The sequence below is a fragment of the Beta vulgaris genome, chromosome 5, assembly GCF_026745355.1.
Source record: "Beta vulgaris subsp. vulgaris cultivar EL10 chromosome 5, EL10.2, whole genome shotgun sequence".
Classification (NCBI taxonomy): Eukaryota; Viridiplantae; Streptophyta; class Magnoliopsida; order Caryophyllales; family Amaranthaceae; genus Beta; species Beta vulgaris.
The window spans coordinates 22,954,934-23,027,022 of NC_079206.1; the positions used below are offsets into that span (position 1 = coordinate 22,954,934).

Sequence of the window (72,089 nt, forward strand, 5' to 3'; positions counted from 1 at the left end):
AGGTAGTATTTATATTAAGGGTCCATGTAAGGAGAACCTCTAACCTAAGATTGAGCAAGTACAATCCAGTGGGAGAAGCTGGATAAACAAAGGTGAAAATAAGTGTAAGATGTACTCCCAAGCCTTTGTGTGGAGCTAAATGGGCATGAAAACCGGAGTGCACAGTTCCTCCCTGGGTAAACAGTAATTATACTTTTGTGGAGTGTTCTTTTTTTTTTTTTTAAATAGGGGGGAGGAAACAGGTCTCAGCAACTGAACAAGATTTGGTAGCTTAGTGCTAATTGTTCTAACATAATTTGCAGAACCTAATAACAGCATTTGCAAGAGCCCAACGATATGCACTTATTAGTCAATTTCCATTTGGATTTGCATAATCCTAATACTAAAACCGAAAAACCAAAAACAAAGTAAACGATTGATAGGACATGGAGGCTAATTAATCAAATTATGTGGTGATTTGAATTGAAAATAACACTCACTCATTGATCAAGATCTTAACGTGCACCATATCCACTGGGCTTTAGTGAATTTCTGGCAAAGGAGCTCACCTGCAGCAAGGCACCTTGAAAAAAAAAGAAAAGTAATGACGGTGAGGATAGAATCTGGATCGAAAACAGTTGAGTTGAAATTCCTTCAAGTTTTATTGGGGAAATATCTTCAATGGCGGTGAGGAAAAGCGAGAGAACTTAGTGAGAGAGACGAAGGCGGGGGAAAATGACAGTGTGTCAAAGCAAGAACGTTTTTTTTTGTTTACCAGCATGAGCATGCGCGGCGCACGTGCTGCCCTTATGAACAGTGAATTTCACTCATTTGTGACTCATAACACTATTGATTTGAATAGTTTTCAACTTTGCCACTTTTAAAAGGTTATGGATAAGAAAGGATACGAGAAGAGAGAAGAAAAGTAGACTCGAGTAAGCGAATTGTCTTGGAATGATGATCTTTTTAATGGAGTACTCTAACTATGATGATTTTCATTGTTGTTGTTGTTAAATGTGGGATTATGATGTTGGTTCATTTCAATGTGGAATGATTTTGAGTTATGGAGCAAGTTTGGGGAGTTGCGGAAGTGAGATAATAATGGCGGTTTTTGTGAAGTGAGTGGGTATGATTTTGATTTTTGAAGGATAGAGAGATATGGTTTTTTTTTCTGAAGAAGTTATATTTATTGTTTTCAGTTAAATTTCTTTTTTATTTTTTTTCTTTTTTCTATTTTTTGGTGTACTACCCCTCTTGACATCTTTTCTTATTTTGCTAAAAATAAATAACCTTAACTATTATTAAAACTTTTCTATAAATAATATTATTGTCGTCTTGATTTTTGTACTAGAGTTAGAGGTGACCAACATGGGATCGACCCGTGTGTGCAAACTGGCCTGGCTAGGAAATGGGCGGATTTAGGGCACGATTTTTCAACCCGTAGTTCGGGTTTGGCCCGACGCGATTTTTGGGAAAAAATTGGGCGACAGACAACTTAAATATGGAAAAGTAATTAAATTTTGGGCGGCCTGAATAGATTGTTTTGGCGCGTGAATTTCGGCCCAAGGATTTTTTTTGGCTAAAACTCATCCCATGATCACCTAAACTCAACTAAATTCCTACCAATAGTTTATAAATAATATATTACGCGCATCCTTTCAAGAACAAAAATACAACTACATCCTCATTTGTTTTTATGATATGGCAACCATAGATGACACACTTTATAATTATGAATACTATCTCTTTTATCTATACGTGACATGTCATAACCAATCTATTTTTCAAACTTCATCTTTATCACACATCTGTATGAAACCTTCCATATGGAGGAGAGCATGGAAAGCCAAAAAAAACTCCTAATGAAAAACCAACAATCAATTGAAAAACATGATCAATTGGTAAGATCCAACAAACAACATAAACATAAAATCACTCATTTAGTTTTTTGGCAAACCTCTCCAAGACGAGCATCAGAACATGGTCTCAGATGAGGTTGCAGATAACGATGTAATTATGAGCCCCAACAAATGATTTTCCTTTGGGATTTGAAGCCACCCAACCCATTGGAGGTTCATCAATCAAGTAAACAACAGACTCCTCCTTTCTTTAGAGACATGGTTAGGGTGTGATGTTAACTTTTCACTCATCCACACTTTCAACCAAGTGGAGGATGATGACAATGATTTTGATGATGCATGACTTAATACCGGATGATTATGTTAAGGATGAACGATGTCCAACAATCTTACTCACCAAGGAAGAGAAAAAGAAAATGCGCAAACCTTGAAGAAACTCCTTAATTATCAACATGTTTGATGGGAAGTTAGGCTACATGGGGCTTATGAGAAGATTAAAAAGGAAATGGAGCATCAAAGGAGAGATGGCACTAACTGATAGTTACCTTATGATAAGAAAGTGGGCTCCTAATTTTATACCCAATGAAATCCAAAAAGGTTCTTACTGCCTCGGTAAGGAAACCTACCCTATTGATTGATACTTCGACATGAAATTTCTTAGCAAAATTGGACCAAAGATTGGTAAAGTTCTTCACATCGATAAGACGGCAGCGCAAGAAGAGATGATGGGTCAATTACTCGCATTAGTATTTAAATTTTAAATTGATATGAGAAAACCACTACTCCAAAAGTTATGGCTCAAAGGGAAAATATGGAAAGTCCAATATGAAGGTATCAAAATGATTTTCTTTAAGTGTGGTAAAATAGGACATAGTGAGTCGAGTTGTAAGACGAAAGATTTTATGGCAAATGGCTCATTGTGTAATCTAGATGATCATGACCAGAGCAAGTTAGTGGAGAATAGGAACAAGGTGAATAATAAACCCGGGGAATGAGAAGACTTTGAATTATGGATGCTAGTGAAAACCAATCTAGTTGAACATACGATAACCCCAACACGGTGGTGTGAAGGTGGTTGAGAAGGTTATTGAAATATCTCATCAAGATGGAATTAGCATTGTAACACAAAATCGTGTCTCCCCCATCGAGTACACAATGATAAAACATGTTGTCGTCCTAATTGTTCCAATCCAAAGGAACAACAATGGAACAAGCTAAGTCCAAAAGCGTTTCGAAAATATGAAGTCTATTTATTAAATCCAAACTGGGCCCAATTAATTATTCCTTATAATTAATTGTATTTTTAATATTTTAGTATTAATTATTCTTGATAATTAGTTTTTAAAAGGATATTTCGAAAATAAGATTTTTATTCCTAACGATAGCTGATTTCAGATTTCAAAGGATAGATTTTATCAAAGGATAAAAAAATCTTAAAACAATAAAAAAAAAAAATCGGCAAGAAAGTAAGTTTGCATGGAGCAAAGCTGTGCGCCGGGAGTAAAGTGGTGCGTCTGGCGCACAGGATGATAATGTGTACAAATGATGATCATATGGAGGAACAATGCGGGGGCATGGTTGTAGGATTCTAGTGTTGCGTGTGTGAATTAGGAGTATAAAGGTAAGTGAGGGATTTTGTAATTTGGTCGTGGGGTGATCTAGTTAAGGTTGTGGAGGATTTTTGTGAGGTTGGTGAGTATAAAGAAAACTGGTGAGATGAAGATTTGTCGTGGGGTTAGTTATAGGATGTGGATGGAGAAGTATGGCATGAAGATTGGTTAGGAGTGAGCCGTACGTAGGTAGCAGCAGTAGAGATTGAGGCACGGGAGATGAAAGGGTGATTATGTGATGTAGTATTATATAGTGTTAGTGTTTAGGGAGCAATAGGTAACCGAAAACTAGTAGGTCTCTAAATGATTTTTTATTAAAAAGATTTTGAAAAAGATTTTAGTAAGAGATATTTGAAAACACTTTGTAGAAAAATGCTTTTTTATAAAAGATATTTCTATCAATAAAGTTAATCAATATAATCAATTAATTCTATTAATTAAATTGAGATTTCACAAAAAAACTATTTTTGAAAGGTTTTTGCAAACATGGGCTTATAAAAAGTTATTTTAAAATATTTTAGAAAGTGGGCTTAGTAAAACTATTTATAAAAAGAAGTTTTGAAGGCGGATTACTAAAATGAGTTAAAATATGGTTTTGAGCTTAAAATATTTTATTTTAGACGCGTTTTTTTATTCTTCCCTCAATTCAGACTAATTGGAGCGGGTTATTAATCATCATAGGGTGCTAAATGGAGAGTCACGAGTATGTGTCTACAACTAGTAGTACCCTAAAAGTGGGGTACACCACTAGGGTCAGTGGGTTGGCATCATGGGCAGCAAGCCCCTGCTGAAAGTAATCATGGTATATGGGTACATAGCACAATGCATGTCAGACACCATGATTGTTAATTGTGTATCCAATGAGGTCATATGAACTAAGCTCAAGGCGTCCCATCTGAGAGGTAAGGTGTGCTACCCCTGCTCGAGGCAGTTAAGAACCGCTATCATAGGGTCCATCTAAGGGTGAAAGTTATTCGGATAAAATCCAAAATCCAATCCGAATTAGTAATTTGGATCGGATTCGAACTTTTTCGGATTGAGATTTTTTTAAAAAATTGGATTTTCGGATCGGATTGGATTGAGGGTAATTAGATCCAAAAATCCAATATAACCAAATAGTAATATGCCTTGTATTATGTATCTGGATTGAGGTTAAGTGCTTAACTGATTTTTTTTTAAAAAAAACCTACTCCATAGCCAATACATATAACACTTCAACCATTCCATTAAAACACTCACTACACTTGATTCCTCATTTCCAAAATCTACTAGGCAGTTGTTGTGCTTAATTTCTTTCATCGAAAAAACTAGAGTTTTAAAAAAATTGGATTTTCGGATCGGATCCAATCTAGAGTATGAAAATTCGGATTGGATTGGATCAGATTCAAACCCTAGTTGGTTTGGATTCAGATTGAAAAATTGAAATCCAAATTTTGTTCGGATCGGATTGGATTAAGTCCTAATCCAAACCGCACACCGAGCTTTCACCACTAGGTCCATGGGTGTAGAAGAAGACGAGGCCTCCCTAACTGGCTGCCTATGATAGGTCCATAAAGGCTATTGAGCAATGAGCTCTTTTATATCACTTGCTTCCTTTTCCGCTGAATTTTATGGCTACACTTGGTTTTGACCTGATTATAAACAACCAGTGTATCCGCTTGCATTGTTTCTGCCGCGTCCAAACTTTTATTTTCTGGCATTACCATATGTTATAATGTTTCTTTGGTATCTACAACCTTCTATTACTTTTATTGAATGCTTTTCTCCTCTGCCTTTTTATGTTGCTTGTTTGACTCCTACCCTCTTGGTTTAGGTGTACAAAATTATGTTTCAAGTTCATTCATTTGAACATAGTTGCTTTTGTCCCTTCTTCATTATATTTGATTCCCTCAGTATTTCATCTTAGTTTCTCTTGATCAAATGTGGTTTTATGACTGTTGGTTGATCTGTATGTGTCTTCATGTGGGCCTATTATATGTCGCCAATATTGTAGTTTTGATGCTTGAACTGGTGTATTTGTTTGCTTGGATTTTGGTATATTTAGCAAGCTTTCTTTAAGTTGACACTTTTTGAACCTTATTTGTGTTGTATGAATTTAGATCATTTATATGGGATTTTTACTAGCTAGGATCTTGGACTTTCAGTGGCAACTTTTGGCTTTATGTTATGTGAAACTTCCTCTAGCCCCATTACTTTGTAATAACATTTGAAAGCCTGGCTACATTGTCTCTTGTATTTGAGGATTTTATTAGTTGAGATATTTCACATTCTGGACCACAACTAGCAGCACGCCAATGAGGAGTACTTGAGGATGCCATAGACTCATGAATATGTGTTACTTAGGCTTAGATGTTGATTCCTTTAGGTTTGGAACAGTTGTAGGTTTTGTGGCAAAAAATTTTGTGCACTTGCTTTAGTGTTCTTCGAAGGTTTGTCCAATGAGAAAATTAGTCTCTCCATTGCTCCTTTTGGAATCTCTTTCCCAATTTATATGGAGCCTTTGCCATTTTTAATCTCCCTAGTACGAGGCTCAAAGCCCTTTGGTTGAATTCTTGGGCTCCCTTTGATATTTCATCAACATAGAGATGCGTATGGGTTGGAAACTGATTTATTGATTGCCAGTGGATGTCGTCGCACCTATTGCATTGATTCCTATTTGCTGTGACAATTCTTCATTGTCCTATGCTTTTAATGTCTAATCTTTTTAGTTTTCCTCTGTTGTCAAAGGCATAAAATAGAGCCATATATGGTTGGCTACTTGGCTTGAATGATGGTCTCCACTATAAGAGACTATTTAATTGGTAGCTTGTACAGTAAAAGGGAAAATCTGATCTGGCTGGTATTGAAGTTCAAATTCGAGACCAATAACCTGTAGTAATTAATTATTTTTAAGTTGTTATACGACACCTTTAACTATTCTTAGTCGTTTTTTTAGTGTTTTTCTTGGTGTATAGAGAAACTTATTGCCTTGTTTCCCCTGGATCCTTTAAAGTTTTGTCTCAAATTCTTTTACATGTCTCCAATCTCCGCTGACAAGAACTAAACCACTTCCTGCCATTTTCTATGTCCAATCAAAAGTTGCTCCGGTGACAAATTAGAGAAGAGGCTTAGGTACTGACCAAAACAGAATGGAGTTGGTTCAAGCAAGTATACTTGGGAATTAATCTATATTCTCCAATCAAACCTTAGTTTTCAATAGGGTAGCAAAATTTGGGTACAAGTACCCAATTGAAGGCAAAATTTTAAGTACGCGATTCAATACTAAGGGTAGACACAGTTAACTAGGGTGACATGTGTAGATTGCATCGTGGAGTCTTGGTAGTGATTGAAAACAACCTGGCTGTCTAAACGGCCAATCTTATAAGTTCTTCCCCTTCCATTCCTTTCTCATTTCTTGTTTGATAACCCTTCATTCGAATTTTGTATTTTAGATTGAGTTGAATTTTGGTATATTTTAGATGTTTGATTCGTCGTTCTTGCTTCGAGCAGTTTTAAGATTTGTAATGTTAAAAGTATTATTTGTTATTGTTATTCCAGATTCAGTATATATTTTTTTATCTTATAATTACATGTTCAAGATGTTCGAGTCCTAATTGCTTTGAGCATTTTCGAGATGATTTTTGATACCTAAGTATTATTAGTTAGTTATTCACCGATTAAGTCGAAATCTTTGCTAGCTCTTTAGTTTAATATAAAGAAGCAACTGATATATTTTAGAAAAAATTCACATGAATAATCCCAACTTTCACTCGTCTTCTCAAAATAATCCCAACTTTTGAGAGAACCTTTTCAAAATAAGCCAAACTACCTTTTTCCTTGCCCGCACTAATCCATTTTAGGTCTATAATATGTTGAAAACTAATAGTTCGGATTATTTTGAGAATGTACACCCTAAATTTGGAATTATTCTAAAATAATTCAAAGTTGGGATTATCTTGAAAAGACCGATGAAAGTTGAAACTATTTTAACTTGGACTGTTTTATGTGTTTCTATTGGTTTGGGGTTTAAATTTTGTAATGTAGTATCTAGTTTATTTATTTTAAGTTGCAACAAAGTAATAGACTTGTGGTGGTTAGATTAGTTAAGAATTAGTATCACCCTTGTTCATTGCTGATTAAAATTGATCAAAAGGTAATTTGATTGGTTGAATTCCTACCATCAATCTTCTTAAATTAATTTTGGAATTGTTGAAGCAAATATAAAATTATGGTTAGAAAATTTTAAAATCTCTAAAAATCTATGATATCGAAATGGGTGTGCTTGTATCACATGTACTCTTGTAGCTATTAAAGGAAGTTATAATTTGCATTTCAGGCATTGATGTAGTTGAATCATCTAAGACTTTTTTGAATGGGTGAATCATCTAAGACCTTTTATGAGATTAAAATGAGAATTTCGTAGAATGCCCACTGTTTATATTCTATTTCTTTTGTTTTTTTTTTTTTTGCTCTACATTAATTTTAGACATTGTTCATCAATTTCACTTTGACCTTGTTATGTTAGATTCTTCTTGCTATATAATTTTATAATTTTTTATAATTTATTACTCCTACACAACTAGTGATATCGATCGTCAAAATTTTGTGTTGTTAAATATGACAAAGTCTTCAGATTGAGTTGCTAAGATGGGTGAGAGAGACCAGACGATTTAGGTTGGTTTTAGACAAGGAAAATTTAATATGTTAAATGTTTTTATATTATTATCTAGATATTTATATTATATAAGCTAAATTTTGAAGAGTTTGACATTCATATAAAATACTTGAAACTTTTTTTTTTACTGATTTAAAATTTCAACATTAATATTAATATACTAATATTATGGTACCTGTTATTGTAAATTGAAGCATGTATGGCATGTATGTTGATTTAGTTTTACTTGCATTGAACTCAAGGCTTTTAAGAGTGCGGTTGGAACCGCACTAAATCACAACTCAATCGTTTTTTTTTTTGCGATTTGGGTTGGTTTGTAGTTTCAAAACTATGAGTTAGCTTGCAATTTCAAGCAAACTATGATGGGATCGAATTTTTGTAAATCAAAACCGCACCGCAAACTGCATATTTATAACATCAATTTTGGTTTAGAGTGTGGTGAGGCTTGCATGCCTTTTTTTTTTTTTTTGCTCTCCTTTATTATTTTTTTTACAGAATATTTATTGTTGTTATTCTTCTAACTTCGCCGGTTAATGACAGTTTGCAAATTCTTTTTTGGTTTTATTTGGACTCTTCGTATTAATTATTTTGTTTTTAAAGAATTATGTTTTGGTTTATCAACATCATCTTTGTACCAATTTTTTTTAGATTATAAAACTCATATCGCGGATGAAAATATAGTTAAACCTCTATACCAAACTATTTGAATTTTTTCCTTCAATAATGTAAAAAAGGGTATTAATTCCCAAAATGTGCCCCCAAAAAAATAAATTCCCTGCGTACCGTCCACGTAGGATGGCACGCGAGGTTTTTTTTTCTAGCTAAACCGCTACTCGAAGTAGCGGTTAATGCATAAAAACCGCTACTCCAAGTAGCGGTTAAGTTTGAAATTAACCGCTAGTTGGAGTAGCGGTTCATATATATTGACCGCTACTCCGAGTAGCGGTTTACTAGGATTTGGACCCGCTCCTATAAACTGCTACTCCGAGTAGCGGTTCATTAAAGAAAACCGCTATTCAGAGTAGCGGTTTACTGAAATCCCCAAATCAAACCCTAACCCCTCCAATTTCGCACATTCGAAAATCTTTCTCTCAAACTCTCTTTTCCCTCTCTCTCTTAACCCGACGGTCCACACCTCACACCGGCGCACACCGCACCTCACCGGAGTTCACCGCACTGACCGGCAACCGGAGCTCGCCACCGACAACGCAACTGACACCCTCTCACCACCACCGGCGCGCAACTGACGCCAGGAGCACCACCACCAACTGATTTTTTGTGAGTTTTCAATTTTTGTTTTTTTTTTAATTTAATTTTCTTAGCATGCTATATTTGTTATGTATTTTAGGTTTGTAACTGTTGTTAGATGGAAATTGTTTAGTTTGATTAGTATAATCTAGTTGTTGATATTGGTTGGTTAAAAATTTAGCATATTGTGATGGTTGATTTTGCATGAATTGGAAGGTGATATATTGTTTATGTTGGTTGGTTAAAAATGGTGTTGAGCGTTTTGTGATGGTTGATTTTGCATAAATTGTAGTGTTTAGGTTGCAAATGCTACTAGTATAGGTGAAGAATGGTGTTCATATTGTTTGAATGTGTAGAATAAGAATAACTTAACCATTATGTTTTTTGTATGTAGAATATGGAACAACCTAAATATCCTCTATACCTTTATTGGAATGGTGAATTATCTCAAAATGATGTTGATATTGTGTATAGAGGTGGAAGAAAAAAGTTTTTGTTCATCAATTCCGGTATGATGTTTCAAGAGATTTTGAATAGGGTATATGACTTTGTTGGATGTGATCGTATGTATGTGGAACTGAAATTGTTTATGAGATATCCGATGCCGGGAAAATATGTGCCAATTGCACTAGAGGATGACGAGTCATTGAGTGCTATATGGCTTTCAGTGACACAATCGTCAGCCATGGCAATGGAGGTGTACATTGAACAAGTTCCCAAGGAGATAAATGTGCAAAGTAATGTGGGTTATGTACCTTTAATGGAATTTAGGGATAACATGGATGTACCGACATCAGCTCCTAATATGCAATTTGAATCATTTACTAGCATGTTGTTAGACCCACATTATGTCAATCAGCACATGAATGAGTTTATTTCTCTTGGTTCGTCTCCCCACATACCATCCACATTCCATCTCGACACTCTACATCAAAATGATGTTGATTTTTTGGGAAACGAGGAGGAGCATGTGGATTCTGATAGGGATGAGGATGATGATGCAAGAGAATTAGCTGACAAGGCAATAAAGGCTGGTGTTCCTTCACAAGATTGGCTTAGAGTTGACGAAGTTGATAAAAGGTTAATAGATTCATGGATGACTTGGAATTGCACTGGTTCATTGACTGTGGCTTCTGAATTTGAGATAGGACAAGAGTTTGCCTCATTGCAGCAATTAAAGAATTTTGTGAAAGCATGGTCGATCTCTAGAAACCAGATGTTTTGGGTGTTAGAGTCAGAGCCCACAAAGTATGTCATTGAATGTGCCAGAAAGGAAGTGTGTCACTGTCCATGGAGGTTGCGTGCAATCATGACTAAGTCGTTTGCATTCAAAATTGTACGATATGTTGGTCCACATGCAAGCAATTATTTAAGAGACATAACATGTGGAGACCATCCTCTCATTTCATCAGATTTCGTTGCTGATCTTATCGAGGATTTCATTAGGACTGATCCTTCATTCAAAGTTCAGTCCATCCTTACTTTTGTGAAGAACCAATATCAATTTTCAATAGCATATAAGAGAGCTTGGTTAGCAAAACAAAAGGCAATAAGCAATATTTTTGGTGATTGGGATAAGTCGTATCAAGAGTTACCGAGGTACTTGCAAGCCTTGAAAAAGTCCAATCGAGGCACTGTCGTTTATTGGTGTACGCTCCCAACACAAGATCCTACTACGCACATCTTTAAGAGGGTCTTCTGGGCCTTTAAACCCTCCATTTCCGGATTCCGTCATTGTCGGCCTCTTATCACTATAGATGCTACTCACTTGTACGGGAAATACAAAGGCAAATTATTGATTGCTATGGGAACAGATGCTAATTTCCAGCTATTCCCACTTGCCTTTGCTGTTGTGGAGGAAGAAAGCACGGAGGACTGGTCTTGGTTTTTAGCTTGCATTAGACGTTCTGTCACAGATAGAAAGGATTTGTGTGTCATCTCTGATCGTCATAGGGTTATCCTTGCAGCTATGAACGAGCCTCAAAGTGGATGGGAAGAACCATATGCACATCACCGCTTTTGTGTCCGTCATCTTGCTTCGAACTTGAATTCAAAGTATAAGAATGCTGCCATCAAGAATCTATTCGGAAAAGCTGCATATGTTAGGCACAAAACCACTATGGTCTCTGCATCATGATGGTGAGTGTAAATATGGTGTGCAAACCACCAACATATCTGAAGTGTTTAATGGTGCCCTAAAAGGGGCAAGATGTCTTCCGATCACTGCTTTGGTAAGAATGACATTTTATCGTGTCAATTCTTATTTTGCTACAAGGAGAGAATTGGGTAGAAAAAGACTTGAGGAAGGCCATGATTATAGCCCGAAGGCGACTACCATCATTGAAAAGAACATGGAGAAGGCAGGTGCTCATGAGGTGATTGTGTTTGACTATGAACGAGGGCTATTTGAGGTCACTACTGGTCGTGGAGACCGTATTGCAGGGAAAGGTGGAAAGAAACACACGGTGAACTTAATGCAGAAGACATGTACATGTGAGAAAGTCATAATATATAAGTTGTCGTGTTCTCATGTCCTTGCAATATGTCGTCACCGGAGCTTGTCATATAGTGGTTTTGTGGACGCTTCTTTTCTGACTAGCTCGTATCGATATACTTATATGTCCTTTTCAAGCCTGTGCCTAATATGCATAATTGTTCTCCATATGATGGTCCGAGAATTATAGTTGATGAGAGGCTAAAACGTGGAGCTGGACGTCCAAGGTCCACTCGAATACAAAATGAAATGGATGCAGCTGATAGGCCTGGCAAATATAGATGTAGCATTTGTAAGGTTTCAGGACACAATAAGCAAAGATGTCCTAATAAGAACGGTGAAGGACCATCTGGGTAAATGTTTTCATATTTTTTAAATTTCATAAATTTATATTATTTTCATAATCGTCATTGTGTTACTAACCGGTATATGTTTTTTTTCTTATTATAGGTCTGATGGCGCAATCCATCTTTCCCTGCCCCACTGATCGCAGCGTTCTCACCCTCCAGGACCAGCATCGGAGTGAGGATGTCTGGAGGGGAGTAGCGGACACGGTATTATCGTGTCAGTTGCATCATCATAGTCTCTATCTTGACTGGGAGATTCACGAGAGGGTTCTTCGGTATGTCGAGCGTGCTGGTTTTCTCGGCATATATCGTTTGGTAGGGGGAGGTTTGGAGATTGATAGACCACTTCTGACGGCATTAGTGGAGCGATGGAGGCAGGAGACCCATACCTTTCATTTGACTGTTGGGGAGGCGACGATTACTTTGGAGGATGTCGCTGTTATCCTTGGACTTAGAGTGCACGTGGCACCTGTTACTGGTTGAGGCGAGGGTAACTGGGCTGCATTAGTTTTCGAGTTGTTAGGGATTTGGCCCAACACACCGGAGAACGAGCCCAAAGTTCTCCAGGGTTCGTCTTTGAGATTGACATGGCTTCGGCAACATTTTTTTCTTGTTGCCGAATGATGCTGATGAGGTGACAGTATAGCGATTTGCACGGGCTTACATTCTTGCGTTGATGGGGTCCATTCTATTTACTGGCAAGAGTGGAGATGCAATCCAGGTTCTTTATCTCCCACTTTTAGCAGATCTCGACGTAGCAGGGACATATAGTTGGGGTAGTGCGACCCTTGCATACCTGTATCGGCAACTATGTCGGGCATCACAGAGGGGTGCGAGGGAGTTAGGTGGCCCTGTGTTGTTGTTACAGATTTGGGCATGGGAGCACATACACATCGGCAGACCTCAGATTTCGAGGGTGCGGGACCCACCTTCACAGTTTGACGAGGCCGTTCCTATTTTAGGCTCCCAACACATTCCGGGGCTTGACCCCTTAGCTGTCAGGTAATATTCAATGTCTCACATTTGTTGACATTATTTAGTGTCATTTTTCTCATGGATATTAATGTGTATTTCTTTTCAGTTGGCTTCGAGTACACATCACTAGGTCCCACTTAGCAGGTGAGCTTCCTTACTACAGGGATGCACTTGACCATCAGACGGATGAGCAAGTACATAGGGTCGTACTTGCCTAACTTATATACATTGATAGACATTTCTCACATGCCTAATATTTGTAAGATTCTTTTTTTGTAGATGACTTGGCAGCCATATACTGATGTGAGACTGGCGTTGTTACCTGCTATATGTCAAGCTGATCGACATGTATGGCGCACAGTGGCCCCACTTATCTGTTTCGACATTGTAGTGTTCCATTTCCCTGGTCGAGTTATGCGCCAGTTTGGATTCGAGACGACGATTCCAGCACCTTGTGAGACGAGCACAGCCCTTCATGGCATAGATCGGAGGTCGAAGAATAAGAACTATCTGCTCAGACATCGACCTTACATTACATAGTGGGATGAGCGCGAGGGACACATAGTTCAGGGCAATCCTTTTAGTGGTCATACTCATGCCATTGAGGAGTATATGATATGGTATCGTCGCATCACGAGGCTACGCATGACGAATCCATTGAGGCGACCACCTTCTACACATTATCAGCCTGCGTCTGCAGATATAGTACTGGTAAGTCCAATGATTTGTATTTGTACTTTTATTTATACGACTATATAATATGTATTCTTCTTTCTATGCAGGCACATACTTTATCTGATATTGCTCATAGGTGCGGTACTGTACTAGAGGCTTCTGAGTCATTGCCTCCAGATATGGTGCGTCAGTTGTATGGACAGACATTGCAGACCATGAGGGGACTGTGTATTGATGTTGTTGGTCGAGCTGGACATGGCCACATCGTACATGGCGTGCCTACTTCTGCTGGATATACATCGACTTCTACATCTTCTACGTCTGCTGCCCATATATCTACCACGACAGCTTTGCTTTCACCTCCAGTCAGTCAGAGGACCTATCGACGACGTCCTGACACTACTCCCTCTTCTCTTGATGCCATTGCAGAGTCTCATGAGACCACACCTAGTTCATCTACACCTTCACAAAAGAAGAAGAGAGGGTCTTAGCATTTTCATTTATTGTTTGTATAGTTAGTTAACATTATGTTACATTTTAAACTTTGTTTGTGATTGACATATTTTCTCAATCTAACTCGTAATTAAAAAAATTCTGCATAAATTTGAATGTGGATGAACTTGGTGATTGGTGATTCATGTGTGGATGAAGTTGGTGTTGTTGAATGGAATTGGGTGCTGGAATTGCAGGTTGGATAATTGTTGGAATTGGAGGTTGGATAATTGTTTGGAATTGCTGGAATTGCAGGTTGGATACTTGTTTGGGATTGCTGGATTTTTTTGTGTTTCTGGCACTTGGCCACTTATGGGAAAACAGTGCAGTCTGCTGTGTTATTGCAACAAAACCGCTACTCCGAATAGCGGTTTACATGTGCGGTGGAACTGCGGGATAAAACCGCTACTCCGAGTAGCGGTTCAGTCAACAAAACCGCTACTCGGAGTAGCGGTTTATGTGAATGAACCGCTACTCCGAGTAGCGGTTTTGTTAAAAGTAAACCGCTACTTGGAGTAGCGGTTTACCTGCGCTAAAACAAAAAAAAAACATTTTTTCGCGTGCCGTCCTACGTGGACGGTACGCAGGGAATTTTTTTTTTTTTGGGGAACATTTTGGGAATTAATACCTTTTTTTACATTATTGAAGGAAAAAATTCCAAATTATTTAGTGTGGTTCAATTTGAGTGTGGACAAAAGTAAGATAACTTTTGGATTAAAAAAATATCAAACTGTATATTTGGAGTTTGATTTGAGTTACACCCCCACACCAATTCATAGAGAGTTTTTTTTTTTTTTTTTTTGAGGGGATTTTCATAGAGAGTCCTAATTAAACTATTGTATGGTGTTTTTTCAGGAGTAACTAGGGATGGGCAAGGGTCGGGTCTGGATCGGGTCCAGCTGGACCCTAGACCCGGACCCTAAAATTTTTGGCAGACCCAGACCCGGACCCGGACCCTAAGGGTCTGAAAAAATTGGACCCTGACCCAGAGCCTTAGGGTCTGGCGGGTCTAGAGGGTCTGGAGGGTCTAGGCCTAAATTCTTTTTCTTGCCAAATTTTCAGCATTATTAATATCAATAATCATCTGAAATTCGCATGAAGCAAATATAAAAAATCGCATGAAACAAACATAAGAATTCGCATGAAACAAACACAAACATATAAATGGAAAAAAATGAAATAAACACAAACTTATAAACTGAAAAAAAAAAACCGAAACAAACACAATTCACAAAGATATAAACTGAAAAAAAAAGAAACAAAAACACAAACATACAAACTGAAAAAAAGAAACAAACTCAACTTACATAAGAGTTCAGAATGGGTGTTTTGGTGTTTTAGTTTAGATTTTAGAAAATCAGTTTATTTTATTTTAAAAAAGTTGAAATGTATATATTAAATAAGTTTAGGGTCTAAGGGTCGGGTCTGGGTCCAAAATTTTAAGACCCGGACCCGGATCCTAAAATTTTCACTTGGACCCAGACCCTTAGGGTCTGAAAAAGTTGGACCCAAACCCTTAAATTAGGGTCGGGTCCAACAGAGTCCGGGTAGGGTCCTGGACCCATGCCCATCCCTAGGAGTAACACATGTGTTACAATTTTTCAACATTGAAAATTTTGTGATATCTCAATCAAAAAGGTGAAATTAGAGACATTGTGGTTACGTACTGCGCGCCACCTACCCCTTTCTCGGGCCTTCATGACGTGTCCTATCACAATCTTCTGTTGAGATAATCTTTCCAACCGCCTAACCTTTTCTTATCTTAATTTTTCTTTTCCCCTTTTACCGCCAAATTAAGCCACAAACCCTTCTACACAACTAAATGCACGCACATCCGTCTGATCATCTATCACCCATGCAATCTCAGCCGTTTATTACTTATCCTTTGTCCCCTATATATAATAATTCCTCCTTTAATAAATATTATCATTCATTCATTGAATACATCCAACAATTAAATCTCCCCCTTCTCGAATTCTCCTTTCTCTCTCTTATCATGGCTTCTTCGCGGTTTATTTTTTTTTTTTTTGACGGGAAACACACTTAAGCATTCATATTACTCAAATCATCAATTACAACCCCGGAAACCTCGGGAGGAACCTCTTCTATCCATACCCTCATATCGCTATACTCCTTACTTAGGTGAGCAAGCTTATGAGCTACTCTATTTCCACCCCTGCACACATGCTTAAAAACAACATTACGACAGAAACAAACAAGAGCTAAAATGTCCGCTACAATATTCCCAAAACTAGTATTTTCCAGCAAACTTTTTCCCAGATGGTTAATAAGTTTCAGATTGTCACTTTCCACCTCGATATCACGGAGCCCCGCCTCCAAACCAATGGTCACTGCATGACGTAGCGCCACTGCTTCCGCTTCATCCACCGCCAGCCCTCCTTCCACCAAGCACACCGTGGCCATCATGACATCGCCGACACTATCGCGCATGACTCCACCACAACCAATCCTACCATCCTCAAAAACAGCCGCATCCGAGTTTATTTTGACCCATCCATCTCTCGGAGCTCGCCATGATTTTTCTCCACCACGCATGACAAAAGGAGGCAGCTTTATAGTCTCTTTTGCTTCTTCAAATTCCTTCACACTTCGCACAGCTCGTGCCACCACTTCCACAGCCTCGAGGGCTCGCGCTTCAAAGGCCCATGCATTCCGAGTGAGCCAAATCCCCCAGAGGAGACTCCAAAACAAGTCCCACCATCGATCCTCCTTGAATTTGGAGGCTAACCATACCACCCAGTCCCTAAAAGATGGCCCCATGTCTTCACCAACCTCAAGGCGTAACGGAGATAATTTCCAGATTTTCCTAGCACCGTCGCAGGTAACCAATCCATGTAAAATCGTCTCACCCTCCTCCCCACACATGGGACAAAGTCTATCCACCCTACAGCCCCTCCGAGCAAGTGTATCCCGCATAGGTAGACCATGGTGCATCGCTTTCCACCCAAAAAGTTTCACCTTGTTTGGGACTTGCGCATCCCATAGGGTCTCCCACACCGTCTTTGTGGTATTTGATGAGGAAGTGGCTCTATCATTTTTGCGAATAGCAAGCTCCAAATAATACGCACTTCGAACCGAGAATTCACCATTTTTAGTAGGCATCCAACTCCATTTATCGTCACATACTTGTCGTGGAATCGGAATGCGGAGGATCGCTTCCACCTCCCAGTTCGTAAACAGCCTCCCTAGTATTGCCTTATCCCACTCACCCTCCCTCATTAGTTCATGGACTAGCGTCGGTGTATCATCACTTCTCTCCCGCGGCAAAACCCGAAAGTTTGGCAATGTAGGGACCCACGGTTCCTCCCATATGTCAATAGTACTCTCCTTTCCCACCACTTTTCGGAGACCCTTAGCAAGCAAGTCTCGCGCGGACATAATCGACTTCCAAGTGTAGCTAGCCACTGGGCTCACCTTGGCCTTCATGAATGTTGTGTGAGGAAAATATTTGTTCTTCAGAACCGTGGCCATCAAAGATTTTGGGTATTTTAGGACACGCCACGCTTGTTTAGCTAGCATTGCCTTATTGAAGACCACAAGATTTCGCATACCAAGTCCTCCATCTTTTTTCGCTCCATACACCTTCTCCCATGCCACCCATGCCATTTTCTTTTCCTCCTTTTTTTGCCCCCAAAAGAAACTCCGATATAATCGCTCCATCTCTTGTAGAATAGATACCGGAATATTAAAACATTGCATTGCATAGGTGGGTATAGCTTGTGCAACTGCTTTAATTAGTACTTCTCTTCCTGCTTGAGATAAGAAACCTTCTTTCCACCCTTTTAGCTTTTTCAGGACCCTTTCTTGAATGCATTGGAAAATTTTCTTCTTTGAACTTCCTATATAAGTAGGTAGTCCGAGATACTTTTCATGTTCCTCCACTGCCTTAAAAGTTAACTTCATCTGAAGCATATCTTTCTTCTCTTGCTCAATATTTCGGCTAAAGGAAACTTGTGATTTTTCCATGTTCAATTTTTGACCCGAAGCTGCCTCATAGGTACCCAGAATATCCAATATTTTATCAGCTTCCTCCTCATTTGCCCGCGTGAATAATAGACTATCATCTGCAAAGAATAGGTGAGAGATAGCATTGACTTTCTTTCCTATCTTCAGACCATGAATTTCTTTCTTTGCTTCTGCGTCCCTCAATAGTGAAGAGAGCCCTTCCGCACAAATAATAAACAAGAAGGGGGAGAGGGGATCTCCCTGTCTAAGACCCCTAGACGGGGTGAAACTCCGAGCCGGTTGGCCATTCACCATGATAGAAAAAGATGCAGTCTTTACACATTCAATAATAAGCCGTACAAAACATAGTGGAAACCCCAATTTGATCATCATTTGTTCCAAGAAATTCCATTCAACTCGATCATACGCCTTACTCATATCCAATTTTAAACCCATATAGCCTACTTTCCCTTTTTTCTTTTTCCGCAGATAATGAAAGCACTCATAAGCCACCAGAATATTATCAGTTATTAACCTACCCGGCACAAAACCACTTTGAGACTCATGGATAACAACTGGAAGGACTTTTTTAAGTCTGTTTGCGAGGACTTTTGCCACCAATTTATACATTACATTACACAGACTAATAGGTCGGAAATCAACAGGAGACTCACATATTTTCTTTTTTGGAATTAAAGCAATATGAGTCTGATTTAAAGACCTAATATCCCCATTATTATTCAGAATGTCTAACACCTTATCCTCCACATCCACACCAACAATACCCCAAAATTTTTGATAAAAAAGTGCACACATACCGTCGGGCCCAGGGGCTTTGGTGGGGTGCATCTGATTAAGTGCCTCACGAATTTCCACCCTTGTATATGCAGCACCGAGCATACTTTGAAGATGCTCCGGAAGTTGTTGGTGAATTGTATCAAGAACCGGGTCCATAATTACACCTTCATTTGCGCGAAACAACGTTTCAAAGTGTTGAGTAAGCACCTCCGCAATTTCTGCTTCTTCCCCATACTCAGTTCCTCCTGCATCTTTGATTTTTGGGATAAAATTTCTGTTTTGCCGCTGTTTTGCCTTAGCGTGAAAAAACTTGGTATTTCGGTCACCATACCGCAACCAATCCTGCCTGCTGCGTTGTCTCCAGTAAATTTCTTCTCGTTTCTCAATATCATCCATGCGAGCATCTAGTGACCGCATCTGTTCAATAACTTCCCTCGTTTGATCTCCACTCATTAATGTTCGCATCTGATCTTGGCAGGCTCGGAGCTCTTTGGCTACGTTACCAAATTTACTTGAACTCCACTCGCGCAGTTTCATTGCCGTTTTCGCCACATTACCTTTTGCATCTTCTCCCTTACACCAAGCTTCTCTAATAATATCCTCACATGCCTCTTCTTTAGTCCACATCTCTTCAAAACGAAACAACCTCTTCCTTTTTCTCTCTTGGGGTTTGGCTAGGCTCGTTCGAAGGCTAAGGAGCAAAGGTAGATGGTCCGATCGCCTCTTCTCTAGGTGAGTCACAAAAGATCCACAAAACCTCTCTCTCCATTCTTGGTTGGCAAAAAAGCGATCGAGGCGCTCTTGTAAGTTATTTTCTCCCCCTTGGTTATTTGTCCATGTGAAAGGGTGCCCTATATACTGCAAATCCTCCAAATGACAGTAATCAACCGCACTCCGCAATATTGCCGCATCCTCAAAGCGAAAACTACTGCCTCCCTGCTTCTCAGTAGACCATAACATCAAATTAAAATCGCCTCCACAAAGCCATGGGGTTTCCGAGCCATCGTAAAGATTTGTTATGAGCTCCCCCGTCTTTGTTTTGTTACTTTCATCAGGCCATCCATAAATGCCACTAAAACGCCACTCATCCGCCTCCCCACTCGACACAACAGCATCAATATGATGTGTCGAGAAAGTTTTAATAGTTACCGTCCAGTCGTCTTGCCACAGCAACGCAAGCCCTCCCCGACGTCTACGACCTTCACCATCACAATCCACAACCAGCATGTTTTTAAATTTCAGTTTCCTTCGAACACACTCCATTTCACCTTGTTTTAATTTTGTTTCCTGCAAAAAAATTAAATTAGGATGCTCAGTTATCACAACACGCCGTAGCGCATTGACTGCCGGGATGCTTCCCAAACCCCGACAGTTCCACATGAGGATGTAGCTCATTGATCACCGAGGGCCCAAGTCGTGGGACCCGCCACATTTTCAATGAGTAGAGCTACCTGTGATGTTTCTTCCTTACTTCCATCAGTTGCTTTGTATCTCTTATTCACACCCTGTTTTTCATCTGCACACTCCTCAAATTCACCTCTGGACTTTCGCCTGTTTCCTACCACTAGCTTCGCATCTTTCTTGCTCCCACACCCGTGCTTGGGGATTCGTTTCCATCCTTTTTTTTGCACCGATTCATGCATGACCATGTCAAACCCATCAAAACACTCTGGTACCTTCATGGTACTCTCGGACACATTATCCCCTCCCCCCTGGGTTATATTTCCATCCTCCAATCCCAGGCCATCCAGAGTACCTTCACGGTCCATCTGCATAGCTTTATTCGTAGCCAGACGTGTTGGTTCACTCACCACAACAGGTATTGCGAGACCCTCAACATTTGTGCCCGCCTGGTTCTCTCCCATTGAAGCTTCAATCCCTCCTCTCTCTTCATTGCTAGCATTTTCCTCCCCACACCTTATCCCATTCTCCCTCTCGCACTTTGATTTCATTCCTTCTTCCTCCCTCGCACACTTTTGAGGCCCCTCACTATTTATTTGTTGACCTGAAGCATCGTCTCTCCTCTTCGGCGACAAGGTATCCACTTCTACAGAGCTTGTGATCATAGTCCGATGGGTCTCTTTCTGTATCGGGGGTGTCGCAGCTGTAGGTATCCCACCTCTCTCATCAGGCCCTCTGCTGTTCATAGGGAAAGCTAACGTTTTGCGACATTTAGCAAATATTTTTGCCTCCTCTTGCATTTTCAGCCTACCTCTTCGAGGGGAAGCACGCAGCCATACTCCCCATTGTTTCTCCATATTACAGTTTCCTTCCACGACTTGTTCACAATCCCTCTCTATATGCCCAATAATGCCACAAGAGTAACAAAAGGTAGGCAATCTTTCATATTTAAATTCAATCAACGATATTCCTCCAGATTTATTTCGAATACGTTGAATTCGTCGTAAGGGTTTTGTAATATCCAATCGAACCCTAACCCTAGCAGATTTATCCCATGCAATATCATCTTTTTCTACCTCCATAACATCCCCTAAAGCATTTGCTATGGTTCGCACATGTATCTCCGATCTACTATCCAACGGCAAATTATAAATACGCACCCAAAACGGGCAGTGAGTTAGGTGAATATTCGACGGCTGCATCGAGCCTTTTATTTCAGACATTAGAACTAAATTTTGATCAAAGTTCCAAGGGCTTCCATCGAGGACTTTTGATCTATCACGCATTTGTGCAAACTGGACAATAAACAAGTTATTCTCAATCGATCGAAAGATAGCACCTTTCGAAATCGCCCAAATCTGATTCATCGTTCTTTTGAAAGCATCAAAGTTATATGGCCTATCTGTTAGAACCTTCCCAACAATCGAAAGAGATAGATCCTTTGCCCAGTTATCATCCTCCTCTCCAGTTAGGGCTACAATTTCCTCTTCCTCTTCTGTAATTGATAGATTCGCGCACCGATTTACCAGATCATCAGCCATGGAGGCTGTAATCTTGCCCTCACAAGGGCCACAATGCTCGAAAAATCAAGTAGAACACTCAAACCCTAGCAGAGCGTGGGAGAGACTCGAGTTTAGATTTTTAGATTTTGCGGTTTAGATGTCTCTCAAGATTATCATTCAATTCAAATTTCTTCTTCATATTTGAATAGATCGTTCAAAGATCCATATATAACATGATCATTGATTTGCGACGGTTCTTTTTATCGGTGATTAAATTTCGGTTGATTTTTTTGAAGGTAATAACGTCAGATCTGATCTTGTTTTCTCAATTTCTTTTCTCATCCTTTTTTTTTTGTTGAAATTTATTTGTTTTCTTTGATTCTTCTTCATTAGACATGGTGGATCCTTCATTGGAGAAGACCGATCTGCGTAACAGTTAATTGGATCTGCTTGATTCGAGTAAGATTTATTTGTTTTTGATCGTTTAACTCCAGGGGTTCGGGAGTGCCTTTTGCTTGTGGTTCTGATTAATGGTGTCGGATGAATGGTATCTTGGCGAAGTTGTTGGTTAACCAAAGAAGATTGAAAGCTATGCTGTTTGGCTCTACGGTATCTAATATTTTTTTAGTGTTTGGTAATTAGCAAGTTATGTGATTCATAGTGGGAGCATAAGTAGGCAGATACACTTTTTTTTTTTAGTTGTTTCGATTAGTTGCTCTTGTTAGTTGTCGACCTTTGCCATGTCAGGTGCGCTTGCTTGGCAGGTCACCCGATTTAATAAAAGTTTTCATTTGTTGGGTTTTAAGGGGAGATGGTACGGGGTTGTTTTTGCCCGACTCTCCCCTTTTGTGTCTGTGTCTCTCGCAAATTTCTTTACCCCCTTCCCCCTACCCCTCCCACTCTACGGTAAAAGCTATTAATTGCTACTACTACCACTATTGTTGAGCAAATCAACATGCAAATCGTCTCGTTGGACAACAATGCGGAATTGCTGAGGTATCTCAATGACCCCTTTTAATTCCTTGTTAGGCATTCATTGATGTGCAAACTTCCCTTTAAATTTTCATTCATCTGCTTTAGTGGCCCTCTCCGGTCCAGATATAGTCAGATTAATTATCAGGACTATCGTCCACGTACATAATCTCCATTGTTTTAATGGGGAATGGGGATTAAAATATGATACATATGCAACTTTCTTGAATATTAAAATTTGATACATATGCAACTTTCTTGAATATATTCTTGTTTGACGCTTACTCATATATCAATATCGCAGTACATAATTTAATGTGGGGAACATTAGTCCATATAGCAAGCAACCCAATCCTGATTAAGCTACATCCACGTGTGAATGATGCAATTGCACAATGCAAATATCAGCTGATAACATGTGTATAACTCAATCTTGGATCTTCAACGAAATTTCATATCCTATTATGAGAAAGTAGTCATTATTATATGGATTTACTGTCAATATAATCTATGCTTCATGATGCTTGTGATTCACTCTTGTTTCTCTATATGGAGGTGTCAGGAAGAAGTATTATTATGATTGTACTATTTTGCTCTGTATTAGAATTATATCTGCAGGAGTTGTACTCCACATCCTCGATTGCTGAAGATCAAATATTCTTGGTGCTATTTCTTTGGAAGAGAGATTTGTTTGCCCCTGTTATGCGATGTCGCTGGAGACTGCATTTATGAAATAAAATTATTTTCGCAATTTTGGTGAAGATGAGAACTTTACATATATGTTGAGATGGTTTGTGAGCAAGAAGGCAGGGGCGGGAGTAACTGCAAACTGGAGGTAGTTTATGTCCAACATCACGGCAAGTAACTGTAATTGTTGTTGGCCTTTTATCTTCCTGATTGGATGCTTTTGATGGAAAAGCCTTTAGGTCATGTTTCATGTGTTTTGCCTTTTAGGTTGATTGTTCAGTTGAAATCTTCCCGGTGGAATTTGGGCCTGCAAAATTATCCCTGTTGTGAAATACATTCTGATGGCATCGATATGATCTGATTGAGCTATGCATATCTGGTGTTGTGGAATTGGATTGCTGCTTGATGCTTCTCAGCTACTTAAGACGAGCAAGAACAGCTGTACCTTTACGTGGACACCTTTACAGAAACAATGCATTACATAACATCTGGAGAACAAAGCTGTTAAGTTTGTTTGGTGCTCTGTACAATATCTTGGTGCCTTTGTTGGAATATTTTGAACGCCAATTTAGTTACATCTGGAGAATGAAGTTGTGACATTTTGCTGGTGTTGTGTACGATATGTGGTGCTCTATTGGAATTTTAAAACATCTGGACAATAAAGTAGTTACGTTTGGTTGGTGTTGAGTACTATATATTGGTATTGTGACGACAAGCTATGTTTTGGCTGTGATGCGTGGGCACATTTGTAGTCATCTTTATATCCAAGCTGTGGACTAGTTGCCTTATGTCATTTGGCGAGGTCTGGAGATTTTGAGCATTTTGTTAGTATTGTACTTTGCTGTGCATTTGTTCTATTTTTATTCTTTTTTTTATTTGAAATCTGCATCATTTGGTAGCATCTTTGCTAGACTTGTATCTATTTTCTATGTATGATACTGTGAGGGTCTTTGATGTTAAGGTTTTAACACCTGACATGGCTGTGAAAGTATTTTCTATGTTGCATTGGTCATTTGCTGCATTCGAAGCTTAATTTATAATTCGATGGTGTCATTTCTTTTAAAGCACAGAAAATAGTCTTCCTTAGTGGTTGTCAATAATTCCATTACTGGGGTAGATCAATCTAGACTTGTGCTGCTTGGGACTTGGGTTACTGCTTTGAAGAAGATGCAGGGTGAAAGGTGTGCTTGTCATGGACTTTATAGAAGTATGTAGTTAGTATTTGACCGTACAAAAAAAAAATGCGTGGCTCAGCATGTCTGTGTTCTGCTGATATTATTACGGTATCAAATATTGGGTTATGCGTGGTATTATCACACCTTCCCTATCTAATTGCTGGTCGGTTATTTGTGAGCATGTGTCTTGGTTTAAGCTTTTGATATGTTCTGCAGGTCTTGGTTCTTCAACTTGTAGGTTTTTACTAATCTGAGTGGTTTATGACGAGTGAGATTACATGGATGGACTTTGTATTGCTGTTCCACAAGCATACTAAATGTGCTACATGTATACGACTATATGCTCTGTTTCCCAGATTTTTCATGCTTCTTGTTCATCTTACATTCATTGTTTTCCCCTGTTCTTCACTTTGTTTCATTTTGGGTTGGGGGTCTATTCATCATGCACTCTGGTCGTACTAAAGATTATTTTTTTGTTAATTTGTTAATTTGGATTTCTTTGATTTTCTGTAAGGGTGAGGTATCATTCTCATTCATCCGGGTTTATAGTAGAATATGGTGGTAACTTTTACTTTATAAATCAAATCTAATTTTCTAAATTACACTTTTAAGCTGAAATAATTCTTTCTGCGTGAATTTACATTTTTCTTTATGTCGTAAGACTGCATTTAGGTGGATAAAAATTTGGTCAATCTGATTGCTATCTTTTTGTTGAGAGTTGGTTGATTACAGTGTGATATTTATTTAACTGGACTTGTAAGCTCTAACCGGGAAGAGCGCCCAAATCTATTTGGGAGGTTGGTGGTTCAAATCCATCTTGGTCCTAATTGATTTTTAATAAGGTGATGTTGTGACAATGTTTTTTCTTACTAATGCGAAGGATTGTTCTATGTTTCCTTACCAAGTCTGCATATTATGATCTTGTTTGGTTGAGTATAAAAGTTTGTAATGGAAATACTGTTTCAATATTAGTTTTTCGTTATTTGATTGTATTTAAGAAAATTGATGAAATGAAAGGAAAGGAAAAAAAAGTAGAAGGAAAAGTAAGGAGATAGTAAGAGAAATATGCAACCACAAGAAGAATGGAAGGTAAACAATTTTTGAACTCTTTTGTAAATCAAATAATTTAAAATTGCAAGTAGCTGGAAACAATCCTTTAGGAAAATTTTTGCGCCCTACTAGAACAATTAAAGCCCACGGAAACCTCAAGTAAATCTCACTTTTTATCAGTATTATGTGTAACTTAAGAAACGGTACCACTACTTGTACAGTAATTTTTTTTTTTTTTTTTTGACATCTAGTAGAAGTGCGAAAATACAAACTTACCCTATACTTATTCTATTCTGCCTACAGTAGTTGCCTAGTGCATGAGCCAATTGAACCTGCGTCCTACTGACTTTTGTGATGCAACAACTATGAAATGAAGCTGAGACCTCCCTAATATATGATAATGTATGTAGTATAGCGATATCTGCTTGGTTATAGTGCTCCTGGTACCTGACGAGCATCTCTAAGTCCGTGTTGATCAGGATGTTGGTGTAGTCTGTTGTGTGAGCCCATTGGATTGCTAAAAGACATGCAACTGCTTCTGTTTGTAGAGCTGAGGAGGCATACAAATATTTTCCTTGGCTCTGAAGAATGGTTGTGTGGTGCATTGCTACCCACGACGCTCCCCCTTGCCCATCATCTTTATTCCAGGATCCATCTATTTGTATAATTACATCTGGGATTTCCAGTGGAACTTCACCAATATTTGAACGTATGAATCCCGGGGGAAATGCATAGTCAGGCGCAGGAGGGGGGGAGACCTTCGGAAACTCATTCACTGTAAACCTGTCATGTTGATGGCAACTTTCTATTACGTGAGTAGTAAAGACTTCAATTGTGGCCCTTATCTGGCGAAAGACTTGGGCATTCCTTGTTTTCCAAATCGCCCACAAAGTTCCAATGAACATGGGTATTCGAGGACCCCCGTATCCGTCTTCTTTAATCATTTTCTCAATTTACTTGTATAGTAATTGAGAATAGTACAAAATACGCTTAGAATGTTCTTTTATTTAATAATGTTTCTAAGTTTGTAATTGATAAGAACTATAGGAGGATTGTAAGAGTATGAATCATACTATTATGTTTTTCTTATAGATGTTATTTTTTTCTTATATAGAAATGTCATAACAGAAATTACATATAATAAATGAATTGCTTTTCACTATAAAGATTTTAAAATACTATTAAAAAGTTGGTGATCTTTTCATCATCTTCTTTAAAATACTCATACCTTTTCCTTAATAATTTTTTTTTAATTTAAAAAGTAGTTGTCCTTTATTTCTCTATTTTTTTTAATCCGTCTACTTTCTCTATGTAGCATGTATAAAATAAGGGAGAAAGTATAAGACAAATGATTCACATTTCATACTAGGATAACCTTTATTTATAATAATGTGAATTCCCTTATATAATATCTGTTACATATGTAATTTGGTTTGAAGACTGGTTCATAATTATTATAATTTTTTATTATATATTTATAAGATTAACTTCATATACTACACCGATGGCTATTAATATTTTCTCCTATTCTTCAAAATTCTATTCTTATTACTTTTTTTTTTTTTTTTGAAGTGGATAGGAGACAATGGCAACGCTCATCCTACATAGACTTGAAAAGAAAAGTGAAATCATATTTTTTCATTTTGACAATCACGGGAAAGAGAAAGAAAACAAACAGATTAGTTAAGGGTACCCGGCTAACGACGACAGGACGTAGCAAGATCATATGCTTGTTGGATTTGCGCCCGCGAGACCTTGTTGAGGGTACACCAATAGAACATTGTCCCCAAGGGCCAAGGCACGTATGTCATCTATGGTCCATGGCAATGAGAGATCCACAAACCCCGCACGTTGCAGTGCTCGAACTAGAAGCTCAGAATCCGTTGCGTTGATAGCCTTGTTGTTGTGCCCATTGAGGTGCTTGAAGGCATGCACGACTTTATATAGATATTTCCGAGGCAAATATATTAGACAGTTTCCTGCTCTAAATTGGGCATTCTAACTGGTTCCACCAACTAGACCCCGAGAGCAATTCATTTGATACGAAGGCGAATTGAGGCCGTAGTGCTGTATTGATGCTGATATTGGATCGAGTCAGGGGGATGTTCTTAACTCAAATGATGGAAAGGGAAGGAAATTCGTAAATTAAGCTACAGACTCATTTCAATAGTGAAATACATAGTTCTTGCTCTGTGTCATTCTGGATAATAGTTCTTTGTGTATATCATCTCCTTCGTTCTCGAACTGTGGCAAAAATCTGTCTTGAACAAGATACACATGTTCTCTAGTAAGCTAATCTCTATTTGGCTAAATTTAATTTAGCAGGGTTCTTTTCCCCTTAAAACGCTTCCTTGAAACCTCTTGTGACACAAATTTGTTCAATTAAGATATAGCGATATTGCCATACTCTAACAAGAGATGCATATGAACATTTGACATTTACCAAACAAGTAATGACTATAATTACACGGAAACAAAAAGGAAAGAAAAACCGGACTTTTTTCCTACTCTACTTTCTACCCTCAACACTCTTAACAACAGTTATATTTGTTGTTTCTTAAAGCTATATCTATGGTTCATCTTCGTCACTGTTATCTATGAGAACAGGAGTCATACAGGTCTTTGCCCGCTTCGAGACCTTATTGTCTTTTTCTCCAGTGATTTCAGGATCAAGTTTTTTAGAGTCACAGTAGTTAGCTATCTCTTCGAGAATTTTACTTCCGTATTTCCCAGTCTTCACCTTCCCAATCATCTTCTCTAACTGCAGGGAACATTGCAAGAATTCAGATATGCGAAATTCAAGTTTAACTACCAACAAAAAGTATTCTAAGCTTAAATACTAGGCAAACTTTTTGTTGAGTAAATATGTCAGGATCAAGTTTTTGGGAGTCAGAACAACTGGTAATCTCCTCAGGAATTCTACTTTCGTATTTCCCAGGCATAGGTCATACAATTAATTGTCATCAGATAACATAGAAGTCTAGTTAATTTAAAAAGAAGAATTTCCTTGACTTGCCTGTTCTATTGAATTTGGTTTCTCAGCAGCAAGCACGCTGATCTGCTGAGTAGATAAAATAGAGTGAGGGAACATTCCTCCATGAAGAGAAGCAAGTTCCTTACGCAGCTCATCAAGCCTGAATTCCAAATTGGATGATGCCGATTTGCGCTTAGCAGACTTTATGACCTTAGCTTCACTATACTTACCACAGCAGACCTGTATATTCACCATCTTCTTTCCTGGATAAAGTGTGAGAGGAGATTAAATTTAACATAGTTCCTGTTACAACCAGGTCAAACAAACAACAAACCAGCAACAATGTGACAATGAATAGACATGAACAAGATTTGCATAATACACCATTGATTACCAGCAAAGATGTTAAAAAGTATACACTACAAAATGAAGGAAGCCACTCACAATAGACCAAAAGGAGACAGCATGAATAGTATGTTAATGTCTTGACTGTTCAATTGGTTATCACTCATTTTAGTCCAATTTTAAACAAGGATACCGGCAACATATTCAAAAAGATCAAATAAAGACAATTAAAAGCTCACATTCAACTTCCACATACAGAATATTATTACCTCAATGCATCTAGTATGGATCCTAAAGACGCTTATAGCCTTAACCTACAGGCTACAATGGCAAATAGTCTGTTTCTGCTATTATCCTGAACTCATACTAAACTTTGCCATATGATAAAAAAAAAGGTTGGGAAGTACAGACAATTCATGCTCGATATATAGCAACTTCTCATCATAACAGTAAAACGTAAAGGGCATACAAATAAACTGATTGGTGGTAGGTGGAAAATTTACCTTGCAAGACCTGCTGTCCCAATGGACCCAATGCCACATAAGCATTTGTTGTATAAGCTGTGTGTTGAAATTCTTCTTTCTGTATACAATTTAAGAAGTCATATTCCATTTGATTCTAATAGAAAGTACTGGCTTTATATGATGCCATGGGACTCTGGTTATGCTAGTAACTTGTCTAGCTCACAGAACTGGAATATAGACAAAATTTTTGCACCAGCTCCTGATATTAGCTAGAATTCACCATGATTTCGTCCAAAACTTATTCAAAGCTTAAAGTCTTTTGCAACAATATCGATCTTCTTTCTCTACACAAACAATCATTGTCTCACGGTATGTGTCACAAACTTTGATTTAAATTTTGCAAGAAATATTTGATGAGTGATGACCATCTATAATCTACCCAGCTACTGTGAATCCTAAGGAATGCTACTTGAGTTTTGGAGCTCCAAGATCTTCCATTGATGTCCAAAGAAGATCTGGACATGACATATATCCTTTTTTGTTCGCACGTCTAGTCATATCTAAGATTAGGCAACCTAAGGAGACTTTTGCTTGAATTTCCACCAAGAGAAATTCCCAATGCCTTAGAAAAGATCTGATCTTCCGCCATTAAGAATGCTTTGCCCCGACAAATTTACATTCACATCATTTATAATCCAAATGGCAAACTATAGGGTTTAGGCTGCTTGGGGGTCGGGATAACCACTCCAACAACCATTTGTAAACAGGCATTATGGATTACCCTTAACTTCCATTGAGATGTTCCTTCAGACAGAAAAACTCTCTCAAGTTATTGGTTATCAATTCAGTATGCAGATAGCACAAGAAACTTTGAAGTAAAAAAAATATCATAGAGGAAAAAAATTCCAGGTTCCTTACTAAAACACGATCTATAATAAGTTGGATGACTAGTTGCTCCATATGATCTTTTTTCAAGTCTGGACCTGGCACATCAAAACCACCATATTAAGACCCCAAGGTCCATCAAAACAGTTAAGATTAGTGACAATAAGCTGGGTGCCATAAAATGATGAGATTACATATGCGCAATGAGTGGCAAAACTAGAGGTTTAAAGCTAAGAAAAGTCCACTACTTTTTCGTTGGATGTCTTTCACTCTGAATATTTCTTCTCAATGTCTTCAATGTGATTAGAATATGTATGCCACTATAAAATAAACATTATGTATATGCACAGTGGTTGCCTGTTTTGCACATAATTCAAAATGCAATTATTGATTGCTTATTCACAGAATGAGAAACATAAATTATTTACAGTTAGTCCATTATAACCCAAAGTTGACGTACAATCGTCACGCTTTCCAATCCATTAGTAGTGGACATTAGTATGAGAAAGTGGTTTTGACCGCAAGAACGCGGATATATTGATAAACCAAAACTCTAAGAATAAAGGGTAAGAGTGTCTAAACTACTATCATTCTTATGTCAAGAGCCTAGAGTACAATTAGGTAATCAGTGGGCTGCTTCTGTCTACTTTTTTTTCTTCAGCAAAGATACTTAGACGAAGTGCTTGGAGAATTATTGACTTTTGTGCATTAGAAACGAGATCAAAGAAGAAATGGACGGATAGCAGCCAAACAGATAACAAGTACACTTGCAATAACACAGCTAAAGGCATTGACAACCAAAGAGAACATAAAGAATCCTGGAGTAGCATTGGACATATGTTATAAGGTAACTGCTTTTGCTAAAATTGAAGGCTAGGGTTCCAAAAATATCGGTGAAAAATACGAAGAAAACAACCATAAAAATACTAAGTCAACAGGCAAGTGCTAAGCTATCAGGAACTAACCTAGAAGTTACTTGGAACTCAACTTGGTCAGCAAACAGAATTATGCTTGCCATGCTCAAAAGGTATGCACATACCTAGGTCTGCCTTTTTAACTTTCATCTTGTCAACCAACTGCAACATTGTGACTTTCTGATCACTTTCTTGTATATTTTGTATCAAAGAAATCATAGCTTTCGCATGACCTGCACATGTAAGCAAACTAGAATATATAAGAAACTATTATACGGATTAGAACATAGAAGAAACTATTCCACTTCTCTTAAATACTAAAATACGACAGAAGACAGTAAATAGTCAAATATTATTCGGGCAAAAGCCTTCTTAGGCCAAGGACTTAGTATGCACTTTTGTGAACCAGTTAGCACTTAGCAGGATGCATTTTCCACAAATCACAAGCTCCAAGCCATTGAAGAAAAAATAGAACCATATTATTATACCAACAGTAAGGAATAAACGGACTTCATTGCGACAATGGTCATATGTTGTCATGGAAGCGAGCCTTGTCGGACAAAATTATTGGTTCGCAGCCAACTGCCCTACAAGGCATGAAAATATTCCAGATTTCTAGATTAATTGGTTTTTATCCTCAATTATGCTTATTAAGCTTACGAAGTATTCTTTCAGCATAATATGATCCCCCTATCAAAGTATTAGTGAGTTATTAATTTGGTGTAAGAATAATAATTGACAATCATAACAAGATTGTTTAGTATGATATTATGGTCAATGTTGACAAAAGAACTGAGAAAACTGAAAAATAAGAATTCTAACTTGCGAATCCCTGTTACATAACAATGCGGTGAAAAGGACGTAAAATAATTGTGTTCTATAATGGAGCTTCCCAGGACAATTCCAACATCCATTCAATTCTAACTTGCGAATCCCTGTTACATAACAATGCGGTGAAAAGGACGTAAAATAATTGTGGTGTTCTATAATGGAGCTTCCCAGGACAATTCCGAAATCCATTCAAAATCAACCCCATGTGATGCATCCTAGGGCATATTGTGGTGTGTGGAGCAAATTGGGGGTTGAACTAGAAATATGCAAACAAAGTTGCTTTCTAATATTTTGAGGCGACGAAAAAGGTACCAACAACCCAGGAGTCATCCCAAGGCGTCCCAGGGTCGTTGGAAAGGTCCCTGATAATAAAACATTGGCGGACCCACAGAACTTAGAATTAGCCCAAACTGAAAATAGTCCTAAAAAGCCAAAATTAAAGGCTTATAATACACGCATTCATTTAATTATAGGACCCGTACAACGGACCTCATATGATGAATCCTAGGGCCATATAAGCACATTTGAAGGCATCCTAAAATCCCTAGAAAAGGAATATAATGGTCTCCAGAGGCATTTCAGGGACAAAATGAAAAAGAAGAACAAGCTATGGAAAACATTTTAAGGCAACGCAAAAGGTACCAACAACTTGAGATTCATCGTAAAGCATCACCAGTACCTGATAAATAAACCATTACCAAACCCGAAGAAAAATAAAGATATTTTCAAAACAGCCATATTGAAGTTTATGATACACTTTTTTGACATCTTTTAAGCCACGCAACAGATCTCATGGGATGCATCCTAGGCTATATAAAAGACCATCTGAATGCAACCCTAAGCCATCAAACGTTCATATGGTTTCTTCCAAAGCTATTTCATCGTAGAGCACGAAAGATACAAAACATATCCTGTAAGAAATTTTGACGCAATGCGAAGGGTTCTAACAATTTGAGAGTCATCTTAAGGCATCCCGAGTCCTCGGAAAGTTAACCTAAAGAAGAAATGCCGGGCCATAAATATGAAATTTGCCAAAACTTAAGCTTATATTACATGCATTCATTCCAGAGCCTGTGCAATGCATCCTAAGACTATATGAAGCCATTTGGAAGCATATCCAACCCCACAGGGCATATGTGGCTTTTGAGTCATTTTGGGAGGAACTAAAAACATGTTCAACAAACCGTAAGCTATAGACAATGCAAAAGGTACCAACCACACAGGATTCATTTTAATCGATCCCGTGTCCCTCGAGTAGATCCCTTATAAGAAAAAAATGTCAGGCTAAGAGAAGTCCGAGAATAGCCTCAAAATAGCCAAATTAAAGGCTTTAAAATTTTCGAGATCTTGACAACGGAACCCATAAGATTCATCCCGTTGAGGCCATTCGAAAGCATCCTCATATGATAACTTCCAAAGCTATTTAGTAATGTACAAGAAAGATGCAAAACAAGTCGTGGAAGACATTTATAGACCATACACAGAGGTACCACCACCCGTTAGTGAACCCAAGGCATCCAGGAGGCCAAGGCCACAAGATCATATCTTAACTTCGCCAGTACTGGCAACCCACCAAAGGTGATAAAGATATTATTAGGCTAAGAGAACTCTGAAAATAGCTTAGAAAGCCAAGATTGGAGATCATAATACACGCATTTATACAATTCTGGGATTCATGCTACGAACCGATGCATCATGCATCCTAGGGAAATATGCGGCCATTTGAAGACAGCCCCAAGCCTCAGAATGACAAATAGTGATCTCAAGTGTCATTTTGGTGTGAAACTCGAAAGAAAATAAGCATTTCTGCAATAAGGGAGAAGGCGAGTCACTTGAGAGGGTCCCTAATAAAAAAACATCACCGAGCCGGCGAGCCCAAGAGAAGTCCGAAAATAGCCAACAACAGCTAAATTGAAGTCTATGATACACGCTTTCGACACAATTCTAGGGCTCACACAACCATTATCATGGGATGCGTCCAAGGGCTAGGCTATATGAGGCCATTTGAGATAATGCCTTCAGAACGAGCATATAGTGGCATCCAAACCCATCTCAAATAAAACTAAAAGTTGCAAACTAGTTGTGAAATACATTGAGGCAATGGAGAAGGTATCAAGTATGAATGGTCCTGATAGAAAGCCTTCGAGACTGTTTCGAAACTAGCCTAAAATAGCCAGATTGAAGCCTATAATACACGTATTCTAAGATTTCTGGGCCTGAGTAGCAAACGCCCATCGGATGCATCCCAGGGCCGTATGAGGTCATATGAAAGCAACCCCAAGCATTTGCACGAGCATCCATGAAAACATTATGGTTAGAGCTAAAAGATGTAAAACAAACCGTGGAACATTTTGAAGCTATGCAAAAGTACCAACCACCCCAAGGCATGTCGAGGCCTTCACAATTCACAAAGGTCCCTGATAAAAAAAAAAACACAACTAGCCCAAGAACTTATAACAATATCCCATCATAGCTAGATTGAAGGCTACAATACATGCTTTATAACATTTTCGAATCTTGTGGAATGCATTCTAGGGTCATATGAGATCATTTGAAAGCGACCTCGAGCCTTTAAACAGACATATGGTTACCTTATACTTCATATCCATTTCCACGCGGAACTCGAAAGATGAAAACCATGTTGTGGATGGTATTTTGAGGCAACGTATAGGGTATTAACCACTCGAAAGTCATTCTACGGCTCTTAGGGCCGTCAGAAATAAGGTTAACTCATAAATAGCCCAATTAAAGGCTATAGTACACACTTTCAGGCATTATTGTGCTTCGGCAACGGATCCCATGAGGAGCTACCTACATAAGAGGCCACTTGAAAGCAGCCACAAGCCTCCGATGAGGAGCCACCTAGAGGCCACTTGAAAGCAACCCCAAGGCTTATAACAGGCATTTGTGGGCCTCCAAAGCCATTGCAGGGTTGAATTAGAAAGATCCAAAAGAAGTCATGAAAGACATTTTTAGGCAACCAACCACTCGGGAACGATCGTAAGGTATCTCGAGTCACTTCGAACAGTCAACCAAAATTTAAAGAACGCCCCAAAATAGCCAGAACCAAAAATAAAGGCTCATAACACACGCTTTCAACATTTTCGAAACCTGGGCGCCAACAGATCAAAAGTTTACTTGTATCTTGCAACTAACATAAGGTGGCCTTTGGACCAATTTGGAGATGGAATTTGAAAGATGCAAAGCAAGTAATGGAAAATATTGTCAATGTAGTCATTTCAAGGTTCCTATGTTACCATTTTTGTAACTATATACACACTTAAACCTTTTGGTGAGACTAACACAAGGGACGCATCGAAGGTTCATAGGAGACTATTGATGAACAATCTTAGGTTCATAGATGGTAAATGAGAGCCTTTGGAGCTCCTTCACGTTGGATTATGACTATGTTTGTGTTTGTCACGTAGTGCATTGATGTGCTTTATCCTTGTCTAAATGGGAATTCCTATAATGTGTTCCCAAATTCCAAATAGTTGGTTGGATGGTTGATTAGTATGAAATCTTATAAAGTCTTTCCAAATATCTTGTATAGATGTATCCCAAGTCACAACCCTACTAAAAAAGATGAGGCACTTTTTCAAATTTTGGCACATGGACTCCCACGACCTCTCCAAATTTGCTTTTCCCCATTAAATATTTTTCTAACATGTTTCCCAATTTGTCCATATTTTCTATGATCGAGAATTTTGTCTTTTTCTAAAACTGTCATATATCTTTAGATTTCCACAAGATTGGAAACGGTTCCATTACTCTGACTGTCCAATGACCTTGGGTTACCAAGATAGAATGATACTAGTAGTTTCTCTAGAAACAGTCCTGCAAAACTAGTTCCGGGAAGCAGGAAGTGTTTCCAAAAACCTCGGACAAACATAGCCCTCCTCAATTAATTAATGCGTGTTGTCAGATATAAATCTTATGCTACTGTTGCCAGTGTCCTACAATGGTCGGCTCAAAATGGAGTCTTATCTAGTTAACTTGGTGCAGCTAAAAAGATAGTTGGACAGTTCGACTAGAGTTGACTCAACAATTAGGGTAATTTGGGGTAATGATTTTCTTGACTTCAGTTGGATTAAATGTACATAATATTAGTTTTACTCATTCAGGATAATCACACTGGCAAGAAGGTAATATTTGAGAGTAGTTGCCTGTAAGCTTAGGACAACTTCAAACAGAGTCAGTTTTAAGACATGAGAGATTTATCAGCTTTATCTTATTTGATATTGATAGATGTTTTCCCGCTGATCTCCTGCATTGGCCAATGCAACGTATATTACTTTAAACTCTCACTATCAATCCTGGCCTGGCATAGAATATGAGTTCAATAATGAAAACTAAAATCATATGAATAAAATTGGGTGGCATGTTGCCAGAAGTTCCAGACATTTTCTTGCTACTTCACTCGGATATCACGCTATCAGTGATTTCGGATATCACTTAAAACAATTCAAGTTTATAAAAGAAGTCTTCTTTCATCTGACAACTATGGCAGGAAATATTTGTAAAACAAAAAGAAAGATTGAGAGAGAAAAAAATCTAGAAAAAGCATAAACTTTGATTAGCACAACATACGGGAGACATCTATGTCTTTGACCTCACTAGAAGAAACACAATTGTCACACATCCCTGCAAAATCAACATTAAAATACATCAAGAACCAATCAGCCTAAGCAATAAAGTCCATGCAACACAAGAAGCTTTCATGACAAAAGGAAAAAAAAAAAGCAAGTATATACCATTGCACTGTTGCAGTGGTTCAGCAAAATGTTTGAAAAATGCAGCTCTCCTGCATCCAGTTCTTGACTGCAAACAGATTTCATTTCTTGAATGTAAAATTGTAAACAGAACACACGCACAGTAACAGGTCATAATGAAAAGAAACAGTTCTGGAGTGGTCAGTAGGCAATTATGAGTAAATCTCAAGCAAATCCTTTCTCTAGTAGAAAAAGGATAAACAAACAGAAATCAACTAGTCTGGTCGCCCTCCCCAAAATAGAATAGCTCGTCATCCTTATCCAGGATCCCTTTACCCATTGCATATCCTAGGTGTTAGGATCCACACTATATTTATATTTATATGTATTAAGTTTATTATGCTTCTAGGATTTATTATGCGGGGTGTGGATTAATGGAACAAAAAATTTTACGCCCTTCACTATAGCTTGTGCCTGAGTGTTGGCCGGCCAATTGCGTTAAAGATTCCCAACCTCCAATTTGTTAAAGAACTTGAATGAAATCATGGAAAATGTGTTGTGGTTTTCTTATCCTAGAGTTTGGTTTTTTCCACCTAGTTTGTGGGTAAGATACTGGCTTTTTCGGCCAAAATGTCTCAGTAAAAAGATTTTTCAAGTTTTATTAATAGTCTGATACAGTAATCCTTAAAGAGCTACAAGCCTACAAGTGTCACTTGTAGTGTAGCCTGAGTGGTATATGCTTCTCTAAAAACTACATGATACGTAACTTTTCTAGAACTGCTGTCCTGGTTAGCTACAGCTTGTATACAAACTATTTTAATAAACATAAATCTTTCATCTGTAAGTCAAGCCAGCTATTAGATGATTTATCTGAAGAGTACCTGACAATACCGAACTATATCATACAGATTTTGCAGACCAGAGTTCTCGTAAAAGACCATTGAACTCTGCCAGAGAAGTGTTACACAAGAGACGGGGAAGTCAATCCTTCAGTCACAATCAATAAGCAAAGGTTGACATGGTAGATTTCTAGAAACATTACCTGCCTAGGCATGTCCGCAGGCCTAAAGTAGAGAAGGCATTCTGCCGGATGTCCGTCACGTCCAGCACGTCCACTTTCCTGAAGCCAAGGGACATTACTCACAGCACAAACTGTGTACAGGAGGAGAGGTTCAGTTCGAAAACAAACCTGGTAATATGTCTCCATAGATTTGCTCAGACTGTGATGAATGACAAACCTGACTACAAGCAGCCCAAGTGTATTAGCATAGTGCTATGCACTGGGTATAGGAGGGGTAATATGAGAAGCACAATATAATAAAGTTAGCTTGGAGCAAAAGCAAGATAAACTATAAATTGAAGAGATCAGTGCAAGGAAGAGATATGTGCAAGGAAGAGATATGAAGAAAATATTCGAGAGTTTCTATTAGTTGTTAGCATAGGAGTGTTTCACGTCACTCAAAAAGTTGATATTTACCCTTTTATTCTCCATAATTTAAGCTTTATTAATGAAATTATCTTTTTCAGTTTTCTAATTAATCTATCCAGAAATTCAGTTCATTACACATCATAGGCATTTATGTTAAAAGGAAAAAAAGAAGAAGAGGGAAAACGACTTGACTCATAAACAAGATAAACCAGTGTAGACCTGTTGCACACAAGTAGGTCTGAGGAAGTGAAGATGATGAAGCAAATACTGGCATGATGACAGCTCAAAAAAAGGAACAGAGGTACCAAACAAAAGAATGGTAATTGTCTTATGGCTTAACAATACATTTATATTCTAATACAATGTCATTAGTCATACAGACAAGATCAGGGGTGCATATATGTGTGTGCAAGCACGTGCATATGTATGTTTAGATGATAAACCAAGTATGAATTATTATGGAATAAGTAGCTCGGAAAGAGGACATGCTATTATCTAAAGATGGAAAAAAGAAAGCATTTCAAAAGATGAAAAGATATTCAACTCTTTGTTTCCAAATACTGAAAGGAACAAGATCTCGTAAATGATTTTCATCAGTCCTGCAACCAGAATTATACATCACGATATTCCACGTCAGAGATGTACAAGGAATTAAAAAAGGCTAAATCGATCTCCCCGGAAGTTTAAAGATATAATAGTGACTTCAATTTACGACAAACGTGGAAGTGACACAGTTATTGTAGTCCATATCAAACATCAGTGAGGTGACCAAAAGCCAAGGTAGAGAGTTGCTGCCTAGCATGAGCTTACGAGCCAGAAAGCTACTCCCTCTCTCCTGAATTACTTGAAACATGAGCTTTTGGTCCATAATGTAAGAGAAGTTAAAACAAAGAAAAAATTAAAAGGGTTAGTGGGTGTGGTTCAACCTTGAAAAAACTAGATAGAATAAACTTGCCAAAACAAGCACAGCAAGTAATTTGGGGATACTCATGTAGCCAGTAAACTGTGATAGAGGGTGTACTAAATAGGAGTTAAACACAGCAGCATGAACCCATAGATAAGCAAGGAACAGAAGCAAATCCATAGGCCTTCAAAATAAGAAACCCTACTGGGTATACTTGCATCATTTCTCTCAAACTAAAGCACCCAAGTACAAAAAGTGCAGTGATCAACAAAGATGCCCTCCCCTCATGTTCTACATGTCTAACATAATGCCCTAGGATGGCTAAATCTAATGTATCTTTATCATCTCAATTAATCTAGGTCAAATAATATATCATCTAGAGTAATGATAACAGAGATGTTCTTCAGCATTCTTCAAAAAACATCAAAGTCTGTTTCGGCATTAATAAAGCAGCAAACACAATGATGAACCCCACAACCACCATGAAGTATAAATTTAAAAGAATTTATACAATTTGGGGGAGGGGGTCTTATGAAGAAAAAAATATTCAGGTTTGCCTGTGGGTCTCCTAAACCCGGTGATGGTCCAGGTGCCAGCCATGGACTAAGAGAGAAACCTGAAGGCTCTTTGGGTGGTTGGGACAATTTACTCCAAATGATTTTCAGCGGCCTTTGTTACAATTTCCAATAAGCTATTTGCCACAAGTGTTGTTGGGGGCCACTTGCCCAGGGAAAAATCTTAATGACACGGTCATGTTTGAGTACCAATTGCAAATAGCAGCAGCAGCTTGTCAAAATGTAATGTAATGATTCACGGCTAACGCAGTGTAAACTTTAAGAAAATCCATGTTAGTAGGTTTAACTTCGTTTGCATTTTTTGTGTTGTTAAGTATTCTTTTAACATACTCCGTAATATGAATGGGTTATATTTGGTCTTTTTCAAAAACTATCTAAAAGATATCTTTCGATGATTACATAATTGCAGAAAAACAAGACAAGCATGACATAATTACAGAGATCTGAAGGGGGGAAAGGATAAAAATGGCCAGAAAAAACAAGACTCTAGCAATCACAAATTTAAAGAGAGCACCTAATGATTTCGTCGGAGATGAAGTGTCCAAGAAAGAGCCACAAAGGGTGCCTAGCATTCAGCAGCGCATTAACAAACCGACATCGGTTTGATACGAAGCTCTAATATGACTATCTTTATAATCAGGGGATGATCAAGAAGGAAGATGTCAGCGATCCCCATCCACAAATAACATACAACAGCGTCAACAAACTATCTGAGCATTATTTACAACATAAAAAGCACATAACAGAATAACATCAATACTAACCATCAGGTTTGTTGATTCCCATACCAAATGCCACCTGAAAAAGTACAATCACACTGAGATAAGACTAGTATTCACCCAACAAGCATAGATGATAGATAAAGAGTACTTCTGCCTAGCATCTTACTGTGCCAACAATGACCTGTAACTTGCCAGTGCTCCATCTGTATGATGACAGAAAATACCAACAGCTCAGGTTAAGATATGCCAAGATCACTAACTTTAAATCAATCATGAATCCTTCAGGGTCTGTTCTTCTCAACTTGTTGTTTATATAAGTTTCAGCAAATTGAAGTAAAGTTGAGTTTAGCAAAAATACATGTTCTGTTACGCAAAAAATAAGCTAAGTTCAGCAAAACTAAGTTAAGTTCAGTAGAATTAAGCTGACAAGAACATAGCTTAAGTATATATTTCAAACAGCAACTGAACCAAGATATCAAGATATACACAAAAATATTATATATAGTGAACAAATTCCAAAAAGTGAAAACTTCTCATAAACAACCCCGTTGTGGTTCTGCCAGTGACAGTCTCTCGCTCATAATAATTCAAGAAACTGTTATTGCAACGAGAAGTCCACTAAATAATGTCATAATCAGTTGGAAAAGCCATCATAAACAACAGAGGGAAATGAGTCCCATCCTACTCCTCAAGAACCTAAACTTAATAAAATCCCTTGAAAGAAAGTTCCAAACAACCAAACTTCTTTCATAAGTAACAAGAAGGCAAAAGCCTCAATCCCAATAAGATGAAATCCGTTGCATGAATCAAGATTTTATCTCGATGATCGTCCAAATAGCTCCTCCGCCTCCATTCTAACCTGTCAAGTGCTATACGCTCCCGAAAAATTGAATACTTCACATCATTCCTAACGCCCTCCATCAAAATCATCTATGGCCTTCCTACCTTCTTCTAAAACCTTTATCATCCCAAACTCTCCACTATCCTCGTTGTTTCATCACTTAGTCAACCTCTCACACCCAAACCTTGTCGATTCCTCTTATCATATACTCAAAAGTAAAAACTCCAACTCAACATACGCACTTCTCCTACCCCCATTTTGCTAATAAGATCATTCCTAAATGTCCAACAATCTAACCCATAGAATAATGGTGGTCTAAAAGTCGTCCTATAAAGGTACTCTGTGATCAGATTGCTATCCCATTTTGAGCCCCTTGACTATGTGCATACGCTATGAGTGATGACTTCGTCAATATCTTCAATCCTCTATAAAATTGACCCAAGGGATTTAGAAAACTCACTTATATACAACTCCTTTCGATGTTACAACATCCTTGGTTAACTTTTAAGTAATAATGAGATATGTTTGAAAGATACCAAAAAGGTATCAAAGATGTACATAAGGAGCGCATTGAACAGAACATTCATGCCCTCAAACTATCACACAATGTGGTATCACAAAATCAAGGAACATATGTATTCCCACAATTATAATCCTTGACTCAATCCATACAAGAATCTCAGATAAAGGAACTTCAAAACCTTAACAAGGCGAGGCTTCACCCTCAAAGGGCCCTTCATTTCTTTCTTTCCAAATGCACCACGAGATTGCCAACAGAAGTATCAATCACACTCTAACAAGACACAAGGTGAATGATAAATGCCAAAGCAAGAACCCAAGGACAAAAGAGTACATGATGATTAACATATTCTTCCTCCTAAAGACACAAACTACATAAGTCTGCAATGCAAATATTTCATCCAATAAAAAACAAAGTCCTTTTTTAACATGATTTTCAAGGGTAGCACTTATTTAAGTGTCTAAAACCATAGGTTGAAGTTAACTTCATAGCATTCCCCTTTCCAGATATCCTAATAAACCGTGGCAAGCATAGAACAGTTCCATATCTTTGCATTCTTACTTTCTTAGATAAGTCCAAGGGTAAACTTTGCATGATTTACTTTAATACTAAGTGTAATTATCCACTCTCCTCTACAGCGAGGACTTGGAGGACATAAAACTCAAAGCTTAAATAAAAGGAGTTTGTTTCAATGTTAAGAGTGAAACTCTGAATTCTATTCTTTATCCCTAACGGGCCAGACAATAAACAGGTGAGGCATTTATCTTAGCATGGATGTCATGGCCTTTGATCTCTAATTATGAACTTAAACCACTATACATCCTTATCAAAACTTTGTCCTACAAAACCTTGGGGTGATATGATGGTCTTAACATTTGCACAAGATGGATGCCCTTAAGAAGTTGGATGGCATTAATCCAAAATCTATAGGCTTTTCAATCTGGTGGGTTGTTTTCGAAATTGATATGATTTTGTCTATATCCACCCATTTCCTCTAGCCTGATTATCACAACTATTCTATTGTCTATTCAATTCATAATGCAGCACCTGTTCTTTGTACCCGTGGAACTGGTTCACCCTCTTCCATCATTTGTTTCTTCCCGATAAACTGCCATGATCTTAAAAAGGTTTCTAGGACTTTAAGTCTCCAAACACAAGCAACCTCGGAGGTATGCATCTTAATCATATTCGACATAGCAGTTCAAGGTTGAAGCAATTATCGAGGAAGCCCATTCAAAAAGCCATAGCCTATTAAGGTGCGCTCATGAGACCCTTCTAGCACAGAAACTAGAGGGGAATTCGAGAAAAAGACTGGGTACAACTTTTCCAATTTACCTACCAGAACTATCAAGTCCCCTACTCTTTCCTTCAATCTCATATTGTCTTTTGTTTCTTAGGTCTAGTTCATTTACTGGAGGCGGTTACTCAAAAGCATCTATACAAATATATTAAAAGGCGTGCATAAATAAGAAAATGTGCCACGTGGCGCTCTCCCTAGGGAGTTTTAGTTCATGTAATCCATGTACAATAAAAAATTTAGAAATTGCGTAGTATAGTGTTTGATCCCGAGACCTCAAGTACATATATTAAAGTCTTAACCACTAGGCTAAGTTGTATTTAGTGTTATTATCATAAAGTATAATATTAATAAATGAATTTTTTTCTTACCCGGGGCATAGCCCGGGCTTAATAACTACTTACTACATTAAAAGTAGGTAGCTTACTCGATAACGTCATATGGCACAATGCAAACCTAGTAGCAGCATTCAGTTCATGAAACATGATAGGGACGAATGAAACGGAAAGATAGAAATATAAAACATTAACAAAAAGAGCTTAGAAATTAAAATGCTACGCTACTGAAGCATAAGAACTTTAGATCTTACCGCAAGTGAACATTTTCACGGTCTTTTACTTCCATATCGGCATGGTAATAATCAGCTTTAATTCCTCTTTCACGTAATTCCTTTGCAACCTATTTTCCAGAATATAAAGTGGGATATTTCACAAAACAAGAAATAAGGAAATTGTTGCAGAATACTAACTATTGCGAGCAGGTAAGCAAACAGTACAGAACCTAAAGGCCCTGATGTACGTCGAGAAGTGCCAAATTGCAGAAATCACTAGATTAGTATAATAATACACAAATAGAAACCATACCAAAGAGAAATTCTGCAAAAACTTTTTTCAAATATTATTTTTGTTAGAGATGAAGGTAATACTAAGAAAAGGGGGACAGGCTGTCCTGAAACAAGATATAAGAAAAGAAGACCTAAAAGGCTAAGTCGCGCTAAGAAATCCTTTCAGTCCAGAGATTTCATATTTAATCACTAGGTCAGCCTAACAGGTCTAATTGCTGCCTTGTTCTTTCCATCTGGCCCAAAAACCACACACCTGATTTATTGAGAAAGTATGCATAATATTGACTTTCAAAGCCCTACAAGTCTACAACCCCCCCCCCTCCACATTATCTCCACTGTAGTATAGAGAATTTAAGAAACCTTATTCACTTTACTGCCAGTAACTTCCTTAACTTACTTCAATCCTAAATTATATAGAAGAGCTTCAGCATGCTTATCCTCCTTTTATTCAGAAGAAATTTGACCAATATAGGAGAAGGCTCGTCGTGACTCATGCTTCATGATATCATTGAAGAAGATTCTAGCAGTCTGACAAGCTCTATCACAGAACAAATTCGAATTTTAAATAAACAATGTGCCCTTGTGAATATCACTCATTACCTTAGTGGTTTTAATAGCTACTTAATCACAATTAAGATATGTCTATCCTTCACTAAAGCTATTTGCTCAAGCTAAAAATTTGCAAGACGCACTCAAATCTCTATAAAGCACTTCAAACAAATTCCTTCCTCAATTGTCAATCATGGTGCCTACATTTTGCCACCATAAAAGAGCAACCTTTTTGTGCAAAGAGCATGTGTGAAATCACACTTTTGCCAAACACCGCAATATTAATGAACTCAATATATGAGCATAACAAAATACAGACTAATACACATTAACACATCACAATAACTTTTCTATGTTCAAAGTGTCTAATTGAAAAAAAAAAACTACTTCCTTCGTCACACTATAAATTGCACTCCCATAGATTCCCAAATTGTTTTTCAACTTCCTCTTTTACTCTACAAACCTTCTCTCCCCAGCATATCTACCCTTTTTTTTCCATCCCCAACTTTCCCGTACTTTTTCTGCTCTCTCTACCCACTAGCAAATAGCAATTCAATTCTATTATTATTACCATTCTTTCATAATTTATATAAAACACATACCACATCCTATGTCCCACCTACATTTACCCTAAATAATTGTGTCAATCAAACCCTATTGTGATGAACATTCTGAGAAGGAAATATAATTATTCAGATAAACAACAGACGAAGGGATCCAATTCAAAATTCAATCAATCCAATATTGATAATCATACATGCTTTTCCCAGTCACTTGATCATCTTAGTAGATTAGCTCCTTGATCAAATGCATTCACTTTGCTCTTATTGATATTTGACACATTAGTACAACTTAGAGCTAGAATCGCCCTTCCTTTGTGAACCAAACTTCTAACTTTGTCTAAGATTTCCTTTCCAAACCAATATGAAATTCTCTTATTCATTAGGATCAATCTTCACTTAATAGCTAGAAGCTGTTAAAATGTGCGCCTCATTGCTAATTGTCACGCTTCAGTTTAATTTACAGTGGTAATTTGTACAAGCTAGATTAATGCTTCTTCATTGCTTCTCTCTCTCTATCTGTGCTCTTTTCTTCATTGCTTCTCTCTCTCTCTCTCTCTCTTCCTCCTCTTTTCTAGTTTCTTCCTCTCAAATTATAACCCTGCTTTTTCTTCTTGCCAAATTCCTTTCCTATTACCTTCCTATTTCTTTTTGCCTCCCCCTTCTAATCCACATGTCTTCCACCAAGTTCTAGAAAGTCCCCAAGACTGGGAAAAAGAAAGACACCGGGTTTTGTATAATGAGACACTTCAGGATCAAGAAGCCTCAAAAGTGTATCATTGCATATTCCCTCATTCAAATAATAAGGATTCTTCATCAGTCTGTCTACATATATAACATATTCCCATATATCAGAGTATTTTTTTCTCACGACCAAAGCAATAATTATGAAATAATACTTAACCATTGTCTACTTCCAGAAATTCTTCTTGGTCATAAGCTTGTGTAGAAAATTTCGTGTATTTCTATTTAGCCTAATTAGCATCAGCATCCCACCACTGCAACAAATCTGCCTTCTTATGATTAAATCATTCAAGAATTGTTTAATAAATCAACCACTATCTAATTACTGATCATCATAAACTCAACCAAGGCACTAACAGACCCTAAGTTATACCAGCAGACATGCCAGTGACATACTTTGTCAAGTCCCAAGGACTTGCAGAAAACTGCAAGAGTCTGGCATCAAATAAGATATATTTGAGGCTGAACCCAAGGACAGATACAATTAGAATCACCTTACGTCCACGTTCACATGTACGCACAGTCATGCGTACAGATACAACCAACAAAGTATTTAACAGGGAGAGAAGAAAGCAGCATTCATTCAGCTGCATAAACTCACCTGCTCACATTCTTTCCTAGAGAAGCAGTAAACTATTCCAGATTCATTATTAGGATATGATCCCCTTATAAATTCAGCAATTTCATCAACCACCACCTTTCCAGTTGATGATTTCTCTCTCACCTGTGCAAAGGAAGGCATAAACAAGCATTAGGAGCTGGAGCTCTGGCACAGAAAGGCAGAGTACGAAGAATTAGCACTCGCATGTCACTAACCATATAAAACAAATTCGGCCTGTTCACGCTACTAACAAATTTTACACATTTTGGTATATGCAACATCTCCATCAAATCAAGTTGAACTTTCTTTGTAGCAGTTGCCTGAAAGTTATTAAGCAAAAGACCAGATTAAAAAATCGGGAGTCAAAATATCATATGCCTGATTCTCTAACCATATATCGGTTGCTAACCAGCCCCACCCCCACCCCCCCAAAAAAAAGGTATTCAAAATACCGTCAAAGCAATAACAGGAACTGTTGGAAACTGAGTCTTCAAAATACCAAGGTTCTTGTAATCAGGGCGGAAATCATGACCCCACTGACTGCAGCAATGTGCCTCCTGCAAAAGAGCAACTTAAATCATCTTATATATTTGATAGCAGTATACAGTGTTCCGAGTTACTACCAATACATAAATCTTGTCAGCTATTTACAGTCAATACATTTGAAGACTATGGGAGCAAAAAAAAAGGAACATACGAGACAAAAAGAAGGTAATAGGCAGCATTTGAAGTCAGCAGAGAAGTTGTTCCCAATTTAGAAGTCAACGTACTATCTAGACAACAATGGTTTTTGAAGTTGACACTACCTAGTATATGCAAGACATTCTGTCTAAAAGGGGCTTGAGGGTAGCCAGTACACAAAGCTCACTTCACAGTAGAGACTAGAGAAGGGCATCAAAAATTCAAATGATAAGAGCCTTAACAGTTACCAACTCTTTTTTCTATCACCAATAAGATCTTCACTTTTTTGTAGCACGTCATATTAGGAAATTCTATTTTACAACTGCTCTTTTTATCTTTCGTTCACCAAACAAATCAACATCTTGATTTGATATATAGATAACATCAGTATATTCATTTCACTTTTCTTTCTTCTTTCTTTTGGGATTGGGGGGGGGGGGGGGGGGGGGGGAGGGAGGACTAGGGAGTTTAATTAAGTAGTTCTTATGTTACAGTGTTCTGTAATTTGTTTATAGCACCAGATACAAAATGTTTACAACATCAAAATGAGTCCCAAGGAATAATTAGCAATTGCGAAACTCACATCTATTGCTATGAGCAAAAGACGGCCAGTGTGGTGGCACTTTTCAAGCTTTGACATAAATCTTTTACTCTTTGATATCTTCTCTGGTGTGACATACAATATCTTGAGGTCTCCTTCATTCTTTTCAAGGGCCTTATAAATGAACTTCTCATTTTCCTTGCTAGTAGTTGAGGTCAGCATGTATGCAGGAATCCCAAGAGCAGTCAAACCCATAACCTGAAGCACATAATCAATATCAAAGCAACATTTGTTTGGGGGAAGAAGAATGTTACTCTGTTCCATCCCACACTACAAGTACCTGATCTTGTATCAAAGAAAGCAGAGGACTGACTACAAGGCAAATCCCATCACGAATCACAGCTGGAAGCTGGTAACATAGACTTTTACCACCACCAGCAGCCATAATCACCAACACATCTCTACCGCTCAGGACTGCATTTATTATCTGGTCAAGTTCAGAATTATGCGGTCAAAACATACAAGCAACCTGGATATCCAATGATTAGAACAAGTTACATTATCAATTTAGGTAAATGTTATGATTCGACTTGTAAAATCAAAACGATATCAAGGAATCAACGGCCTCCTATGTTACAACGAAGAGTCCAAGTGCACAACCAACCTCATCTTGGTAAGATTAGAAAAGTTTCTGAAGTTTAAGGATGTAGACACAAAACCAAACTTCCAGTATTTTCTTTGTCAGAAAAAAATAAAATATGAACTTTGAGGGACGAAGACACAGAACCCAGACAAGAACACAGATCAACCATGACTTCCCCTCTTTCCATGTATGAGCGAAAAGGAATAGAGAGATACATCATGCTAGTGCTTCCCCTCCTGTTCATTTCGGATGGATGTTAGCCTGCAATCTCCATGTTTTAAGAGCAATAGACCAATACAGTAATGATTTATTAGTGAAGCATTTATACCAAACTCCCATAAGATGCATCGTTTCAACTGAAATAAAAAGACGATAAATTTACTCTTATTTCAAATAAAAATAACCAAAAAAGTTTTCAATGGTGAAAAAGGGACAGAGGGATCTGTGTATGTTGTTCACTAATCTAACAACAACAAATGTATATAAATTAAAAATGGAATCTTAGCATTTGATGACAAATTCAAGTATCAAAAGTTCATAATTATTTATTGGAGTTAGGTTGTGTTTTGTTCAACTTAATATAATTTCCAAAAAAGTTCAGAAAAGTTAAAGAAGTTCAGAAAAAGAAAGATAAGTTCAATAAATTAAAGTTGAATAGAACAAACACTTCAGATTAAAATAATATTATATAAGAAAAAAAAGTTAAGGCTTGGTTTCCCAGGAGGAAAAGAAGTGATTTAACATTAGAACCATGTAGCAATGCGCTTACTACTATGCATAATATGTTTCATTAAACTTTCTTATGCTTAGTGGTTAGCACGTTGACAATCTTTAACAATTATACATTATTATTTTCACAATCGTCACATATTTTTAATCAGTTTATATAATCTACAAAACTCACTCTCCCCTCATAAACCTTAGAGGTTAGAGCTTTTCTTTTTAACTTTGATCGATTGAAACCAATAGGGAGATGATCACTCATAGCTCATTCACATTGTTGTAAAATATTGAAGCCTTCTATTCGTTGGACCATATTTGGCCATAATAAGAACATGTTTCTCCTAATTCTCAGCTTTAGGGATAGTTTCTTCATGGCTGGTATGTGTATGAAGCAAACAATAAAAGCAAATACAGTGCATTAGGAAAAAAAAGCTTCATGTTATAATACAGAGATATTGTAACATAAATTTTTATTATTGCTTTCTTCACATACAAGTTCATCACACATCAAAATCAACTTTAACTTACCTTAAAGCCACTAAAAAGTTTCCAACCCTGGGTGGTGTGGTGTTGGGCGCGTCTAGCCTAACCCCTTTCCATACAGAGAAATTGGTTGTGTTGAATTAACCCTTAATCCCATGTGTAACACTGAATTGCTACATCATTAAAAATATCCAGAAGAGCAGGCAGTTGAGGACTTCATTTGCTATTTTTCCTCTCAAACATTAGAAAAAGATAATAGTGACTTTGGTCCTCTAAGCCTACCTGAAGTGAGTTGTGACCGATCCCAGGAATGAACAAAATGATGCACTCCTAGAGTCCTAGGGTATTTTGATAAACTCATAATAATAGCTGTTTTTATAATTGAACAAATCACTCTTTGCATGCAAAGCATGAGTAATCATCAAACTCGCTTTTAAATATGCTGTTATAGGCTCGTGAGAGCTACTAAGCAGATGATATGTAATATTTTCACAGCACTATACTTATTTGCCAATGGATCAGAATTGCTTATGATTAGCCTGGTCTCACTTAGTCAGACAACAAGGCCAAATTTTACAGTATGACTAATTCTTATCATATGCTTCATTTAGAGTAGACAAACAAGTTGATAATGTATTTACCTCCCGTTGATTTGCACGGAATGAAGAAATGCCAAATATGTTGAGCCGGAGATCATCAGCCTGAGAATCCCAGCCAAAGGACCCCGACCAATTCTCCATAGCAGTTGAGGCACCATCATTATGGTGGCTATCTGATGTTTCACAATCTTCAAGTATTGCCTTTAGTTCAGACTGTCTGGCATACAACTTTTCTTGCTGATCAAGCAATAGCTTTATCTGATCTGCAGGTTGGGAGCAATGTAACAAACAAGTGTTGTCATCACCTAATCTGATGAGTAGTTCTCAGGTAAATATTCACTGTTTAGAAAAAATTACATTTTACACTTTGACTATTCGAGATTAAATTTTGAAGGTAAATTCCTGTCAGAACATTACTAATAATCATTATATAATAAACATTATCCTTTGTATTAGAGCATTTTCATACTCTCCTTTCTGATTACCGTTGATAAATTATAGTAATAATAAACAGTTGAGATTGAACTTGAAAAGTGAAGGCGACAAGCTTTTTGAAAGGAAGGGAGTACTATATATTTACAGACTAACACAGTTGACGTTTGACAGTTAGACAACCATATATTTCCAGAAATGCTGCATTATTTAAAGAATAGCAATCAAAATTCTCAAATTACGGGGCCACAAAACAATAGCCCTCAACTGCACATATTCCAAAATCTAGATCAAGACCAACACTAACAAGAATTGGCCACCAAAAATAGGCTGGAGATGATTAATTTTTTCTTGGGAATTACGATAATTGCATGGAATTCTTCTTATCTTACTTCTAAAATATAATACAGGCTCTCATCAAAATAAATAATACAGGCAAACAGCTTGTATTACACTGCTTTACTCACTTAAAAGTACTGGTTACATCTTATGACCTTAGAAGTTGGTTCCTCTGTTACAGCTTGTACTGGTTCTGCTGTTTTTGTTTGCTTCATTCCCTACTTTCACTTTTAAGAGTTGTACTAAGTTTGGTGGTAGTTTTGTCCTTTCACATGTGGGATAGGAGAAAAGTAGAGTGATGAGATGTTGCCTTTTAAACGACATGGAGCCATCTTTTGGTGACAAACTAAAATGGAAAATGAGGCAAACTTTTAGGGACAGAGGAAGTATGATGCATAAATTAAGCCTTCAACACATGTACTACTCCTAAGCCAATATTCTCTCTAACTCGTAGATTTACCTAATAGCTACTAAGCCTTATCTAATAGGTAACAAATATACTCCTTACAAGCTGCTGAATTTATTCGAACAACTAAGACATAGACAAAAGTGAATCATGGTTAAAGAAAGCATGTTGAAAGCACTTCGCTATTATTGTTGCTGCTACTATTTCACAAAGACAAATCAACAACAAACAAAACCCACTATTCAAGTGCTACTACTTGGTTAACTGTGCATAGAGGAAAAAAACCCAAATTTCTCTGTTGCATCAATGACTGCCGAAGGAAAGACACAGGACAGCATGCAAATAATCTTCAACTTGTCTAAGGAACTCACACAAAGCCCAAGAGAATCAATACCGAGCTACTTGCCTCATTTTTTACCATACAACATACCAACAAGCAAAATCGCTTCTTCATCCAATCTCGCATAGGACAAACACAACACCTCCAAAGTCAACCCATGAAAATTAGCTAGCCAAAAACCCAAACCTTCAAAATGAATTCGAAATACCTCCACCTAACAACCCTCCCACCCCACTAGCAATTGTGCCACCAAAATAAGTAAAGAACTACAAACACAAGAACCAGTTTGAAGCCATATTAATTAAACAGCCCGGCCCAAGGAGCAATCTTTGCAACTGCGAATCTGCGATGACAGGTACCCATAATTGAAAAGCAAATGATGCATCATTCAGATACGGACCACTAACTTTCTTATCTCATCATACTATTTCTCACTAAAAAACCAATGCACTATTAGTTGACATTTGAATTACCAATGTTATATTACTTATCAGTTTTGAAAATCAGTGCAATAACCATAAACTCCTTAATCTAACTATATACATACTGTTTCTCATACTTAAGTAGTTTAAAAGATCTCCAAACATGTTCAAATATTAAAACAAGCTAAGTTACAAGAAGCAGAAAAAAGCCATATATGAGGGACATGCAGAATAACTAGACCATAAAACTTAAAACTTTGACATTGTCAGCATCTAATCAGCCAAAAACCACATTACCCATAAATCATCTCCTTCCCCCCCCCCCCCAACCCCCCTCGACTACAATGATACAATATTTCAGCAAAAAAATGGATAGTTTATCTAGGACAATACCCAAAACCATAAATATGATTAAGCACATCGAATAATATACTAAGAAAATTCATGAACCCAAAAACTGAACAAGTGAACAATGAGAAAAAGGGTAATAAATAACCTTGAACATCTTGAAGCTCAGCTTCCACATTCAGCAACTCTCCCAGAATTTCATTGGTGCAGTCCATTTCAACAAAAATTACTATTTTGCATTCAAAAAAATGCCCCTTACAAATTTCAAGTCGAAAATCGAAACTACTACTCTATGAAATGTGCAAAGCAATTGAAAAATCGAAAACTTGGAAAATTGCTATGCCCTCGAAATTTTTATACTTTACCAGGTTCTTATGATTTTGGGTAATTGGGTTACATGAAACCCGAAAACTATCGGGTTTTCCCTACTTAGATATCTGAATAATGAGCTGTGTAATTTGCTTGGTGAGTCTACAAGGCCCAAACCCGGGTCCCCAGACGATGATACTAGAAAATAGAAATGTAATGAAGGCAAATGATACTATTAGTCTATTACTATGACATAGAAAGCCCTCTAGAGTCTACAAGACCAACTCTTAAGATTACAAGCATTTTTTCAAAATGACAAATGATATCGATTTTTTTAAAGCTAGCGAAAAGCATGTATGTTATGTTTTTTTTGGCTTCACCGGTGTGGGGATGTTTAGGGGTGATAATGAACCTGACAAGTTCGCGAGCAGCTCGGGCTCGGCTTGGTCAAAGCTCGGCTCGTTGAAGCTCGGCTCGGTCAAAGCTCGGCTCGAGATTTAAACGAGCCGAGCCGAGCTAGGCAAAGCTCGGCTCGTAAAGCTCGTGAATAGCTCGATTATTATTTTATATTAAAAAATTATTTATATATTAAAAAATTATTTATATATTAAAAAATTATTTATTTATATTAAAAATTATATTAAGTATTTCTTTTAAGATATTAACTAAGGTATATAATTAGGGGGCGTTAATGAGCCAGGGTGGCTCGCAAAAACATTCGAGCTCGGCTCAAGAGGGCTCGATTCGAGTTCGAGATCGGCTCGAGACCCTAATGAGCCGAGCCTGAGCTACCTTAACTTCGGCTCAAAAGCTAGCAAATAGGCTCGATATTATTTAAATTACTAAAATTATTTCATTAATGTTAAATATAGGATAAAATAATTAATAACTATGGAAAAAAATAGTAGTCTTAAGCTCTAAACTCCAAAGCCAAAGTTTATATGTTTGATAAATTAGAGGAACACTACCGAATCAAAAAAAAATTAGAGGAACACTTGAAAAAAAAAGTAAAACAAACTGTTCAAAAAAAAACAAGAAAAACAAAGACAATAATATGATGAAAAAAAATGATGCAGCCATATACTTAAATTGCATACTTCTTAATCATGTGATTGATACTTGAACATGATATTTCTTAATCATGTGATTGTAAAGTATATGGCTGAAATTTCACTATTTCAGCTATCCCACATCGGTGGGTTTAGCAAAGATGTGTGTGAAATGCTCTATAAATTAAAGCTTTGAGTTAGAAATTCTTCACAGCTTGCTTACTAGTTCTTTGGGCTATGCAATTAACCTTATTGTATTGACTTTAGTTGAACTTTGAGCTTTTCGAGCCTAACGAGCTCGAGTCGAGCTGTAAGTTTTGGACTCGAGCTCACGATCCGAGCCTAAACGAGCTTGCAAACCGAGCCTAAACGAGCTCGCGAGCCGAGCCTAAACGAGCTCGCGAGCCGAGCTTGAGCCCCAAATTTTCATCACGAGCCGAGCCGAGCCTGGGAAATTTTAAACGAGCTCGAGCCGAGCCCAGTGCTATTCGGGCTCGGCTCGCTCGATAAGCACCCTTAAATGTGTTGGCCTACAATCAAAATTTTTGACCGTAAGCATGAAAAAAAGGAATATCAATTTACTAATAAGATTAATTATCAAGAATAAATCAACTTTTGGATGCTTTATTTAAAATTAGTAAGCCTTTTACTTAACTCGGAATAAGTTAAGCTTGTAGGGGTATGTTTCAAATTAGGTGTTAACTAGTTGATAACCTTATAAGTAAAGCTGACATGTGTCACTTTTTCAATGGTCTTATTTATTTACTTTTATTTTTTTATAAAAAACCATCTTTCTCCTTCTTCCTCCACACTTTGTCCACCCTCCCTCGTTCATTGCCTCTTTCCTCCATCCTCCAACACCTCTTCCTCTTTCTTCCCCCCTTCACCGCTACTTTCACTCTTCTCCCTCACCTGTATGCTTTCTTTCTCTATGTGAATTTTCATATTCAAATAGTTTATTCATTTTGGTTTTCACCATAAATTCGCTAAGATTTAATGTTATACTTATTACTAGATGTAGAAGATTTCTATTATGATTAATTTAGTTATGAAATTAATTTCCAGCATATTTCAACCATTTATAGCGAGTAATTTATATTAGATATATTTTGAAACGCATTTAATTTGATGTGATTTGTTCAGACTATGCAAATGTAGGTTCTATTTACGAGTAGTAAAGGTGAATTTAACAAAGAGATAACAAGAATAAGGTAGAAGAAGAGGATCGGAAAGAGAAAAATGACGGCATCACACAACTTTGGACCGTAGGGTCTAGCGAGGAGGCCATCGAGGAACACAATGAGAACAAACTTCTCGACAAAGTTTTTTGATCACTAAGACATTACGTCTTCACTCGTGTCCATCGTCCCCATTCCTCGTGTCGCTAGCGGAATCGAGCCTGAGCGTCTTCGTGTTGCCTTCATGGTTAAGATTGGTCAAGGGAGGGGATGATCGGTTTTGGTGAAATTGGAGTGAAGGAAAAGGACGATACACAAGAGAGAGGGAGGAAATAATGTATTCATAGGTGATGGAGGCTTTTCGGGTGGTGGGGCTGGGGTTTCGTGGGTGGGCTGGTGTTTACAAGGAGGTTGAGGGGTTTTCCTGAGTGGTAGTGACCTATTATAGGCTTGTTTTCTAACCTATTTAGGGTGAGTGCGTGTTTGTTTACTTTATTGTAAAGGTTTTAGTTTTGAAATAAAGAAGTCGCCAACAAGTCTTTAAAGGAAGACTCATAAACCTAATTGGATTTTGAGAGACCATAAGGACACTTAGGAACTTATCCAATGAAGATTTTCACGTCATGACTCCATAATTCAATGAACCAAAGACTAAAATCGGAGGTGAGTGTATGTTCATGTAAGCGTAGTCTTTATCTCACCGTTAGCATTATTTATAATTTTTCCACAATTTAACCCTAACCCTAAAATCTAACCCTAAACCCTTACCCTACCCCAAACCCTAACCCACCCAGCCCACCACCCCTCCACCCCAGGCCCTTCCCTCTCCCCTCCCTCTCCCCTCTCCCCTCCGCCATAGCACCCCTCTCTCTCCCCCTCCCCCTCTTCGTTCACCGTCACATCACCTACCAGATTTTCGCGCAAAGGGTAGGTGAATGAAGAGGGGGAGTGTCGGGTTTTCGCGCAGGGTGTAACACCCCGATAATTCTCTCTTTCTAGAAAATACTTTTATAACAAATCTAGAGAATTACCCAGGCATTATCGCCCGTGTGATAACGTTTCGGCTTACTCAGAATTTTGCAGCGGAAAACTTATTAAAACAAAACTCAACTTTATTAACTTATGAAATAAGAATCAAACAATGTTTGAACTGAAACACACCCACTTAAAGCTAAAGTTTGAAATATAAATTCCTAGAAACAACTTAAATACGACTAATGTCACAAAAGCCTCTCCATTCCAGATTTCCCAATGGTATGCATCTTCGAACCTGTAATGTCAATGCTTTCTTGACTCTGCTCCCCGAAGGATCACCACAGGATCAATAGGCAAAGCCATGATCACAAACACAGACAAGCACGTAATCAGCAAAGCTGAGTACTACATATCAGACACAAATAATCCTAAGCATGATACTACAAACATAACTGTAGGAATAAATAATAACATAAGTAAATAATACTCTCACAAACTTTTACTGAACTACACCTGACCCAACTTTTATTACTTTAATGGAATAGTTATTGGACGAGTTGACCAACCAAAAATAGGAAATACGGTCATGACTCCGTAAACCAGAATGACCTACGATATCGAGGAACCTTTGAACTAAAGAGGAATGGTGATCAATCCAACCCTCGAAGATACATATCACGGCGGACTATGTACCCCAACCCTTAGTGTCCAACTCTAGACGTGCACCAGTCTAAAGTCTATAACTTATTCTCGTTTCACTTTACGTTAAATATATTTATTACTTGTGTTGACACCACAACACCAAATAACACATAATTCAATAATCACATAATCATAACAACATTCTTTTTATCTTTGAATTAACAAGTGATTCTAACTTATCAATCAAGACTCCTTTTGATTTTCCTTTTTATCCTTTGTTGAACCTAGCCAACATAAATCCGTACCTTTATATAGGTATAATCCATACTTACCAAATAAGATCCACGGTTCTTATAAGATAAATTAATACTCCAAGAAATCTATGTAACACATGATTTCAACTTACTTAAATTAATCCACTTACGAATTAATACCAAAACTGAAATTATTGTTGCATCAAACTTCCATACAAACAAGTCATACTCATACATATTCTCAATTTACATGAGCACACAGGCAAGTAACATGTAAAGCAATTATAGTAAATCATATACATGACAACAAGGTCCTATACATGATACTAATAAATAAAACATCCCTAAGGCATGTTTCTAAACCATATAGCACGTAGACTATGTACGTACCTTGTATAAACGCAACGGTAGGCCACTTTTATGCTCTAAAAGTCCCCTACAATGAAATCTCCGCCTAGAACAATAAATAATCAAGTAAATACTTGAACTAAAAAAAATATAGCAACTTTAAAAACGTCCCAAACCCTTTTAAACGTCTTTAAAAATCGTTTTTATAATTTAAACTCTCGTTATTTTTAATCCCTAGTATAGATCAACTATTCTAGTGATTAAAAACCATTAAAAACCTTAAAATACTAACTTTCTGAATTTCCAGCATTTATAAAATTTTATAAACCTTCTGAAAATATTTTAAATGCATATAAAAATCGTATTCCAATCAAAATTCATATTCATACTTTAAATATACGATTTCTAGTGATTTAAAACCCTAAAAATCACATCTTTCATGATTAAAACTAAAAATAATAAATCTGAATAATTTTTCTTTTATCATATGAAACCGAAATAATTTTTCATAATAAAAATAATTCAACTAATTAATCATGTAATAAATAAAATAACAATAAAAATTAGACTTTAATGGAATCTTAAAGGAGAAGTAAAGAAAAACAACCAAACAAAGGAGGAAGAGCAGCGCCGGACTGAAGACAGCAGCAAGGACGGCGGGCAGCAGGTTTTCGGCTTCAAGAAAATATTTGTGACGTTTCTTGTTCAACAAGAAACGTTACTTAGCGAAGAAGAAACGATTTTTGAGAGAAAATAGAACTCACGCACAAAGAAGGAGGAGAGAGAAAATGTCGAGTGAGGAGGAGAAATCGGAATCACGTGCAAGGAGGAGAGAGAAAATAAGTGTAGGGCAAAATATTTGGGTTTTTAGGATATTTAAATAGGCTAATCCTTTGGGCTTAGGAAAAGGAATTTCAATAATTAAAACTTTGATGACTAACAAGATGGGCTTATTAGGACTTTAGTCATCAAATATCCTTTCCCTTTTTATTACTTTTGGGCTTTCGATTCCATTAAGCTTTCTTTTCAAATATGCTTTTAATAATTAAACTCTTATTTAAAACACGCTTAATTAAAATATTACAAATTTTATTAAGCTAAGAAAAATATTTTTAGTTGACTTTTAAAATAGTCAACCCTTTTTAAAAGTCAAATCATTTTCCAAACTCATTTGGATTTAAATATAACTACATAAATACTTAATATATTTATGAAAATCCTTTAAAAATGTGGGGGATTACAGTCTACCCCCCTTAAAAGAAGTTTCGTCCCGAAACTTAACAAAAACCCTCGACTTTCAAAAGTTTGAACTACATTTCGAAAACTTTTGGAGAAAAGGTAGTGCCTCTCGTGCACTTTCCCATTTTTAAAACACTTGTGTTACTTATGAACACTTTTCTTATGCGGAGACTCTACTTCTTTTGCACTAACATGTGCAAATTGCCCAACATAGGCATACATATCATAAAATCTCATAAAAATAGACAAAAAGCGCGAAATTTATCGCATTCTACCCCCCTTAAAGAAAACGAGTTACGCCCTCGTAACTCACCTCAAGGAATAGGTCTGGATACTTTTTCTTCATATCCTCTTCGGCTTCCCACGTTGCCTCTTCTGACTCGTGGTTAGACCAAAGAACTTTGACAATATGAACATCCTTGTTACGCGTACTACGCACTTTCCTGTCGAGAATCTTGACAGGTCTTTCCTCATAAGTGAGGCTACTATCTATCTGAACTCGTTCAGGCTCTAACACATGGCGCTCATCAGGGATATAGCGCTTCAATTGGGATATATGAAATACATCATGCATCTTTTCAAACTCCATTGGCAAGCCAATCTATAAGCTACTTTCCCAATGCGCTCCAAAATCTCATATGGGCCTACATATTTAGCACTCAGCTTGCCCTTTTTCCCAAATCTCATAACGCCTTTGGTGGGTGATACTTTCAGGAATACTTTATCACCTACAGCGAACTCATCTTCGCCCCGTTTTAAGTCTGCATAACTCTTCTGCCTATCTTGCGCAGCTTGAATTCGAGCCTGAATCAATCTAACTTCTTGACGGTCTCCTCAATGAATTCGTCCCCAAACTAATTCTCACTAAGTCATTCCAGCAAATGGGACTTCTACACTTCCGTCCATATAACGCCTCAAAAGGTGCCATCTTAATACTCGCATGGTAACTATTGTTGTAAGAGAACTCAATCAAATCTAATTGGTCCTCCCAACTTCCTTGAAAATCTATAGCACAAGCTCGCAACATTCCTCCATAGTTTGGTTAGTCCTCTCAGTCTGACCATCGGTCGCAGGGTGAAAGGCGGTACTCATCTTTAATGTTGTCCCAAGGTTTGATTGGACCTTTTTCCAAAACTTGATAGAAATCTAGAGTCACGATCCGAGATAATGTCCTTTGGAACTCCGTGCAACTCACTACATGCTTGATATAGGTTGTAGCGAGTTGCTTCTTCTTCCATGTCTCCTTAATAGGTATGAAAACAGCGGACTTGGTCAGTCTATCCACTATAACCCAAATGGTATCATTTCCACTCCTCGACTTGGGTAAGGCAGTCACAAAGTCCATAGAAATCGAATCCCACTTCCATCCAGGAACCTCTAGTGGTTGGATTTTCCCATGGGTCTCTTATGTCTATCTTCACTTTCTGACAGGTTAGACACTTAGACAATACTCAGCTACCTCTCGCTTCATGTTCGGCCACCAATAATCACCTTAAGATCCTTATACAGCTTGTCACCCCAGGGTGCACGAATATGGAGTGTTATGCCCTCATCCATAAGACGTCTTTTAGATCGTTACACTTCTGTGGTACACACCACCTTCCTTTAAACCTTAGACTCCCATCATCATGAATCTTGAAGTCTACTTCCTTACCTTGCTTCATTTTCTCTTTATCTTATCTAGATGCTCATCCCCAACTTGACCCTCAATGATCTCATCGAAAACTGACACTCCCAAAGAAAGATTACTAAGTCTAGCCTCACTTTCCCCAGGATTTAAAATTTCTAGGTTCAACCTTTGCATATCTCTACACAACTCCTCAGGGACTATCAAAGCACTCAAGCTATGACTCGATTTCCTACTCAAGGCGTCACACCACATTTGCTTTCCCTTCATGATACTGGATATCTAGGTCATAATCCTTAATCAACTCTAGCCATCTTCTTTGCCTCATATTCAAGTCTTTTTGGGTAAATATGTACTTCAAGCTCTTATGGTCTGTAAATATCTTGCAAGTTGCCCCATAAAGATAATGTCTCCAAATCTTCAATGCAAATACTATGGCAGCTAACTCTAGATCATGGGTAGGGTAATTAGCCTCATAAGGTTTCAATTGACGCGACGCATAAGCTATTACCTTACCATTCTGTTGCAACACACAACCCAAACCATTCTTCGAAGCATCACTATAGACTTCAAATCCCTCATTCCCATCAGGTAGGGTTAAGACAGGTGCAGTGGTTAAACGATCCTTCAAGATCTGGAAAGCTTCCTCACACTTCTCATTCCACTCAAACTTGGACTCCTTTTTCATTAAATTGTCATAGGTCTCGCTATCTTTGAGAAATCCCTCACAAATCTCCTATAATAGCCAGCTAAACCCAAGAAACTTCTAATGTCAGTCACACTCTTTGGAGTTGGCCACTCACTCACAGCTTGAATCTTTGCAGGATCTACAGAGACTCCTTCCTTAGACACGAAATGACCCAAGAATGCTACTTTCTCCAAACGAAACTCACACTTAGAGAACTTGGCATATAATTGGTTCTTCCTCAAGGTTTCCAAGATAATCCTCAAATGTTCATCATGCTCGGTTTCATTCTTCGAATATATCAAAATGTCATCAATGAAAACCACTACGAACTTATCTAAAAACTCGTGAAAGATTCTGTTCATCAAGTCCATAAATATAGCAGGAGCATTGGTTAACCCAAATGGCATTACAGTGAACTCGTAGTGACCATAACGCGTTCTAAAGGCAGTCTTAGGTACATCCTTATCAGCTACCCTCAATTGATGATATCCTGAACGTAAGTCAATCTTCGAGAACACACTAGCTCCATTCAATTGATCGAATAGGTCATCTATTCTAGGCAAAGGGTACTTATTCTTAATGGTAACGTTATTCAACTCCCTATAGTCGATACATAACCTCATACTCCCATCCTTTTTCTTCACGAACAAAACAGGAGCTCCATAAGGCGATGCACTAGGTCTGATATAACCCTTATCCCCTGGTTCCCTATTTGATTAGACCCTGGTCTAGCCTGATTACCGTTTTCCTGAATCTTTAGATCTTTCCCGTGCTTGGCGTAGCACTCAAACTCTCTATGACCCTTCTTCTGGCAGTAACGACAGATCACTGGTTCTCCCTTACAGTCCTTCCCAGGATGGTTTTTGTTGCACCACTTACAATGGTATACCCTTTCAGGTCTACCCTGGCTACGGTTGTTCTGGTTGGTTCTTCCTTGGAAATTCCCATTTCCATTTCGGTTTTTCTTAAAGTTACTTTGGTCTCCTCCAGTACTAACCTCCTTTCTCTTCTCACCAACTATTCCAGCCTTCTTATCTCTTCTCGATTGCAAACCATAAATATGAGAAGCTCTCCCATACACTACATCTAAGGATGTAAAGGTCTCACCCCCTAATCCCAGCTGGATTTCATCAGTCAACCCCTGTTCGAACCTCTGAGCCTTAAGCTCTTCAGTAGCTACCACCTCAGGTGCAAACCTAGACAGGGTTATAAACTTACTATAGTATTCAGAAATAGTCATATTCCCCATTCTAAGGTTGATGAACTCTTGGGCTTTCTGCTTTCTCATGAAGGCAGGGTAAAACTTTCCTCTCAGCACAATCACAAAGGCTTCCCAATTGAATCCCTCAGCAGCACTCAATCTAGCCCCATTTTCTCTCCACCACAAATCAGCCTCATCCTTTAGGTATAAAACAGCTTGTCCTACTCTCATAGCAGCAGGGCAATTTACTACCTCAAATAACTTCTCAAATTCCCTAATCCAGTTCTCTAGGAAGGTAGGGTCAGCTTGTCCCTTAAAATAAGGTGGTTTCACTTTGGACAGTCTTTCAAACATTTCTCCAGCAGTCTCTGGACGTTCAACCTTGTCCTGATTCAGTTTCTCCGCCAAGAGGCGAATAGCATCAGCTAATTCAGTGTTGTTAGCCATTCTACTTCGGGACCTGAAAGTAATATAACTCTACTCAGGTTCCAGAAAACTTTTATAGTCATCTAAGCAAGACAATACTTGATTTGATCACTAAAGATCGCCTCAACATACAATTTCACTAAGTTTCAACATGGAATGTTCACTAATATTCATACCGTTGTTCACGTAAAATAAATTCATAGTCATATGAATTTAAGCAAGAAAATTGAAATCACATAATGAAAATAAAAAAAAATATTCCCCATTACGTGCCCAAAATAAATTCTTACTCCTTGAATAAACAGACTAGATTTTATTCTTCCATAGAAGGGAAAAAAAAAAAATGTGAAATAAAATAACACACTAGTATATATATATATATATATATATATAATATATATATATATATATATATATATATATATATATATATATATATAATATATATATATATATATATATATAATTATATATATATATATATATATATATATTTCCTAAAATGCTAATCCTATAAAACACTTTTGTCTGTTGGCACATACCCAACATTATTCTTATAACTAAACCTGATGTACGTCTATATATATATAAAAAAAAATATCTATATGTTTATAACCTATGGCACTACACTGCCATCCTTATCCTTATCTTCCTTATATTGTTGAGGTACAAAGTCTTCATCACTAACTTCGTCCTCTTCGTCAGTCTCATAGTAGTCAACGAATTTTCTCTTGATCTTAGACTGCCTAGTAGGTATGGTGTCCAAGTCTTCCTCAGGTTCAGATTCCACCCTCATACATGCATCATATATCTACTACAAAAATGGCCAAAGAGACTACCTATAGGAGACCGGTTGAGGTTACTAACCCATTTCTTAAATATAGGAAACCATTGATTATCTAAAACCAGTCTCTTAAGTTTAACTATTTGACTAATTAAAAAAGTTGTTGTGAAATAAGAGACTGCTTCCAAGTAAAACCGGTTTCCTTGAAATATTTTAATTTTTTAATTCAATTTTTTTTCAACATAATACACTATGATACGTATATATTTTTCTTGATGTGATATAGGAGACTATTTCTAACTAGAATCGGTTTCCTTTATAAAATATTTTAATTTTAAAATAGTTACTCATACCAAATTCAAGCCATACAGCGGTTTAAAATTCAAACTCTCCCGCCTTAACAAAATTCCCCTCGAAAACTCCCACCCCATCAAATTAAAAAAAGTCTTCCAACTTCCCCTACTTCCTCACTCTCCCAAATTATTTGGGACTTTCCCGCTTCATTCAAGCCCACGTACCAGTACCACAATTCATTTTTATTTTCACACCCACACTCTATTTCTCTCTCCTCTTTTATGACCCTTCTACTTCGCTTCACTTCTCCGGTTCTCCCTCTTTCTTCGCCGCCTCACTCATCTCTCTCTCTCCTCACTCAAGCTCTCACAATGGCGAAATGAAAATTCGTCAACGAATAAACCTAATTCTGCTTCTGCTTCTGCTTCTGTTTCGTCGAATAGTAAGAAATCTAAGGTAATTGAGAGTGAACAGGTCGACAATGGAGGAAGTGAGAATATAGGCTTAGTTTTAACGAGGAGAGAGAAAATGAAGATTCTGCTGAATCTTCGGTGAGTTCTGGCCGGAAAATTGTTCGAAAATTGGTTCAAAATGAAGAAATGGCCGGAAAATTCCTTGGAGATTTTCTTCCGGCAGATGAAGCTAAGCAGCGGTGGGCGGTGGCCTCATCGTCATCTTCCGAAGGTTTTTTTTCTTGATTTTTGATAAAAAAAACTACATTTTTTTTTTGTAACTTTCTGATTTTTTTTGTCTTCTTTGTGATTTAGGTTGGATAAGGATCAAAGAGACCTAAAACGTATGTTTACGATTTACATTTATAATCTTATTAAAGTTTATGAAGATGTATTGAATTTAGATCTTGAAGTTTTGTTATGTTACCTTCTTCAATAATACACTGTTCTATTGTAGTGTAAATTAAAAACTGAAATTTGGTGTAATTTTAGGTTTTTTTGTGTGTGAATAATTGGTTTAGGTTTGGTTTAGTAATTTCTCATGATGATTTTTAATTTTCCTATTGTTTTCTTCCTACTCTTATTTGCAATTTTGAGAGCTAATTAGCTCAAATTTGTATGCACTAGAGATTGCTCTAAAAATTATAAAATTAGTGATGTTAGAAGGCATTGGAAAAGTGTTGTGTTATGGAGAGTGAATCGACCAAAATTGTTGGAAAATTGTTGTGTGATGATGAATGGAACGACCAAGAACATAATTTTTTTACGGTTCATGTTAATCAACGGAATTATAAGTTCTGGTCCCCTTCTTTTGACTATAAGTTTTGATCGACCATGGTGGTGTGACTTTGTCTGGTTCAGTCCCTGTTCCTCAGCTGCCCAGGCTGCAGGAAAATGTTGCAAACTCCATGTTCTTCTGCTAAAACCCTAAGACGATGGCTGACTAAGTTAAAAAGGCTCTTCTATTTCGCCAATCGTTGTGTTATTGTGTAAATACTTAGGACCACTTGGGAAGTGATGCGCTTGATTAGTAATGTTAGCTGGTTTTGAGCTTTTGCATTATATATATGTGTTGTTGGGGTAGTTTAAGATATAGCTTTAGTTATCAGCTTGTTCACATCATAATTATTATCGCCTTTTGACATCTCTAGTTCAGAATATCTTTAGTGAACTTTGTATTGGACTAGTGAACTAGATATAGTGATTGAAGCATGTTAAACCGAATCATAACTAGATATTGTATTATTACCGTCATCTTCTTTTTGTGCTTCTATTTTTCTTAAGAGTCATTTGTGTTGGAGTTCGAATTGCAGGCTATGGATTATCAGGGCGATGGATTTGAGGGCCGCAGCGCAAGACTATCGAGGGAAGAGAAAGTTGGTGAAGATGGGCTCCAAAGCCGTCCTTGGTGCTATGAGAGTGCTATGAAAGCAAGCTGACTGTCCTCTTATTATTTAAACAATCACTTATTCCCAATACATAATTGACGAGCTAAGAGATATGTGGGTGAATTATTTAAACTATCAAACACAAGATGATGAGGATTGAAGACGACGATCTTGCTCTTGTACATATTATTTGATTATTTTAGAATTTTAGTTTTAGTAGCTAGCATTAGATTATAGAAACTTTATTTTAAGACATTATTAGAAGAAATTGATGCTTTGAATGAAATTGGTTTTGTATATAAATTAAATGTAGCAAATATTTTTTTGACATGATGAATAAAGCAAGCAAGAATTTATGTTTAATGATATTATTGTGGCTATCTATAAATCGTTATACAAACCTGTCAAAAAAAATTTCAAAAATATATTTTTTTATTAAAAAAAGCGTATATACAAGGAGCCGCAAATACATGATAATGTATGTATATTGTAACATTTTACTTAAAAAAAACGTATAACAAACCTAAGAAACCGGTTGTCGTCAATAAATGGTTTCAAAGGGTTAGGAAAGGAGACTGGTTTTTAATGTCAAATGGTCTCCTAGCCTCTTTACATATTATATATACACTTATCTAAGAGACTGGTTTTACCTGTCAACTGGTCTCCTAAATAAACAAAGAAACCAGGCATTATAACCGGTCTCTTAACCTAGGACACCTGTGAGATGGAGATGTGTTATAGTCTGGTTTCCTAGGCCATTTTCAACCGGTTTCCTAGGCCTTTTTTGTAGTAGTGGTAGTACCTCTAGCATGATCCATTTCTATGATGACTTCATCATCCCTAGTAGCCCTGGCAAAAGTCGACCCAACCCGACAACCCGACCCGAACCCGACCCGAAATTAGCGGGTTTGGGTTGAGATTTTCAACCCTATTAGTTAAATGGGTCGACCTGAACCCGACCTGAAAGTTAAATGGGTCAGGTTCAGGTCGAATTTTCTGACCTGAAAATGACCCGCTTGACCTGATTTGTAAATGGGTCAAAATCAGGTCGGGTCAACCCGTATAATTAACCCGAATAATTAAATTAAAAATAAATTTGCCGAGCCTAAAGATTTTGGGCCCATAAATTAATATCAGCCCAAAAAAAAAAAGAAAGGAACGTTATTAAGTCTCTAACCCTAAAAATCTCGGCTCCTACCTCCTGTCACTCTTTCTCTCTCACATTTCCTAACCCTAAATTTCTCTTTCACTCTCTCACTCTCTCACTCTCTCTCTCTCTCTCTCTCTCTCTCTTTCTTCTTTGCTGTCGGCGCCGGCGCTCGTCGCTGATTCATCTTCTGAGTTCCGCCGCAACAACTCGCTCGTCGCTGCTTCGTCTTCTGAGTTCCGCCACAACAACTCGTCGCTGCTTCGTCTTCTACGTTTTCTTACTCGCTGCCTCGCTGGTATTTTTTTTGTCAATTTTTTTTTTCTTATTTTCTTTCTTTTTTTTTTATGCTAAATTATTTCATTTTTTTCTGCCATTTTATTTTATTACGTTTTGTTTTTTTTTCTGCTATTTCATTTCGTAATTTACTAATTTATGCTATTTTATTTCGTTTTTTTTTTCTTCTATTTCATTTCGTTTTTTCTGCTATTTCATTTCGTTTTTTTGTATGCTATTTTCATTTCATTTTTTTTTCTGTTATTTCATTTCGTTTATTATCTATTTTATTTCGTTTTTTTTCTTCTATTTCATTTCGTTTTTATGCTATTTTATTTCATTTTTTTAATGCTATTTTATTTTATTTTTCTTTCTGCTTTTTCATTTCGTTTTTATGCTATTTTTTTCTTATTTTTTCCTGCTATTTCATTTCGTTTTTTTTCGTGCTATTTCATTTCGTTTTTTATGCTATTTTACTGCCATTTTATTTCGTTTTTTCTGCTATGTTAAATGTTCTGTTTTTTTTCTTCTATTTCATTACTTTTTTTATGCTATTTTACTACTATTTTATTTCGTTTCTTTTGTTTTCCTATATTTTATTACTCTTTATTTATTTGTTTACTTTGGTTTACAACTTAATATGGCTGATGAAGATTTCAAGGAGCAAATTGAGCTCTCATCAAAGGTAGAGGAGGAGATTGATTCCACTCATACAAATGCTAATAAGGAGAAATTTGATACTTGTGGTTGTTTAACTCTTAAACATTAAGGATTTGGTTTGTAATATTTTTAAGTATGAACTTGCTACTTAGTAGTTAGTATTATATATGTGTTATTGCCAAGTATGAACTTGGTTAGCTAAGTTTGTTGAAATTTCATTGAACTATGCAATTGTTTTGAATGTAAAAAAAAAATCAGGTTATATGGGTTGGGTCAACCTGAAAAAAGCGGGTCAAACAAGTTCAGGTTGACCCACTTACAACCCGTTTTTAAACAATTCAGGTCAAACAGATCAGGTCAGGTTGACCCGATAATTTTCAGATCAGGTTAGGGTTGGTAAAGTTGACCCGAAAATATAAAACAGATCAGGTTCAGGTTAGGGGTTTTTAACACGATTTTACTTGACCCGAACATGAACCCGACCCAACCCGACCTGATTGACAGGCCTAATCCCTAGTATAATGTCTTCTCAAGATGCGACGCATTATCCAATGCAGTTCTTCATATTCCCTATGGTCAATGGGTGGATGATGGTCGTCGTCTTCATCGTCAGTCAGGACGATAGGGTTAAAATAGTTTCCTAAATTTGCAGCCATAATAATAGAGCTACATCACAATAACCAAAAGGTTTAGCACTCTTCCTAACGTGTTCCCACCATTAATCAAAGAGTACACAAAACAAGGCATATAAAATATAGCACCTTAATAAGCAAGAAGAATATAACAATTAGCAGGGAAGAAAACATTCATGCATCATTAGTAGAGAAGAAAAATAATAATGCACTTATTTGCAGGGAAGAAATTTATGATGGTGCTGAACTAATTTTTCAATGCACGCATATAATATTTTTATCCTATACGCCCTTCTTATACTACCCATTCTCACAATGCAATACTGTACCTTAAAGGCATGAACTAATGCAGACACTTTTTATAAATAACATCACTTTGTGCCTACAATAATTTTCAAAAAGAAATTTGGACTCCTACGTTACTCGAAAAAAAAAATTTACTCGAATTTTTTTTTTTCGGACTTCGCACGTTTTTCGAAAAAAAATATTTCGAACTCGTAAAATTTTCGGAAAAGAATTTCGAAGCTCGCATTTCCGAAAATTTCGGTTCCTTAAAAAAAAATTTAATCCTCAAAATATTTTGTCTAACTTTTCGAAATGAAACGTAGGAGCACTACTAAGGTTTCCTTCAAATAACCCGACAATCTAGGTAACTTAAGAAGCTAAAGTCACTTAATAAGCTAGTTAGTTAGGCGCCTATAAGTCTTAAACTAACCTAAAGCTCTGATACCACTTTGTAACACCCCGATAATTCTCTCTTTCTAGAAAATACTTTTATAACAAATCTAGAGAATTACCCAGGCATTATCGCCCGTGTGATAACGTTTCGGCTTACTCAGAATTTTGCAGCGGAAAACTTATTAAAACAAACTCAACTTTATTAAACTTATGAAATAAGAATCAAACAATGTTTGAACTGAAACACACCAACTTAAAGCTAAAGTTTGAAATAAAAATTCCTAGAAACAACTTAAATACGACTAATGTCACAAAAGCCTCTCCATTCCAGATTTCCCAATGGTATGCATCTTCGAACCTGTAATGTCAATGCTTTCTTGACTCTGCTCCCCCGAAGGATCACCACAGGATCAATAGGCAAAGCCATGATCACAAACACAGACAAGCACGTAATCAGCAAAGCTGAGTACTACATATCAGACACAAATAATCCTAAGCATGATACTACAAACATAACTCGTAGGAATAAATAATAACATAAGTAAATAATACTCTACAGACAACTTAACTGAACTACACCTGACCCAACTTTTATTACTTTAATGGAATAGTTATTGGACGAGTTGACCAACCAAAAATAGGAAATACGGTCATGACTCCGTAAACCAGAATGACCTACGATATCGAGGAACCTTTGAACTAAAGAGGAATGGTGATCAATCCAACCTCGAAGATACATATCACGGCGGACTATGTACCCCAACCCTTAGTGTCCAACTCTAGACGTGCACCAGTCTAAAGTCTATAACTTATTCTCGTTTCACTTTACGTTAAATATATTTATTACTTGTGTTGACACCACAACACCCAATAACACATAATTCAATAATCACATAATCATAACAACATTCTTTTTATCTTTGAATTAACAAGTGATCCATAACTTATCAATCAAGACTCCTTTTTATTTCTTTTTATCCTTTGTTGAACCTAGCCAACATAAATCCGTACCTTTATATAGGTATAATCCATACTTACCAAATAAGATCCACGGTTCTTATAAGATAAATTAATAACCTCCAAGAAATCTATGTAACACATGATTTCAACTTACTTAAATTAATCCACTTACGAATTAATACCAAAACTGAAATTATTTGTTTGCATCAAACTTCCATACAAACAAGTCATACTCATACATATTCTCATTTACATGCAGCACACAGGCAAGTAATACATGTAAAGCAATTATAGTAAATCATATACATGACAACAAGGTCCTATACATGATACTAATAAATAAAATCATCCCTAAGGCATGTTCTAAACCATATAGCACGTAGACTATGTACGTACCTTGTATAAACGCAACGGTAGGCCACTTTTATGCTCTAAAAGTCCCCTACAATGAAATCTCCGCCTAGAACAATAAATAATCAAGTAAATACTTGAACTAAAAAAAATACAGCAACTTTAAAAACGTCCCAAACCCTTTTAAACGTCTTTAAAAATCGTTTTTATAATTTAAACTCTCGTTATTTTTAATCCCTAGTATAGATCAACTATTCTAGTGATTAAAAACCATTAAAAACCTTAAAATACTAACTTTCTGAATTTCCAGCATTTATAAAATTTTTAAACCTTCTGAAAATATTTTAAATGCATATAAAAATCGTATTCCAATCAAAATTCATATTCATACTTTAAATATACGATTTCTAGTGATTTAAAACCCTAAAAATCACATCTTTCATGATTAAAACTAAAAATAATAAATCTGAAATTTTTCTTTTATCATATGAAAACCGAAACTAATTTTTCATAATAAATAATAATTCAACTTATAATCATGTAAATAGAAATAAAATAACAATAAAAATTAGGACTTTAATGGAATCTTAAAGGAGAAGTAAAAGAAAACAACCGAAACAAAAGGAGGAAGAGCACGCCGGACTGAAGACAGCAGCAAGGATCGGCGGCAGCAGGTTTTCGGCTTCAAGAAAATATTTGTGACGTTTCTTGTTCAACAAGAAACGTTACTTAGCGAAGAAGAAACATTTTTGAGAGAAAATAGAACTCACGCCAAAGAAGGAGGAGAGAGAAAATGTCGAGTGAGGGAGAGAAATTTCGGAAGTCACGTGCAAGGGAGGAGAGAGAAAATAGAGTGTAGGGCAAAATATTTGGGTTTTTAGGATATTTAAATAGGCTAATCCTTTTGGGCTTAGGAAAAGAAATTTCAATAATTAAAACTTTGATGACTAACAAGATGGGCTTATTAGGACTTTAGTCATCAAATCATCCTTTCCCTTTTTATTACTTTTGGGCTTTCGATTCCATTAAGTTTCTTTTCAAATGTGCTTTTAATAATTAAACTCTTATTAAAACACGCTTAATTAAAATATTACAAATTTTATTAAGCTAAGAAAAATATTTTAGTTGACTTTTAAAATAGTCAACCCTTTTTAAAAGTCAAATCATTTTCCAAACTCATTTGGATTTAAATATAGCTACATAAATACCTTAATATATTTATGAAAATCCTTTAAAAATGTGGGGATTACACAGGGGGTGGGTCAAATTTTTGCGCAGGGGGGGGGGAATCGATGGTGAACGAAGAGGGGGTGGGTCAGATTTTCGCACAAGGGGTGGGGGAGGTCGGTGGTGAACAAAGAGGGGGTGGGGAATCGACGGAGAACGAAGAGGGGGTGGGTTAGATTTTCGTAGGGGTGGGGGATGCCGGCGGTGAACGAACGCGCAGGGGTGGGGGAGGCCGGCGGTGAAAGGATGCACAGGGGGTGGGGAGGCCGACGGTGAACGGACGCGCATGGGGTGGGGGATGTCGGCGGTGAACGGTTTGGTGGTGGGGGAGGGAGGGGTAGGGGCTGGGTGGGGTGGAGGGGTGGGGGTGGCCAAGGAGTTAGGGTTAGGGGAAGGGTTTAGGGGTAGAGTTAGATTAACATTAGGGTGAGGGCTTAATGATGGCAGGCAGCACTACAACGACGAGGAGGAGGCAAGCGGCGACGGCCGAGAAAAGTCGACGACGATTAGAACGACGAGCAACGAGGAGGATAAAGTTGCCACTTGCGGTTTGCAACGGCCGAGAAAAGTCGAAATGGCTGGGCTTCGCGTCCTCGTCGTTCTAGTTCTACTCGCCGTCGACTTTTCTCGGTCGTCGCCGCCTGCCTCCTCCTCGTCGTTCTAGTGCTACGGGTGTGGTGCTGCGGGTGGCGGAAGAGGAGGAGGGTGCGGCACTGTAGGTGGCAGAAGGGTGGAGGGGAGTTTCGGGGGTG

At 37.4% G+C, this 72,089-nt stretch overlaps 2 protein-coding genes and 1 long non-coding RNA gene across 8 annotated transcripts; 2 read left to right on the plus strand and 1 right to left on the minus strand.

The window, feature by feature from the left end:
* Positions 1–9,864: 9,864 nt before the first annotated feature.
* LOC104893315 (uncharacterized) lies at positions 9,865–11,487 on the plus strand. Its single transcript, XM_010679411.2, has one exon. It carries the CDS (start codon positions 9,865–9,867, stop codon positions 11,485–11,487), a length of 1,623 nt encoding a protein of 540 aa, XP_010677713.2.
* Positions 11,488–21,756: 10,269 nt separating this feature from the next.
* Positions 21,757–24,666, plus strand: LOC125497537 (uncharacterized). The gene is made up of 3 exons (XR_007274424.2): positions 21,757–22,296; positions 22,394–22,459; positions 22,495–24,666. It is a non-coding gene; the product is annotated as an uncharacterized LOC125497537 (long non-coding RNA).
* Positions 24,667–27,525: 2,859 nt separating this feature from the next.
* On the minus strand, positions 27,526–53,086 carry LOC104893131 (ATP-dependent DNA helicase Q-like 2). 6 transcript variants are annotated; one of them, XM_010679212.4, is made up of 20 exons: positions 52,701–53,077; positions 50,308–50,528; positions 48,158–48,304; positions 47,860–48,075; positions 47,048–47,152; positions 46,811–46,915; positions 46,596–46,718; positions 43,887–43,975; positions 40,806–40,842; positions 40,682–40,715; positions 38,199–38,251; positions 38,052–38,129; positions 37,891–37,956; positions 37,052–37,118; positions 36,888–36,941; positions 31,592–31,699; positions 30,586–30,650; positions 29,707–29,785; positions 28,901–29,121; positions 27,526–28,645 (listed from the first exon to the last, which is right to left on the minus strand). In XM_010679212.4, exons 1-20 carry the CDS (start codon positions 52,765–52,767, stop codon positions 28,454–28,456), a joined length of 2,127 nt encoding a protein of 708 aa, XP_010677514.1. In that variant the 5' UTR covers positions 52,768–53,077; the 3' UTR covers positions 27,526–28,453. The 6 variants fall into 6 exon arrangements, with proteins under 6 accessions (XP_010677514.1, XP_057251044.1, XP_010677515.1 ...); XM_057395061.1 differs by lacking the exon at positions 52,701–53,077 and adding an exon at positions 51,165–51,520; XM_010679213.4 differs by lacking the exon at positions 52,701–53,077 and adding an exon at positions 51,165–51,519 and having other exon boundaries at positions 48,158–48,291.
* Between the last annotated feature and the right edge of the window lie 19,003 nt (positions 53,087–72,089).

Bases quoted from the DNA above. Each gene is read 5' to 3' on its own strand.
- LOC104893131 (XM_010679212.4), bottom strand. From the start codon at position 52,767: ATGGACTGCACCAATGAAATTCTGGGAGAGTTGCTGAATGTGGAAGCT. The intron at 40,716-40,805 runs GTAAGATGCTAG...GTACTTTTTCAG, and splicing joins TACAGGTCATTGTTGGCACA to GTGGCATTTGGTATGGGAAT. The intron at 38,130-38,198 runs GTTTGTTTTCGA...CCTTGGCTTCAG, and splicing joins CTATGGAGACATATTACCAG to GAAAGTGGACGTGCTGGACG.
- LOC104893315 (XM_010679411.2), top strand. From the start codon at position 9,865: ATGTTTCAAGAGATTTTGAATAGGGTATATGACTTTGTTGGATGTGAT.